Genomic DNA, 72,089 nt, shown 5'->3' with positions numbered 1-72,089 from the left:
TGTGTGTGTGTGTGTGTGTGTGTGTGTGTGTGTGTGTGTGTGTGTGTGTGTGTGTAACTCACTTCTCATGACTTGTTTTAACTTATCAGGGTGAATGCTAGAACCATGTGTTTCACTCTTCATGGAGGACACTGAGGTGACTGCCTGATTTTAAGATTTGTGTGCTGGGCTACAGACACTGATGCTCTGGTAATTTGTTTTATATTTATGATCTTAGTTGTTTGTTTACATTGGTAGTTATAAATCAATTAACTATGTTTCTTTAAATCTGTAGCACTGGAATGTTCCTTTCTTCCTGTGTCACTGTGCTGTGGGGAGTAGTGAACGCTCTTGCAAAGTAGGCTTATATTTACTACATATGTCCATTGTGTAATTGTGCTGTGGAATGTACATGGTAACTAATATGTACCATTTCTTTTAAAAGGGACCAGGCCAGCCACTGTTTTACTGTTAGTTTTTGGGTTTGTTTGTTTGCTTTCATTTTGTTTGTCTTTTTGTTTGTTTGCTGTCTCTCTATAACTGCTTGTGCTAGGAGCTGGCTGTTCCTCTTTTGTCCTATCATAGGCTGTCCTTGTACAAGGCCGGATCCGCAACTCAGTACTGCTCCTTTCGGGTTGGGTGCCACATGGAGGGAGATATTTTCTCGGTGTGTACTGGTAAACAACACAGTGTGGTATTTTGTAGTGGTATCCTGTAGTGGTATTTACTTGTGTTTGCAGTGCTTGCCGTGTTGCATTCTTTTGTGGTGCTGGGTTTGCTGTCTCTCTCTCTCCCTCTCACCAGGGCCCCTCTCCAAGACGGGAGCTGTGTGTGCTGACCCGACCTTATTAGCCTGAGGAGTCTCAGCCAGTTATCCCATGCAGTCTTTCTTACTTACATTCTGGATTGTATTTATACTATTTGTAATAAATTTGAGTATTTCGCATATGCCTTTTTGTTAACTGTTCCTTTGTGGGGAAGGCCGAGAACCAGCCACGTTAGAGAGCTTATAGGTTTCTCCCGCCTGGGTTTAGGGGGTGGCGTAGTCAGAGTAGGTATTCTGCATGTCAGGTACCACATTTATGGCGTAGCCGTGCAGGATGTTGTTAAGGCATTGATTTGTTTATATATGTATGTTCTTTTATTTGTGTTTAAACTGAAACGGTGGCTGGCTCTGGACAACAGAAGACAACTGGACGGCCAAGACGAACCTGTGACTCAAGCCAAAGGCCAGCAACAAGTGTGCAACTATTGCTCGGTTGTCTTTGTTTTGCTTCTGTTGTGTTTGTCTCTCTTGGTACTTAGATACAAAGTCTTGTAAAATGAATCCAGAGCGAGAGCAGGAGCGGGAGCAGGAGGAACTTTTAACCCTTCGAGAGGAGGTACAGCGGTTACGAGTGGCTAATGAACAGCTCAGTCGAGGAAGAGGTACTGTTAATCCTGCTACTAATACTAGTGGAACTGCCTCAAACGGCAATGTGGCCCCACCAAATTTGTCTGCTCAACAATCTACATCTGATCGTGTGGTGTATGTTCAGAGAGAGAGAGAGGAAATGTCCTTTCTTCTCAGGCTCAAAATTAAAACCTGACCCCTCAATCTATGATTGGGTAGAAAATGTTGAAACCTGTCTGAGAGAAAGAAATATGACCAGCAGAGAGAAGGCCCTCTTCCTTTATGATCATTTGGAAGGAGAAGCAAAAGCGGAAATTAGATTTCGCTCGTTAGCTGAAAGGGAAGATCCGGATACAATTTTAAAAGAAGTCTATGGTTCCTCCTCTTCCTTTGTTAGCCTGCAAAGACAGTTTTTTGAGCGTAAACAAAAGGATGGGGAGTCTTTAAAGGAGTTTTCTCATTCTCTGTGGGCATTGATTGAAGAAATCAAGCGTGCTTATCCCAATAGGCTGCTTGACTCAGATATATTAGTGAGGGACCAGTTTATTGAGCATGTACGTGATGTTTCCCTGAGACGCGAACTTAAGAGCAGGGTGCGAAATAATCCCCAACTGTCTTTTCTTACATTGCGACATGAGGCCATTAGGTGGGTGGAGGAGGGCGAGCGTCCCTCTGGACAAGCTAAGGTTGAACTTCACCATTGTGAGGTAGATACTGATGTTGAGGGGGCCTGTCGGGCAGTAACAGCAGGTAAAGGGTTGGAATTGTCTACTTTTCAAAAACAACTTGATCAGCAGCAGTCTCAGATTGATAAAATTCTCAAGAGTTTGGCTAAAATAGAATCTGTACTACCCCAGACTGCATCTCGCTCCCATAATCCAAATTACCAATTTACCACAGAAGGCTTGCCCATCTGTCTCCGCTGTCGTAAACCTGGACATGTCCTGCGCCAGTGCCGCCAGGGACCCAGGCCCCGGACATCCAGTCTGCCTAACCCCCAATCCGAAGAGAACCCTCCTCCAGCTGTTGCAGGATCCTCAGGTATGCACAGTAGTGAGCATGGTAACGACTCAAGCAGTTCTGGCCCCTCTAGACCTCTAACTGTGTCCAATGCTTCTAAGCCACTGATGGGTAGATGCCCAGTTGTGGAAGTAGAAATGGGGGGAGTTAAAGTGAAATGCCTATTGGATACTGGCTCTATGGTCACTACCATTACTGAATCACTTTTTAAAGAGTCTTTTGAACACTGGGGTGCACCTGCGCTTAGGTCATGTGGGTGGTTAGCTTTAAAAGCAGCCAATGGGTTAGACATTCCTTATGTTGGATATTTGGAATTAGACATTAGAGTACTGGGTAGAACTATTCCAGGGCGTGGGGTCTTGGTGGTGAAAGACGCTCCTTGTACATCGCAGTCCATCCCTGGACTGTTGGGAATGAATGTTATCAAGGAATGTTATAGGGAGTTATTTGTACATCAAGGGGAGTTTTTATTTGCCTCATTGTCATCCATCCATGCAGAACCAGGCTGGGAGCCAGCCCTCCGCCATTGCCACCTGCAAGAAGTTTGTCCACTAACCCCTGAGGGTCAAGTTCGTGTGTTAGAAAGGGCAGGGGAGTTTATACCAGCTGGGTCACTTAAATTTGTTAAGGTTACTGCCCCCAGAGTCCCATTCATGTCACTGACCACCATGTTGCTAGAGCCTGGGGGTTCTGACCTTGCCCCTGGTTTGTTGTTGTCCCCAGCCTTAGTCAGTGTTTCCAATGGGGTGACTTATGTCCCTGTAGTCAATGTGGGAGCCACCGGAGCTACTGTCCACTCAAAGCAAGTGTTGGGGATGTTGCATTCAGTCACAGGCATAGAGGGGCAGCAGCTTAGCTTCGAGGGGGAAAATGAGGAAGTCACTCAGGTCAGCATAAAGTCTGTCAGGGGGTCACCAGCCTCTGTTTCAGAAACCATTGCGTCTCTCCAATGGCCAGGGCTTCCACCTGCAGAGGGGAAACAAGTGAGGGAGCTTTTGGGGAGGTATAGTAATGTATTTGCCAAGCACGATGGGGATCTAGGGTGCACAAATGAAATAGTACATGAAATACCTCTTTTAGATGATGCTCCAGTTCGTCAAAGGTATAGACGGATACCTCCCACTCAGTGGCAGGCTGTTAAAGACCACATTAAGCAGCTCCTTGAGAGTAAAGTTATCAGGGAGAGCAGCAGTCCCTACGCATCACCCATTGTCCTGGTGCAAAAGAAGTCTGGAGAGCTGAGGATGTGTGTTGATTACCGGCAGCTCAATGCCAAGACACGAAAGGACGCCTATCCATTGCCTCGAATTGAGGAATCCTTGGATGCGCTGGCTGGTGCCCAGTGGTTCTCGACACTGGACCTGGCCAGCGGCTACAATCAAGTGGCAGTTGCTGAGAAAGACAAGGCAAAGACTGCATTCTGCACACCTTTTGGTCTTTTTGAATTTGAGAGAATGCCTTTTGGGTTATGTAACGCCCCTGGGACCTTTCAGAGGCTCATGGAGCGCATCTTTGGAGATCAAAGCTTTCATTCAGTTCTCTTATATCTTGATGATGTTATAATCTTTTCTTCTTCAGTGGAACAGCACTTACAGAGACTGGAGATGGTCCTAAGTCGACTCAACCAGAAGGGGTTAAAGGCCAAGTTGAGCAAGTGCCGCTTTTTCCAGACAGAGGTGCAGTATCTGGGGCATCGGGTTTCCAGAGATGGAGTAGCTACAGATCCTGAAAAAATATCAGCTGTGAGTGACTGGAAGCGGCCATGTGATGTGACTGAGGTACGGTCCTTTCTTGGATTTTGCAGCTACTATCGTCGTTTTGTTAAGGGATTTGCACAGCTGGTGGCTCCTCTTCATCAACTGGTGGCAAATGTCATCAATGCCGCCAAGATGAACAGGAGAAGGCCAGCGGAAATCCTGCCCAGTATGTGGACAGAGGAGTGTGAGCAAAGTTTCAGTGAGCTCAAGAGGATGCTCACAAGTGCCCCTGTCTTGGCTTTTGCTGACTTCACCAAGCCCTTTGTCTTAGAGGTAGACGCAAGCCACCAAGGGCTGGGTGCAGTTCTATCTCAAGAACAACAGGGCAAACTAAGACCGGTGGCTTATGCCAGTCGCTCATTGCGGGGTTCTGAGCGCAACATGGAGAATTACAGCTCCATGAAGCTGGAGTTCCTTGCTTTAAAGTGGGCAATATCTGAGAAGTACAGGGAGTATTTGCTTGGCAGTAAGTGCACTGTTTTCACAGATAATAACCCTTTAAGTAATTTTCAAACTCTGAAGTTAGGTGCTACTGAGCAACGATGGGCTGCTCAATTAGCAGCCTTTGATTTTACTGTGCATTATCGGCCTGGCCGAAGTAATGCAAATGCTGACTCTCTCTCTCGCCAATACAGTGACGTGACTAAGACTGCCGGCCTGGAGGCACACCAGTTGAGGGCTGACCCATCGCTACCTCCCGAAGAGCCTGAAGGAGCATTTTTACATCAAATTGGAGTCCTTCCCAGTCGACCCACCACTGAACTGGCCACCTTGCAGGGGACGGATCCTCTTTTGAAAGATTTTCTCCTGTTTTGGAAACAAGGGAGGCAACCCAGTAAGGAACAAAGAGAGACCCTTACAGCAGATGTTCAGTGCCTGATTCGGCAATGGGACCGGATCTTGGAGAGGGATGGCGTGCTCTACAGGAAGGTTACAGCCCCTCATGGTGAGCCATATCTTCAGCTTCTCCTGCCCATGTGTCTCCGCCAGGAAGTCTTGAATAGCCTCCATGACCAACATGGGCATCAGGGATCACGACGGACGATCGACCTGGTGAGGCAAAGATGTTACTGGCCCGGTATGGGGGCAGAAATAGAGAGATACTGCCAGAACTGTCAGCGTTGTGTTCTTTCAAAAGCTGTCCAGCCAAGGGTGAAGACTTACCAGGGTGCTCTGTTGGCCAGCCGACCTTTAGATGTGCTTGCCATCGACTTCACAGTCCTCGACCCACCAACAGATGGTAAAGAAAATGTCCTGGTCATGACAGACGTCTTCTCTAAGTACACCCAGGCCATTCCAACTAAGGACCAGGGTGCCAGCACAGTGGCAAGGGTTTTGGTTGACTGCTGGTTCCACCGCTTTGGAGTGCCTAAGAGAATTCACTCTGACCAAGGGAGAAACTTTGAGAGTGCACTGATTGGGCAGCTGTGTAAACTATATGGAATTGAGAAGTCCAGAACAACAGCATACCACCCCCAAGGAAACGGCCAATGTGAAAGATTCAACAGGACACTTCACGACCTGCTCCGTTCACTGGTCCCTGAGAAGAAGCGTGCATGGCCGAAGTACATTTCCCAGTTGGTTTGGGCATACAACACCACAACTCACCGTTCTACGGGACATTCCCCCTACTTCTTGATGTTTGGGGTGCCTCCTCAGCTACCCCTGGATTTTCTCTTGGGAGGAGATGCATCAGACCCATCAACAAGCTCTCCAGATGAATGGATCCTGCAGCACCAAGAACAGCTTCAGATGACCCGAGCCCTCGCCCGAAAGAACTTGCAGGAGGCGGCAGAGTACCGACAACAGAGCCATAATCAACAGGTGTCTGATCCGGGATTTAAAGAAGGTCAGCTGGTATATTTGAAGGACCACCGCCACCATGGTCGGCACAAGATTCAGGATGTCTGGTCACCAGTACTTCACAAGGTTGTGAAAGCACCAACGGAGCCTGGTGGGCCCTATACAGTAACGCTGGCCGATGAACTGGAAATGTAAGAAGTCAATCGATTTGAGATGCGGGCATCACATCTGGAAGCTGTGCCTTTGGTGCCTGAACTTCAAGACCTAGTTGCCCAGAAATTGACTCCACCCACAGTGACGAGGACGTCTTAGTTTGGATAGATGAGAATAACCCTGAGCAGATGCATCCTCTACCACAGTCACCACTGTCAGCCTCTAATGAGACGCCATCAATAGACGAGTCGGAAATTGGTGGTGAGCTTAACCCCCCTCATGATGAGCAGGAAGCCCCCCAACTTAGGCGGACGCAGCGTCCGACAGCTGGACAACACTCAAACCCTCACAACCTCCCAAGATCTGCAGTGATGAGTGCCAGTTTCGGTGGGGTTGGGGCTGCTGCTCTTCTTGAGACTGAGGTTGGTGGCGATTAAGCCTAGGCCTCTAGTATGACGTTCAGTCGTCGGGACGACGACTCTTTTTGGAGGGGGTGTATGTGGGGATTTCTGGTTTATGTGCCCACCTGCACTGGCAACCAGTGTGGCTTGTGTGACTGCAAGCGTGGTCACATGGGGCAGGTCACATGACTAACTAGGAAGTTATAAAGTTTGGTTTGTTGAGAGCTCACATTCTCTTGCTGCTTCCACCACTTGCTCTTTGTGACTGTTAAGGTCCCCTGTCATGCAGGTAATGAATATGATGTTCCATGCAGTGTGTGTGTGTGTTTGTAGAACTCACTTCTCATGACTTGTTTTAACTTATCAGGGTGAATGCTAGAACCATGTGTTTCACTTCATGGAGGACACTGAGGTGACTGCCTGATTTTAAGATTTGTGTGCTGGGCTACAGACACTGATGCTCTGGTAATTTGTTTTATATTTATGATCTTAGTTGTTTGTTTACATTGGTAGTTATAAATCAATTAACTATGTTTCTTTAAATCTGTAGCACTGGAATGTTCCTTTCTTCCTGTGTCACTGTGCTGTGGGGAGTAGTGAACGCTCTTGCAAAGTAGGCTTATATTTACTACATATGTCCAATGTGTAATTGTGCTGTGGAATGTACATGGTAACTAATATGTACCATTTCTTTTAAAAGGGACCAGGCCAGCCACTGTTTTACTGTTAGTTTTTGGGTTTGTTTGTTTGCTTTCATTTTGTTTGTCTTTTTGTTTGTTTGCATTGTCTCTCTATTACTGCTTGTGCTGGGAGCTGGCTGTTCCTCTTTTGTCCTATCATAGGCTGTCCTTGTACAAGGCCGGATCCGCAACTCAGTACTGCTCCTTTCTGGTTGGGTGCCACATGGAGGGAGATATTTTCTCGGTGTGTACTGGTAAACAACACAGTGTGGTATTTTGTAGTGGTATCCTGTAGTGGTATTTACTTGTGTTTGCAGTGCTTGCCGTGTTGCATTCTTTTGTGGTGCTGGGTTTGCTGTCTCTCTCTCTCCCTCTCTCACCAGGGCCCCTCTCCAAGACGGGAGCTGTGTGTGCTGACCCGACCTTATTAGCCTGAGGAGTCTCAGCCAGTTATCCCATGCAGTCTTTCTTACTTACATTCTGGATTGTATTTATACTATTTGTAATAAATTTGAGTATTTCGCATATGCCTTTTTGTTAACTGTTCCTTTGTGGGGAAGGCCGAGAACCAGCCACGTTAGAGAGCTTATAGGTTTCTCCCGCCTGGGTTTAGGGGGTGGCGTAGTCAGAGTAGATATTCTGCATGTCAGGTACCACACTAGTAAGCATTTTCACACTCATACCTTAATCACATTAACATTGATACATTAACCCCATACTGGTCAACTGAATGCAATGGACGTTTTACATGGTGTTCGTTCACATCAGTCAGAGTGTAGTAATGAGTCCGTGAAGTTGCAATATTGTCTTTAGCACTCTGACGTTTGTAGCTTCTCACTGCATCCAGTGCTTAACGATGGAGAGTCTAATGTGGCAGGGCAATACTCACAGACCGTCCATGTCGAGGCAGGGAGAGGGAGAGATAGAGAGAGAGTAGCTTATGTGCGTAGTTCAACATCAAAAGGCTGGCGCCGACAGTAGCGCCAAATCCACCTGCTTTCCTTGTGTGCTGGCTGGAATCTCCCACGTCGATTTCCGTAGGCGACGAGCTAATTTTCTAAAGCTAAACTCACTTTGCAAGTTAACTAACTAGTGAGGAAATTCCATTCTCACCCTACGACGTGACCTTGACGTTAAACTCACCAACGAGGCTGAAGCGTGGTCTTGCAAGTTGACTGTAAACTATTCAAAAGCAGCCACTCAAACGAACGTCATGGCTACTATCTTGCGAAAATAAAATAAGTGCAAACAAGTGTCTCCGACTGACTTACACTGATACTAGAAACTAAGGTTGCTAAACTGTTAACTTTTATTCACTTATCCTCATTGGAGCGTTGACTAGCGTGGACTCCTCCAGGTAGCCGCCATCTTCTCTCCCAACACCATCATCTCTCTCTCTTAATCTCCTCTCTCTCCGCACTCCCTATTGGACGGTGCACCACTCTCAAAGGGCACTGATTGGCTGGCCATAAGGCCCAGTCCTGCAATGTCTATTAGAGGTGATAGTAGAGAGGTTTCACACCAGTGTAAGCATAGTTCATTTAAAAATCTTAAGTTACACATTGTTAGGTGTACCGCTACATTCCCCACTTCCAAACCCTGCCACATCATAGACCTCTCCATGACCCTTTGTTACCTTGATAGTCCTTCAGTACATTGTACATTTTTTCAAAGAAACATCAGTAACATGGGGAAGCTACACATGTAACACCAAGCATATAACACAAATCAAACGTATTACACATAACCCGCATGAATACAAGTTTAACACTCTTATTTAGTTACAAAATCTTTAAACCTACACGGAAGCTGACCCCTGGTGCTCCGCTGAGGCCTATCAGGCCTTTGCACACCCTCACTATCTGTACCTGATACATCTGCGTCATCTGACAGTACTTCCCCATGTGATTCCCTTTCCCCAGCACTTGGACACTCAACTGGTTTGCTCCCAACTCCCTCCCCATCAGTATCAGAACTGCCATCTGGTGAGCTATGGTGGCTATAGGTGTGGGGGGCCTGAGGTGTGTGGGGATAGCTACGGGGAATACATATGATATCATAAGCGTCAGACTCAGACGAGTGGCAGGTGGACCTACACTCACGAGGGGGGTCATTTGGCATAAGGGTTTCAAATATACAAGGCTTCATTTGATCCCTATGTACCACCTTGGTAGGGCCACCAGCCTCGGGCTTAACCGTAAACACAGGCATATCAGGGTGGTTCTGGGCGATCACAAGGTACGGGTCTGGTTCCCACTTATCCTGGATCTTGTTTCTGCCACGTGGCTTATGGTTCCTCAACAGTATGCGATCTCCAGGTCGTATAAGAGCACCGCGGGCGCGCCTATCATAAAGTCTTTTGCGTTTCTTCGAGGCATCTTGCGTTGCCGTTCTGGCCGTTTCAGCTGCCACCCGCAGTCGCTCATGATGACTTAACACCCACTCATCCAGGTTCTCTGCGCCACTGCAATCAAAATCCATTCCCCCAAGGACATCTCTGGGCAATCGGGCATCTCTCCCAAAGAGCAAATAGAATGGGGAATAACCAGTAGTCGAATGAATATGGCTATTGTAGGCCATAACCAACTCCGGCAGGTACTCCTTCCAGTTCTTTTTCTTGCTGGCCGGGAGAGCACGCAGCATGTTGTGCATTGTACGATTAAATCGTTCACACTGGGAGTTACCTTGCGGGTGATAGGGTGTTGTTCGACTTTTGCCAATTACCCATAGTAAACATACCAGTGTTTCACAAGACATGCAGCTGTAGTACGGGCGGACTGGTCTTTTGTAGGTATGGCTATGGTAAATCTGGTAAACATGTCCGTGAGAACCAAAACATTCTCATATCCCCCCATAGACGGCTCTAATAGTGTGAAGTCCATAGCGAGGACCTCAAGTGGGGCAGTAATATTACTACAGACCATTGGGGCTTGCGTCTTCGGAAACATATCCTTTGCTAAGCTGCACCTTTTGCATTGCTGCACCCAGGTCTGTACATCTTTGGACATAGAAGGCCAGTAATAGCCCCTCCTCAACTTAGCCAATGTGCCTCTTACACTGAAGTGTCCTCCATGATCATGTTGAGTTTCATAGATAGGCCATTGCAGGGACTTAGGCACAACAAGCTGACACACATTCACCCCGTCACGCGGATCTTGCAAACAGCGGACTAGCACCCCGTTCTGGATCTTCAGCCGTTCCCATTGCCCACACACTTTCCGCTGGAGTGAATTCATGTCTCACCTGGAGTTCCTGGATCTCCTCCCAACGGTGTCCACATGTCCTGGTTTTCACAGTGGCTTGAGAGGCCCTAGACTTTCTTGGTTCCAGGGACTGATCTTCGCAGGCAGGCCACAAGCTAGCTCGCACTTCCTCTTCCTTGATCACCAAAAAGTCCTTCTCAGCATCCTCTGCCTCTGGTTCAGATGTTGCAGGGAGTCGGGATAAAACATCCGCATTCTGGTTAAGTTTTCCCGGCTTATAATGGACCTCAAAGTTAAATTCTGCTAACTGGGCCACCCACCTTTGTTCGACAGCCCCGAGGTTGGCTGTCTCCAGGTACCGGAGAGGATTATGGTCAGTGACAACAGTGAATTTCGAATACATCAGCAGGTCACGAAATTTCTCTGTGACCGCCCATTTCAGGGCGAGAAGCTCTAATTTAAACGCACTGTAATTTTTATCGTTTCTCTCTGACCCCTGGAGACCTCGACTTGCAAACACAGATCCGGTATAAACACTGACACCCCCCCCCCCCCCCAAAAAAAAACATCTCCCTTTTTTGGAAAGCTAAATGTTGACAGGTATGCCCTAGACTTTTCACCACGTCCTCTGCTGTGGTTATGTCCGTCTCTGTCAAGGTGCAGATGTCACTTTCCTTTCTGCACACGTCGGATGATAGCAGCGCTGCAGAGATGGCTAGTTGTTGTTCTAAGAACCGTTCCAGCATCTCTAGGGAGCTGTTCCATCGAGTAATGACATCCATCACAAGTGTATGTTGTGGCAACTGAAGAAGTTTTTGCTTCTGTTCTAGCACTTTGCTTGCTGTGGTGCTTCGGTGAAAAAATGAGACAATTTGCCTTACTCGCCCCAGTAAACGCGCGACAGCTGTAGTTTTTAGACCTGCTTGTGAAGCCAAGTTGATAAGGTGCGCAAAACACCCCATGTGGAAATGGCCCATCAGCTGTACAGCCCTGACAATGTTCGCGGCCTTATCTGTGACAATTGCAGGGTCTTTGTCAGATATTTCTCACTCTTGTATCGCTTCGGTTAGCAGATCAGCAAGATTGCTAGCGGTGTGGCTCATTTCAACAGCTCTGAAGCACGTTCGACACTAGCCTCCATTCATCGTCAATATAGTGAGACGTGATGGTGAGATATGACACAGTGTTTCTCGACGTCCAACAATCACACGTCAAAGCTCTTTCAGCAGACCTTAGGGAATTTGCGAGGTTGTCTTTTGCTTTAGTGTACATTTTTGAGAACAGTTTCGCTTAAGTGTTTGCGAGTAGGCAGAACATATCGTGGTTCCAGTCTCTTAACGAGAAGTCGGAAGCCACCGTTTTCCACAACGCTGTACGGGCGTATGTCTTTGCTAACAAAGATGCCAACTGCCTCAGTAAGGCTCAAGGCACGTTGAGAATGAGAAGGAAATTTAACCACAAATGCCTTTTCCAGAGCAGTCTGATTAGCCCCTGACGGTCTAGCTAAAACTCTGTGGTGCCTGGATAAGTGAATCGATATCGTATTTTTCTAACGAGAATCGATATTGAATCATGAATCGATATTTTTTAACCCAGCCCTAGTTGTTTGTATTCTTTCTGTAGTCTTATGCAGTCGCTGTATTGTAGGCTACGCTATCCAAATTATTGTTACGTCGCTAATGCTAAAATGCCTTGGAACTTGCACAATGTGAATGATAGCCTATGTGATTACGTTTTCATCATGAAAGTTCCACAGCCAAAAAAATAGTAAACGTACAAAATCATGTAGCCAAATTATTCATGTAGGCTAGGGTTAGTGTTAGGCTTATGATATGATCATGTTATGGTTATGGACATAACAAATAAGTTCATTTTCCACCTGTTACAAACATTATGTTACAAAATGTCAACCTTATCCCAAGTTCTTCCAACTCTGTCGCAGAGACACGGTGATCAGCTTTCTGCAGATCCTCAACAGGTATGCTCACATCCAAACCCAGAAATTCCAGCCACAACTCTAGCCTTTCTGGATCGTTGAAAGGAAGTCTGTGACAACTTTTTTTGCCACGAATTTTCCCACAATTCGGAACTGCACAAAATCGCCCCATTTTTAGCTGTCTGTTGCAAAATACTTCAAGACAGCAATCTTCTGCTTCTTCTGTGTATTCAATGAAATGCCAGTGGATTGCTTGTAATTGGCAAGTGTACAGTGTAAGGTGCATTATCGCCACCAACTGGGCTGGAGTGTCTATTATTCAAGCTCTCAACGGAAGAATGTACGGGTGTGAGGCGTTTGGAAAAATAGCTCCACAGTTTTACAACGAATGGTAAAACACCTGTTGGTAAGCATCTTTTGCAGCGATTTTTGTGTGAGCATATCAGTGAACACCCCTGACCACTCGGTGAGTTTCACGTCTTTGTAAACGAAAGTTTAATGCGTTTTAGGAAGGATTGTTCCAGTGCACCTATGCAGTGTTGTGGAGGTGGGGGGGTGCTACCTAACCTGACCCTAGCCAGATGAATGTCGTTCCGCTTAGCTCCGCCTAGCTTCACTCACATCCATCTGGGACCTCTTCCATTGAGAGTGATTTCTCCAACCAACTTTATGGTTTAGCCAATCAGGACGCAGGGCGGGAGTTTCATAGATGTGACATAGCGTAGAAGCGACTGTGAGTCTGTTATTAGCGTCATGGGTTGGCTTCGATGTGAGTGGTTGAAGTAGCACGTCAATAGATGATGGACAAGTGGCTTATTCAATCATATACAAGCATTTTTTGATTAGGCCCAGCCTTCTGAAGCAACACTTCAATGGATCGGTTCCAGATGGATGAGTGGAGCTAGGCGGAGCGAAATTCATCTGGCTATTGCCAGGTTAGGTGCTACCACAGAAACCGAAAATTCTCAGGACAGCAGCATGTGTCCAAATTTCAATCTTAAACGTTCTATTTAATCATAAACTATCTGAAAACAGGGCTTTAAGTGTAAAATACCGAACTTGTTCTTTAAGTGTTAGACATCTTTTACGATCCCCTCTAGACATGTCTGAAGTTGGAAAAAATGAAAAGTCAACTGAGGGAGCCAAAATGGTCAACATGGGTTGCAAACCCTTTTGTTTTGTTTGTGCCGCCAATTTTGTCACCCTGTAGACAACTTAAAAGCATTATATGTCTTTTCTTAGACACACACACACCTTAGAACATTGAATGTTGAAACAAATTAAAAAGTAACTAACTTCATGAGATTGAATTGTCAGGTGTGTCAAGTGCTACAAGACTAAAATTTGAAAACGATACAGATATACTGAAGGAGAACATTAGGATATGGACCCCCATATGATGACCTTTGACCCCATGACCTTGAGTACCTAATAGCTAATGTTTCTCACTACAGAACAGTATTAAAACCACTTAATGGATTTGACATGAGGATTTATGCAAGGGATAACATCCAGAGGCAGAAATAATGGAGGAGTCGGATGCAAAGACCTCCCCGATGCAAAAAGAGTTTTCCCCACCAAGTTAATTAATTCTGTATATCAGGACACCTTGCAGGATGTTATTCTGTTTGTCTCCCATGTTGCCAGTCATGTATATAGGCAATAGGCATGCATTAATAGCACAAAAAGAGAAATGCAGTTCAGTTTAAAAAGAGGCCGACCTGTTAAATTAGTTGTACTACATTCATTGGTTACGGAAATGATGGTGGGTAGTTTGCTATGTTACAGTTGATTCCACTGTTGCTAAGTCTGCTTCTTGTCAGTTACATTGTTTACATTGATATGGGACGCTGATTACATTTTTTTTTTTTTACCTGATCTACTTCATAGGAGCCCGAATGTACAGAATTAATAGCCCTCTGCCAGCCAATCAGAAAATAGTATTTCTTGTCTCTTGGGGATACATTTTCAATAATATGCCTTGCAGTTTCTTTTAAAAGTTGGTATACCATGATTATTGTGTGGGTATTTTTGTATTTTCAAATGACTAATTACTTGTATTTTAATTATATACATTTTTCACATCAGTATTTTGTATTTTATTTTGTTACATTTTATGAGCCAGTAGTTTGTAACAAAATAGTTATTGATGTATTTGTGCCCACCTCTGGCTACATCTATGCAGTATAGCTATGCTGAGTGAACGATTAGCCTACAAGTTTGTTTACCATCAAATTGGCTTTGTAAAGGTTATATTAAGGTGAAAATCTTGCATGGTGTACCTCTAAATAGAATAATTATGCAGCCAGTCGGGTGCATCATTGCCCATTTTTATCATGCTGTATCACAAAGGTGACGTGGAAATTATTTGACTGAAAGAAAATACATTCTACAGATTAAGACCAATTAATTTATACCTTAACTGACATCTCTATTAATGGACTTCTCAGGTCTACATTAAACTCAACCCATGCAAGCTTTTGGATACCCAGATTAAACTCAACCCAACGCCACCAACACAATCTCGACAATCCCTCAACACCTGCCTGGAAGACTCCCACTCCTGGATAGAACTTCCTCTAGCTCAACAGCAGCAAAACAATATTGGTGTAAAGCTTGACTCCACACTCTCATACCATCTGCAATATTTCATTTTTTCAACAACACCCAGCCTGAAGCCATCACTGTCCAAAATAGCCAAATCGATCATGGACATACTGTACACTCCTCTCCGATCAATCAAGAGAGCTGACTCAGCATTTGCAAACAGCAGATTATTTTATCATTGGTCCATTCTAAATGTAATACACAACCGAATTTCTTAGAACTGCATTCACTTGAAACTCCTATATACTGTATCCACAAACACACCTCAGCATTGTGCAGAATCACCACCCACACTAATGTTTACAATCTTGGTCATGTTATGAAATTAAGAAAACAATTTTACCAGGGCATTAAGTTACAACATTGGGCCATGTGCAGTGTTCTTAGCATATTGCTTAGCCGTGTTGCCCCGTATAGTAATGAAATTATGGCCTTTAGTTTAAGTCTCAGAATGAAGGAGTGGATAAGGAGGAACATAATCAGATCTGAACAAGGTACTTCTGTCAGGTCTTTTATTTGCCTGTAAGAGTCTGCAGATCCGGTTCCTCCGGTTATTTGGGATTTCTGCTGAACTGGTCTTACCAGGCCAAGCTGGAACTAATGTGCAATGGAGGGGGACTGCTCCAACCTGTTCTCCTATCAGAAAGGGTTGTGGCAGTGGAGTGTGTGCGTTCATGTGTGTCTATCTAAGTGTATATGTGAGTGTGTGTATGTGTGCATGATGGTGTGTTCGTGTAAGGCTTGCAAGGGCTTGTGAAAATCTCTTCCTTGTCTTTCCTTGACTGCATTTCTTGCGCTCACTCCCTCCATTTGCTTCTCCGTGTCTCCGTCTCACTGTTTGACATTTAAGGGTCAATCAGGGTTCTATATGACTAAGAACTTTGACAAGGAGAAGATTTCATATCCTGAGGCACACTGTCAGAGGTGAGTGGTTGAACAGAACACTTTGATTCCTGAGATCATTAATAATGAGGTGTTATGGGTGTCACAGGCATGGGATTTATTCAGGTATTATTATGTAGCATGCAACTTCTGTTTAAGTGTGAACGTGTAATGTACGTATGCTGTGACTGGGTTTTACTTTGCGATGTGATCACCCTGTGTGTTTCATTGTGAGTATTTAAGTTGTTGGAAGTGATTATTATTGTTATTGAGTGAGGTGAAAGGGATGGGAGCAGACTAGAAGTTTACAAGTGGACATGGTCTGTCTTGCTGTGTTGGTTCAACCACAAACACCCTTAGCCAGTCATATCAATTTCAAGGTCAAGCATGCAGATCTCCTTAATTACACTTGTGATTTCATGATCATTTTTGACTACATTTCGACATAATGCAACATGGTTGGTCTATTCAGACTGACTAGACAACCATAGTCCACCGAGCAACATTGAAATAATTTGTCTTTTGGATTGTAATTGGAGCTGGTGATCAGAAACATTAGTTCTGTTTGAGAGATCCATGTAAGAAGTGCCAGCACCTTCACCTTGTGCTCACTCACCCAAGTGGTTTCCGCCCAAGTTCCTGCTACAACCTTGGCCGAAATTTAGAGTGTCACTCACTTAGAATGCCACTGACTGTATGCACACACACACACACACACACACATGTGGATTGAATAACAAGGATGCTGATTATATTACACGGAGCCAAGCCAGGTCCAGGGACATGGAAAGTCAGGAAATTTTGACATTTTTGGGGAAAAGCCATGGAATATTGTTGTAGCAGTTAAGCATGTACTTGCCAAAATACATTCATACCCATTTAGGTGGGAACCCTGCAGTTCATTCACACAGATGATCAATCATTTTTCCTGGGCATCGAGATCAAACACCAAGGTGCACTAATCCTGCCAAGAATGCATAATTGAAAAAATTACATACAGCTCTGAAAACAATTAAGAGAATACTTGATGCATTAATGCACAATGCAGTGCATCTAACATTATTCCCTATATCACACAGTTGGTTTGATGTCATAAAGTAAACTGTCAGGGAGCATAATGGATTTATAGTTATAAAATGCTAAAGAATCCTAGCCTGACGAGCCAGACCCACATTAAAATGTAGGGTCTGGACACTCACCGTTCGCAGTGCTCAGTCCGAGGGGCGGGATAATCAGTTGTCTTTCAAATTCCCTCTGCACGCAATAGGACAGCGGCAGCGCTATGAGTCCCATGCGTTTCCCACCAGCGGAGCTAGTTGGCTAGTTCAAACGTTTGCCAACTTAATAAAAGCTTAACTTGTGTCACACTGTTCGCCAGCAGCAACATCCATCTTATTTGTTTTCAAGTAGCAGGGAATTCAAGCCAAACCGTTGCAACTCTGCCATCAATCATTATGTTAAGCCCACCTAACGACTCTATACACGATTTCATTGGCCTGATTAAGTTTCGATTTCTGGAGCTCACAAGCCAACGGAGAGTTGCTAGACTAGCCCTGGCAGCAAATGTAATTCGCTGCCGCTAGAGGCACGTCTAGATTTCTAGGCTAAAAGAATCCTACAAAAATTTAAAAATAAAGGCTTGTGGCATGTGAATGCCATAGCCTCAGATATACACAGGAGAGATGTTACATTTCTAATATTATAGGCCTACAACTCCTCAAGATTGCTCAACAGTGGTATCTGGCGTCCCACAACCCACTCCACACTCATGAGTTCTCTACCAACAAATGCTGAGAAATTCTTTGGTTATTGATCTGGTTATTCAACTGCTCAGGGAGCATAATGGATTTATAGTTTGAACCAAGTGCTAGAAAAACCATTTAAAAGCATATTTGAAAAACAAGCCATGTGGCATATTCTCTATGTTACATAGTTGATGTCTTGAGATAAATTGGTCAGAAAGCATAATGGATTTATAGTTTGTAAAAAAATTGCTATAAAATCATACAAAGCTATATTTGAGGGGACAAAAGCCATGAGGTATGTGTGGGACATGAGTTGATGTTGCACAGGATTTATATTTTGAAAGAAAATCCTAGAAAATCCTAAAATATTAAAATAATAAATATATCCGCAAGCGGAGATTGTCGGAGTCCAAGCAAAATGGCAAGAAGTGACCTTTAGCAGGATGAAGGTGGGGGCTGTAGTGCCCCCTATAGACCAAATTGTACAAAATTTGGTGTGCTTCCAGAGAATGTAGTATGGATTGTGTTGAACAAGTATGAATTGGATCGGACCTTTACAAGAAATTATATAGGCACTACAATAATTATAGGCCACGCCTCGACAGTGGATTGATGCGTAACTGTAAAACTGAGCAACGAATCAAAAATCGGAGCAAGCCAACTTGTTAGTCTTGGTCTGAAGATGATGTGTACTGAATTTTTTATGAATTGAACCAATTGTCACTGAGTTTTGTGAAAATGGTGGGAAAATGTGAATGATGGAAATGGGTGTGGCTGGATTCATTAGATGCCGGAACAAGTGGAAAGAATAATTTGTCAAAAATGTCATGCAGTTCTAGAGATATCAGCAAAAACGTAAATTTGTTTATTATAGTGCCCCCTACGGTCAGAAATTGGTATTTTTTGCTTTGTGAGATCATACATTGATTTGGGACCTATGGTGAAAATTTGGTGAAAAATGTGGTGTCTGTACCTATTACAGTTATGGCAGCAGACACTGTTTTAGTGTGGCGGCTGTAGCATCCCCCAATTAGATAAATCAGATCTCAGGAAAAGATGACCCATTTCCCGGGAATCTTGGGAAATAGCTGTTTTTTTATTTTGTTTTAAGCCCAATGTATCAATATCATTCAAATCCCAAACTGACATTTTTTATATTATTTGTATCATTATTAGGGCAAAAGAGCACAGTTTATGTCCATCATCAACACAGTTTGCAATGATCAATTCTGCTGTGTTATCAAGTGAGCGTGCGTGACATCTACTGCAGCGCTATGCCAGGTGGATTGTCTGTGACTTGTCTTCTGAAAATCTAGGCAACCCTTATAAAACCCATATTTGTACAGAACTCCATTGTTAAAACTAACGAAATCTGCTAAAGTAGGCCTAAACCATTGAAAGATTCCTAAACCATTTTGTTAAACGAAATCCATTCTGTGGCTGTTAAGATTGTCAAGCGGCTGCAAACGGAAATAATCACTCTAAGTTAACCAAATATTTCTAGGGCAGGGCAGGCACACTCTTAAAACGAATGTGTTGAAAACAACACAACTTGCGTTGTTTTTAACATATCTCTGTGTCCAGATAGGGACAACACAGTTTGTGTTGTTTCCTTTCTTATTTGTTACACAATATGTGTTGAAAATAACATAACTAGCGTTGAAAACAACACAACTTTGTTTTTTTAACACATCTCTGTGTCCAGATAGGGACAACACATTGGTTTTAAGAGTGCATATTTCTCTTTTAAACACATACAAGTTCAACTAAATTAAAGAAAACGACCCACAGAAATGTACAACTTCGCACTGCAAAAAGATAGGGCCATAGGCCTATTTAAAACTGAATTGAAAAAAATTGAACTCGTGACAACTTAAGGCCACATATTTCTTTTAGTTTACAATTCATTCTCACCCTGCCTTTCTTTCTTTTTTTATGGAAGTGCACTTTCAAGAAGCAGAGAGCGTCGATAGATCTCTGCGCTCAGGTGGTTTCGGATTTTCGTGATAAATTGGCCGCAGATACACTCTCAAAAATAGCGGTACGGTTGGGGTACATTTTTGTTCTTTTAGGTACAATTAGTGACTCTGTACCTTAAAGGGAACAAAATTGAGCCCCTAAAGTACTAATATGTACAGTTCCTGGATCATTAATGTACCTTTTCGCAAAGGGACCATATTTGTACATACCCGACAAACACGGGACGTCCCCCGGACCTCATGCCGACATTCACGACGTCCCCGATTGGTCCCGAACGTCATGTTCTCTAGCGGACGTTCCGGTGACCTTATTGACGTCCGGAGCAAGTTATCGTTTGGTTATTGCGTGACGTCCGGTGCAGGACTTTCTGGGGACCTCACCGTCAGGTCCCTTGGATGACATTTGCATTTGGTCATTTCAAATACCTCCTAAGGACCCGACAATAACGTTATAACGGGGACATAATTCTGCATGCAGACATGCTGAATTATGTAGCACATACATTTTGAGTTTAACGTTAATGTATAACGTTACAAACTAGGGAAGGGATTTTATCAAAATGTTAGCTGATGTTAGTGATGCTTGGTGTAACGTTAGCAAAGACGCTGTTCTTAGCTTCTAGCTTAGCCTACAATGCGCTTTTCTTCAGATAACTGTCATTACGTGATGCATGTAACATGCTCTAAATAGGCAGTGGTTTATTTAACGTAGTCACATACTTATTATCTGTTTTATTTTCAGAAACACACACACGGCCGAATTGGGACTGAACCGGCTTTTGGAGCTGAATACGATGCAATAAAACTAGAGAAGTGTTAAAAACAGACCACTTAGTATTTGTTTAGGGTTGTCTAGCAACATAAGTGACTACTTAATTTGTAAAGCAAAACGATCTAGCTCTACATTGCAGAAGAATTAAGGATACTGCTTCTTCATGACTTGTTTAAATGTCATTGTAATTTATTTGACGCATGCTCGCGTTTAAAACTGTCACGCATAGGCCAGCTGTCCCTGATGTTACAGCAGCTCCTTGTGGAAACAGCAAAGAGTGCACATATCCGATGAGATTTCTAACGAGGAGCAGAAGCTCTCTGCCTCACCAGAGCCTTATTCTATTTATTTCATCTTAAAGTTGGCTATAAAGAGCATTCATAGCCTAGAGAAAACGATACATTTTTCTTTATCCGCAATGTTCCAGGAAGAAAGGCTTACATTTATAGGCTGTCCCTGTTTGATCACAGCAGGTCCAAGAAAACGAGTGGATATAACGTCAATGCATTCTAGTTATGTTTCATGTAGCCTACTATTTCATGTTGAGTTTTGCTTCCCAGCATGCATTGCGATTCATTTAGTATTTTTGGCTATTATTAGTTTTTAATATTTTGAAACAATATGGTTTGAACAATTTATCTTGCCTACTCTGATGATGTTTTGAACAATATGCTACGGGATATGCCCATTAAACTATTAGTTTATTAAGAAAATGACACCGTAGATGTGAAAGCAGCACATCCTAGCCTGGTATAAATGTCCATGTCTACTCATCATTAGTGTAATGCATTCGGAGGACGTGATTTCATGCGTGAAAATATGAGGTGAGTGAAGTAGTTGTAGAACAAGTCATTAGTTCGTGTTCCGTCTACCTCTCTCCTAGCAACGCTGAGATTTACAGGATGCTAAATCGCGCTTCATGTTTTTTTTGTTTTTTTACCATCGCGGAAATATAAACGTCGCGCGCATAACTTTGCGGTGACCATGACCGGTCACCTCTCAAAGTCTCGTGGACGTCTTTTAGATCTCCCGAACAGAGGTCCGTGGGACGTAAAGGGAACCCGACACAATGTCGAGGTGACGTTTGCCAGGGGACCTTTATGCCTTTAGGGGACGTCGCCAGGACTTTATTTTGTTTACTGGGTAAGGGTACAAAAAGTACATGGCCTGTCACTCAAAAGTTGTTGGGGGAGGAGATTCGGGACGGGAGCAACCGTTATTTTTCCCCTTAAAGCCTGTGTTGCAGGTTAAACACCACTGTTGATTAATGGGTACATAAAGCACTCAATATATGTATATCATTTTAAAAATGTCTCCAAATGGTGTTAAATGCCAGTTTTTGTTGTTTTTAGCATTAGCGGGTTTTTTGTAAGCAATTCTGTGATGACGTCACTTTGGGGACTACTTGATCTGCGCTTCATTCATTTCAATGCATTTCAATGGACATCGCGGTTACACTTTCAACATAATGTTTGTATATTTACACTTCGAATTTCGTACAGCATTTATATCACAGCTACCCTATGATCTACCAATGGTAATAACGGTGCCTTATATCAATTTAGTATTTTTTCTGAATTTCGGGAGGTCTCGTTTTGGAGGGTATATGTTTTACATTCATTCCTATGGGAAACGGTCGCGGTTACACTTTCAACATAAAGTTTGTATATTTACACTTCGAATTTCGTTACAGCATTTATATGACAACGACCCTATGGTCTAACAAAGATAACAATGTCTTCCGATTTTAGTTTAATGCAATTTTCTGAATTTGAGAGGCCTCGTTATGAGGCTATAATGCACCTATTCAGTTCAATGTATTATGCTTATAACATTACGACACTTTTTTTGTTACTGTCAGTGAACAGCACCGAATGAAAGTCAACATGTTCTTTATATCTAGTGATAGTGATCATGTCGTTAGTTCAGATAAGTAGGCTACCGGGCAAGCTTAGTCAGAAGATCAGAATATGAAGCATCATGATAGCTAGGTGTGCTAACTTTTTAGTCCCACCTGTGAGCCACCCCAGTTACTTAGCTTCTAGCCGCCGCCGATTAGGCTGGTCGTGTCTTCAGCATGAATCTTTTCGATAACTACAGCTCGTGATTGATTGCCATTGACATCGTCAGGGTACGGCTTACCAAAGAGGGAGATAATATGGGCAAGTCGCAGTTTTGCAGGTGCTTGTGTGGGCTGTGCCGTCCCGATGGAAACTGTGGTGGAGAGCTGCAGTAACTAGGGAAGCGAGTGCATTTTGGCCGCTGGTCGAGGAGCTCCCCCGTGATCTGCATATGACATGATCTATCTAGCTATCTATCTACCTGTCTATATACATATCTAGGCTATCTATAGCCTATCTATTTATCTATAATCTGCGCTATCTACTGCTCAACAATCCCTTACTCGTCTCTCTTTACTCCTCTCTCGTTACTCTCAAGGGTCTCAAGGTGGGCTTTGGTCTGTAGTCTCCCCAAGGTGACGTAATGCAATGCATTGTGGGGGAAAGGAGAATCACTTCAAATGCTGTGAAATATTACCTGCTTTTTCGTATTATATTCCGTTTTGTGATACCCAACAACATCAAATACAATGGATAACAGTTTAAATGTTTATTATCAACAAGCAAATTGTGCAAATTCGTTGGAAAATGAACCCTGCAACACGGCCTTTAACTTTGTTCATCTCACTCACCAAGGAATGGAGCAACTTTCAGTGAGGAGCAAAGATTGGTCAAAGATTGCAATCTTTGGCTTGGTGTGAGAAAACACATGTGCAGGATGGAATAATCTTTGTGGAAGAGGAGGCAAAGCTATTCAGAGGTAAGGTGTAGTTGCAATTTATCGAAATTCGGTTTGTAAATTGTAAATAGCCTACTGTTACAGTAATGGAGTCAGATTGTTGGCTTAAAGGCTAACATTAGCATTCGCTAGCAACTTAGCCTAGGTTAGCTATGAATTCAGATATTTTAAATGGAGTTCAAACTCCGTCAATAATGCATGACTATCGTGATAAATGGTAAAGAAATGATTTGTGTGTGTGTTTTATCTACTTTCCCATGTCATTTCCCATGTCAATGTTAAGTTTTTGTGGAAGCCAACTTTCACTAGCAATCATTATTCTAACTAGCTTAGCCCATAGATATATGAGCATATCCTAGCACTGTTAGCCATACATACTTGCTAACTTCCCTGAAAGGCTGGTTTAATATCAACGGTAGTGCAGGTGAAAGAAGCCTGGTATGTACATACATGCAGTAAGCATTATCACTCTCAACACTGTCATTTTGTTTAGGTGAAAATTAATTAGTTGAGTTGCCTATGTTCACCAGAACATCCTGTTTGTCATTGCTTATCTAGTTAGAAGCTGGAGGGAGCAACTCAGAACCATTCTATAATGTTATAAAGTTACTCAGAGCTTGATAATGGTCTAACGTAAATCTAACATTAAATCCTTCTCACAGATACCCACCAAGGCAGAATATGCCACTTGGAAGTAAGCTTACCTTTCCTAAAGGATCTAATGGCTACGTAAGTTAGCCAACTTTGTTTTTTTTTGTAATGGTATTTTTCTTATTGATGTTAAATACATATAGAAAAGTATTGCATAATAAATTATGCAAATTATAATAATACAGACAACTTTTAGATTTTTTTTTTGTCCAATAGCAATGTATATATTGGTTAAGATCAGTGTTGGGCAAGTTACTTCAAAATCGTAATGTATTACTTATAACTGACATTTCAAAGTAATTCATTACATTATAATATTACTGTCTCTGAATTGTAAGGCATTACACTACTATTGTATTACTTTTAAGTTACTTTTACCAAAATATCTAGAAATATGGATTTGGAATTCTAAATGCAGTTTATTATGCTCAATGCAGCTCATTGCACTTCTAATAGAGGGTGATGTGGTATAACATAATGACTGAGCTATGCTTAAGGCTAACAACAGTAGAATGCAATAGGCGCAGTGATGGCTCATGATGCAATACAAGGAACAATTATAGCCAGAATTTTGTTAAAAGAAGACAAAAGGTCAAAGTCTGGTCAATTGTGATAGAAATGCTGTAACTTTAGGCTTAAGCCTTCTCATTAAAATCAACAGAGAGTCCACTACCTGTATATTTTAACCCAAAACTTAGACATGTTAAGATAGGCTACACAGTGCAGCTGCTGGCCATTTTGGTGCCCTAACTGGTGAAATACAGTATTAATGTCATCATATGGCCGACTATAAAGATGTAATCTGCCTGTTCCCAGGGATGGGTAGTATTTTTGAAACATGTAATATGTATTTCAAATGCAAAATAGTATTTTGTCATTTGTATTTCATTGGGTTGAAGGAAATGGCTCTGTATTTCGTATCAAAATACTTTATTGGTGTGTATTTTTGTATTTTAAAAATACGGCAAAATACTATATGTGAAAAACACAAAAAAAGTAGATACTACACACAGGTGTAATGAATAATTGGTAATTAGGCAACAATGGTTTATGTTTATCGCAATCAGCTAATGTGAGAACAGCTGTGTTCAACAACACTTACAGCTTTTCAGTGACGGCTATTGCTGAACCATCAGCTCTGGTCTGAAGCACTGGTGTGAAGTCGTACGCAAGTAAAGACGAGCAAGTTTACCTCTGCAAGTTCACATAAGGACACTGACAAAGGCAACCATGTCCCATTGTCTCCATGCCAATCTTCAACAGAAAAATGTCAGATATCTCAACCACAATGACAATAGATGGTAAGGTGTTGAGTGTGTTGGAATTTCCTTTCTTGTAGCATCCTTTTCTGCATTCCACAGTGGGGAGAAGTTCACCTTGTTTAATTAAATAACAATTCTATTTCCTTATTAGCTGCATACTTGAAGTTGGATATTGAGGCACGTCAAGTGTCTCACATACTGGAACTTTAAGATACATAGCCGTGTGATTTTCTTATTCAGTTCTGCACTGGACTTGAATTACAAATTTCGGCACAGATACACAATTATGATTTTGGCCTATTGATTATAATGTGGTTAATTGAAAGCTCTGTCAGTCATTTGGATAAGCATCAGCTAGATGACAATGTAAATGTAAATTCTTGAATTATTCTTAATTCTGATCACACTACATGAACTTGCATACGGTACGACAGGGGCCAAATTGTATTGTTTTTTACTATATAGTTTTAATAGGCTAAATGTTTGGGATAAAAAAAGCTTTTTTTGCAGTGCTTCCTATACTTCCTTGAAAAGTATTTTGAGTAGGCTATTTTCTAAATACAAAAATACAGTATTTTATTTTGATACATAATATTTTGTAGTTTATTTTGATATATTAAAAATGAGGGTATTAGGTATTTTATTTTGAAATACATTCTGATGTATTTTTGCCCATCCCTGCTGTTTCCAGCATTTTGCGATGGTTAGCTTGTCACCTGTGAAGTTATACATGGATTTCTATGCAACACAAAAACATGCGTGCGCAACCAAGAGGCAGAAAGCACCATAGAACAGCATAGAGCAATGCAAAAGAGCAAAAGAATAAAATGAGTTTTTGTGCTGAAAACTGCACCAATTCGAAATCACGATGGTTAGAGAATGTTAAATATGTTCAATATCCCTAACGGAATGCATGTCTTCGCCAAAAATGACAAAATACGATGTTACATTAATAATGCAAATGAACGGCAAACTTTGAAATATAGTCTGAAATTAGATGTTATTATCATTGAGACAACAGGGGTATACAATAAAATCCGATTGTAGCTTACAGCAGCTGACTATTTAGGTTAAGTTTATAACGTTGTGGACGGCCACCAAGCGTCTTCTGCCTCACGGCTGCGCGCGCATCTAGTTTTGTTGGTAAACGGGAAACCCGTGTATATGCTAGGCCTAAGTGACTGACCTATCTGGGTGCGTTTGGAGATGCCTGATGAAATCAGACGTTGTTAAATAGGCATAATTTATCCTGGTGCCACGCACCTTGCATGTAGCTGTTCGCTTATTTCCTCTGTGTACGAAGTTATTGTAACTGAAAGTAATGATAAAAGGCACAACTCCAGGAGGACTTCTTGTCACCATGGTCAATGCATTTTTTATTATATATATATATAACTGTGAGTGTGCGCACATAGCGCATGCGTTACGTTGCACATTATGGCAAAGGCAAAAAAAATCACAATTTCGTTGCGGTTTTTTTTTTTTTTTTTTTTTTTTTAAACATAGTCCAGTATTTCTTTCGAAATTGAAATAAAGTTGTATGGACTGGACTATTTTATTTTTTATTTTTTTAAAGGCGACGAAATTGTGAATTTCCAGAGCGTGTTACTCCACACTCGTCAATCGACTCCTACGGACTTTCCCCTAAAGACGCCAGCTGCAGCAGCAACATTTACGGAAAGGTACTGGCTTGATGAAATTCATTCTTGACTCTCTATCCGACCACATAAAGACCTCGGGATACTTCGGTTTGGCTTTAGGGACCCTCTATTCACTACCACGTAAGTGTAATGTTGTTTGGAACTGTAGAAGAGGTATAAAAATAGCGTTTTGTAGCGGCGAAATGACTTGCCCTGGTCACTTCCAGGCTAACGAGTTTTGACTAAAAACGGTAAAATCGAACTTTCTCAAAACACATCCGAATGACATGATTTTGATGTCAACTCAACGTATGTACTCCCAATCATCCATAAATTGATCTAAAGTGCATTTTACTCCGGATAATTCGTTTAACATGAACTTGAAAGCATACAAGGTTTGTTGGAGTGATTACTAACTCAAATATTGGTATTTTATAGATCATATAAAGGTGTTATTAGTGCTATCGTGCAAATTAATATATTTTTTTCCTTCTGCATATAAACACAATGTGGCTACTCAGGCAAAATATTGTAAACCAAAGTGTTTTATTATTTACACTTACATTAAGAGTCATAACATGTTTTACGTGAATATGTATATTGATAGGGATATAAGATACTTTGATGTTTTGATATGAATGTGTTTTTAATATGAACATTTATTGTACCTGTATTCATGTGGAGTATTGTGTGTAATATCCCCCAGAATAAACATTTAAATGTACTTATTGGTTGTGCATATATTTTAGTTGTACCACCTTAAATTTTCACTGGGGTTGTACCCTTGAAGTACCGATTAGTACCTTTTAAGGGTACTATGTGATAATGATATATACAGGTACAGGTCATTGCAGGTACACAAGTGTACCTTGATGGGTACAGATGGCTAGGGTACACAAATGTACCTGCATTCATGGGTACATTATTGTTCTTCAAAAGGGTACTGCCCCAGCGACAAGCATTTGTACCGACTGTTGGATTCTCTGGTTGTTGCGTTGTGTTTTAGTTCTAATGTCTGTATTGAAGATGGTCAATAAAGCTTGACGGCGGGATCAGGATCGGCGATTAGATGATGACTTATTGTAGATGGTACAATAATGAATAACAGAACACAGGCTAAGTCTCAAACAGTAAAACTGTGCAGAGTCTAACAGTTGTGGTTGTTATTAGAAGCGGCTGCTGAGCCTTCCGACAGAAGATGCTCCTCGGGTCGCTTCCTCGATCCGTCTCCGTGTCAAAACCTAAGACAAAGCCTGTTATACTAAAACATACAAACGTACACAACCCTGCCCTGGCCAGATGGAGATACTAGCCCGAATAGGCAGACATGCTGTCTCCCTCGGCCCATGTTATCACTGATGTTCGTCGGATGTTCTTCAACATCGGCCTGTATGACCTTCCTGCTGGTACACAGGCCTAAGGCACAGTTATGTACAATAATATGGACCTCTCCCTGTTGTATACTACACACAGAAGTAACATATGAACACATCAGAATACAGTGAGAATACCCCAGAATTCTACACGACTTAGGTACACACTGGTACTTCCATTTCTTAGAGTGTAGAAAGCGCTCCCTCTGCCTCCACGGATGTAGCCTGAATAGTACTAGAGCTTCAAACAACTGTTGCGAGTGGGGTGGTCTCCTTTTGGTGGACTCAAAGAGGGCCTACAGTAGTCTTACGGCACTGTCACCTGCATCAACATTACCCAGAGGCGATTCTAGAGTCTGTGGGGTCCCTAAGCAAAAATTCCTAGGGGTCCCTACCGACCAGGGTTCATCAATATGTTAGGCTGTAAATAATCTGACATGAAAAACCTTGTTATTTTGAAAATATAAATATAGCCTAAAGAATAAAAAATAAATAAAAAAATGAATAAATAGAATAAAATACAGTAAATTACTTTAAAAACCCAATACAAACTTTTTACAAAATATAAAGAATAGAAGTGAAATAGTTTTATTGCGGGCCTATACACAAAATGAGTAATTATTATTTCTTGATGAACTCTGTTTTGTCTCCCCTTTCAATATTGTGAATTGTAAATGTGGGCACTACAACACGAGGCACTAGGCTACAATTGTAGCATTGATGGACAGTTTATTCTGGAGCCTGACTTATTCTAATTACGTATTTGGATAAAGTCCATCTTACTTTTATTCTAAAATAGGCTACTTGGTTGACCCATCTCCTGACAATGTTACCATGTTTATTGTTTGCCTACAAGAAATATTAGCATGCAGAGTGAGAAGCGAACTACAGGAGTTGAAGCTGGGAGAAAAATAGCTGGGCCTATAAAGAGAAATGGAAAGAAAATTTTGCATTCATCTTACCCGGTTTCACAAATGCAAAGCCTGTGTATCTGATATGCAACAACGCTGTCACTGTTTGAAAAGAATATCATACCCCACTACGAAAGCGTCACCTTCAAGGTGGCCTATCTGCTCCAAACAGAAGCACAAAAGTGCAATATTGAAGCGCTGGTCGAGGGCTATGCACAGCTAGCAGAATCCTGTGCGTTCGGGTGTTCTTTCTCATATTTGTTTAAGCACCCACGGCTATGTAAATCGATATTGTAAAATAAAAAATTGGACTGCCAGAATAATTTGGCTGGTACAAATCATTTCAGTGGCGGGCCAGCTTTGGCCACCTGTTGCCGACCCATGCCAATTAACCAATTAATGCCTATCATAACTTCATTGAGTCAATGCCAAACTCACTTTGCACCCTCGATTGACGTTTATCACAGTAGCCTAAATATGTACGGATTCTTTGAACTCTTTTGAACACAGATCTTCTGTTTATAAGCATACATGCACAGATGCACTATTTGTACAACAGGACAGGAGCGCACAAAATCACTCAATCAATCTCTATGGACGAAATTCTCGCTTGTCCCACCGGCAAACGCACTGAGATCAGGTCTCGGCTCCCTAGCAGCTCAGGGCTCCAAGCAGTTGCCTGCCTTGCCTGTTGACAAGGTGCGCCTCTGACATTACCACATGACAATAGCCGCCCGTTTTCCGGGATTAAACCCTAGTACTAAGTTTGGATAAGATTGGACATTTTTACTTATTGCAGTGCCCCCATGGACAAAATTTCACGAAATTCAGTGTGCCTCCAAAGAATGTTGTATTGATTACATGTACCAAGTTTGGATAAGATTGGACATATTGGAGATATTGACCGCACCCCCTGTTGTCAGAATTTCACAAAATTCGGTGTGCCTCCAAAGAATGTCGTAATGGTTATGTGTACTAAGTTTGAATAGGATCGGGCATACTGGAGATAATGACAGTGGGGGGCATTCTGTGGACAGAATTTCACAAAATTCAGTGTGCGTCCAAAGAATGTCCTAATGATTATACCAAGTTTGAATATAGGACCTTTACAAGTTCAGATAAAGGCACAACATCATTATAAGCCACTCCCCAAATGTTAATTGACACTTAAAACGGTCGATAAATCAAAATTCAGAAGATTTTTTTGTTAGACTTGGTCTGTAGATGATGTGTACCGAATTCTGTGGGAATCGGTCTAGGAGGAGATAGATTAGTTTCACTTTTGAGTTTTTTGATATAAATGGCGAGAAAATTTGCAATATGGAAATGGGCAGGGCTGGTTAATTGGATGCAGGAGCTCTGAAGGAACAAGAAGAAAATTCCATACGATTCTGGAGATATGAGCAAAAGCGTAAATATGATTATTATAGCGCCCCCTATGGACAAAAATGGGTAATTCCTGTTGTGTGAGATCATGCACTAATTTGGGACCCATGGTAAAGAATTTGAGTCTGTACCTATTACGGTTATGGCTGTAGAAACGGTTCTGCCACAGAAAAATAATAATAATAGGGAAGAATAATCAGAACAAAAACAATAGGGTTCCCGCAGCTTTTCTGCTTGGACCCCTGATAAAAAATGTAAAAAAAAAGGTACTGTAAATGTTGAAAAAAACTGCTTTGAGGCTACTGTATAAGGGATGCCAGTCTCCATGCTGCACAGTACTTTTTGAATGTTGAATGATGTTAAACGTTAAAGGGATACCAGGCATGGTTTTCGTGTTAATTAATCATCTTTGTAAGTTGGTATATGGATAAATGACTCATTACCGGGCTAATGAAGGCTCTCTCGCCCCGCCCCTACTGCCTGTAGGAAGAATATCCCACTTGCAAGTTCGGTGTATCCTACCCGCCGACCTTCAGTCTCACAAGGTCTCAGACATCGTGAGAAGCAGGATCAGTTTACATCCTGCATCCCCAGCACAGAGGCAGGCTAACAAAACGCTAGGGATTGTTGCAAACGTGTGTATAATGGCAGAGCCGGCGAATAAGCAGCGAAAACCCTTGACGGAAGATGCAAAGAAAAGGAAAAGAGCTTCAGACCGAGCGAGGGCTCGCACATGTATCGACACGTACAGACGGTAGGGGGAGCTTCATAGAGGAAAAAGCATCAGGCTTTCCTGGTATCCCTTTAAACTAACTTTACTGTGGTTACTGTCCAAATGTCCTTTGAACTGTCATAGATCTGCGACTATGTTTGCTGCAATTTGTTTTGTTGTTTTGTATCATGTGCTCATTTCCTATCTCTGAAGAATTACACAATCACCTCTTTGTTTCAATAGGCTGCTTTTTCTCATTGATTTCAAATCGTAACCAATCAAAGCACCTTCAAATGCAATCAAACTGTTCTCTTCTGAAAGAACACGAAAGAGTCAGAAATGTCTAATCAAATTACAGTGAAATATGATCAGCTCGTTTCAATTATAACAGGCTAACTTCAATTCTTCAGGAGCATTCAGATTAAAAAAGTACAGTCAGTGTCTGTGTTCTTTTAAACATAGAGAATGTTTCATTTCAGGCATAAGCATAACATAGCAGTGTTGACTGTGAAGAACCTTTGACTAAACGCTTGCATGTGTGTTTTTGTCCATGTCCAAGAGCAAGGAGGCCTGATGAAAATGTATGACTTCACATTGTCAAACAGGTTCTCTCTTGCACCCATTAATGCACTATTTGAAGCGTATCCCGACATGCCAATATAACAGTGTGGTGAGGAGGTAGAGACAACTTGTGCCCAAGGCATGGCTTGGGAGGGAATCAGTTGGTTATTTCATAAACACAGACAGGAGCTGTTATAACCTACAAGCCCCTTTACCAGAGTTAACTGTGTACCTATGCAGTTTTGGCTATGTTGTACAAATCAGACTGACAAAGTATTTAAAGTAATGTGTTCTCTTAGGATGATAACTGTATGTCTTATAAGAGCATAAGCAATCATTAAATGATAAAAAAGTACTCATGAACAATGTAACCTGTTTTATGTCCAAATATGTTTCACCTCTGTATAAAATGTACAGATTCAAGTGATACTGAGATTCAAATATCAGAAAATGTTGGGAATGTTACGAAATATCTGTTGTGTTTTTACCGGAGAAAACCAGTCTGGTTACTTTTTGAAGTTTATTTTTATCTCTCCCCCTATCAGTTTTATCCATTTCCTCTATCAAAACTATCACGGCTGCACGATGGAGAGTTTTGGGGAGGCACTGCAGAAACTGAAGGAAGTCTATAAGCAGGAGGTAAAAGGTAAGATGTAGTCTCATGTCACTGCTCCACCTGCTGGAGACACTGTGCAACTACAGGCACTGTAATACTCCTTCCTTTACTGTATTGCGTTGCTGTGCAATGTTAACATCTTAAAACAAATGTGTTGAAAATAACACAACTTGTGTTGTTTTTAACATCTATGTTTAGATAGGGACAACACAGTTTGTGTTGTTTCTAACACATTCATTTTAAGAGTGTAAATTACTCTGAGTGAACATTGGACAGGTGTGAAGTTCTGGTCTTTTCTATGTTTTATTCTGTTCTGTTTGCCTTCATAGGATGGCAGGAAAAAATGCTTGGATTGACAAATCAAAAGAACACGTAAGTGCATTATCCAATGTCATGTGAAATAATACACAACAGTTTAAGAAAGGGAAAGTTCCTCTAGGGGTGTCAAACTTAAGGCCCGGAGGCCAGATCAGGCCTACCTAGTTTTATAAGGCACCCCAGATGTTTTAGGTGGGAATGGAAAATTAGAAAAGAAAAAGATATTCACATTCAGTTTTTTAACAATGTTTAACAATGTGTAATAAGCAACATATCTATGGTATGATAAATTGATTAAACCTAGCACTACAAACCATCCTCTGGAAGGAAGAGGCAGAAAAAACTCACATGGAAGTAGGGTATAGCCAGGGGTGAAAGTAGTTTTTATTTCTTGGCGGTACTATCATATAGAGTCATAATGCGCGCACAGAGCCCGCGCCGAAAATTTCACTTAGCCTAATTATTTATTATTTATTTATTTGTTTATTTACTGTATTATAGTCTACTTATCAAGCATTCACTAGGACTTCTTTTCACTCTAGTATCACCCTTTAACCCATCTGTTTTTGATTATGAATAAATTGCAAACACTTCAAAGTCAAAGTCAAAGTCAAAGTCAGCTTTATTGTCAATTTCTTCACATGTTCCAGACATACAAAGAGATCGAAATTACGATTCTCTCTATCCCACGGTGAAGACAAGACATATTTTACCAATTTAAGTCCACAGACAAACATAACATTCAGTAAACAAAAAAGTAAGTAAATAAGAGGGCACATATAATAATGAAAAAAATAAGAGCAGCAAAATTTGGTTTAAATTGTGCATAGACAGTCAATAAAATACTAGTGCAAAGTCAGGCCAATAAAAGGCTTGGGTAGTTCTGTTTGACCTAAGTAAGAAAGAAAGTGACATAGTGGTGCAAGTTATGTAAGAGCAGCAGAAGTGTTGTGTTTTCAGGACAACAACAACAAGTGTGCAAGTGTGCAAGTGGAGTAGTGCACGCGGCCATTGTGGGTCCAATGTCCAGGATGTTATGTAGCTGAGGGTGGAGGGGGGAGAGGAGGGAGAGAGTTCAGCATCCTTACAGCTTGGTGTATGAAGCTGTTGGTGAGTCTGGTAGTGCGGGAGCGCAGGCTTCTGTACCTCTTCCCAGAGGGCAGTAGATCGAACAGATTGTGAGCGGGGTGACTTGCATCACTCACAATTTTGGTCGCCTTGCGGGTGAGGTGGGTGGTGTAAATGTCCTTCAGGGAGGGGAGTGAAGCACCAATAATCCTTCCAGCTGTGTTCACTATGCGCTGCAGGGCTTTCCTGTTGTATTCAGTGCAGCTTCCGCCCCACACAGCGATACAGCTGGAGAGGATGCTCTCAATGGTGCCTCGGTAGAATGTGGTCATGATGGCTGGTGGAGCACTTGCTCGCCTGAGTTTCCGCAGGAAGTACAGGCGGCGCTGAGCTCTCTTCGCCAGTGATGCAGTGTTGGTGGTCCAGGAGAGGTCTTCGCTGATGTGCACCCCCAGGAATTTGGTGCTGCTCGCTCTCTCCACCACAGCACCGTCGATGGTCAGTGGCAGGTGTTGGGTGTGACCTCTCCGGAAGTCAACAACAATCTCTTTGGTCTTGCTGACGTTCAGCAGGAGGTTGTTGTCCCTGCACCACGTGGTCAGATGGTCGACCTCCAACCTGTATTGAGTCTCGTCGCCCTTGGTGATGAGACCCACCAGAGTTGTGTCGTCAGCAAATTTCACTATGTGATTGTTGCTGTAGGTTGCAGTGCAGTCATGCGTCAGCAGGGTGAAGAGCAGCGGACTGAGCACGCAGCCTTGGGGGGCCCCTGTGCTCAGTGTGATGCTGCTTGAGGTATTGTTGCCAACACGTACTACTTGAGGCCTCTGACAGAGGAAGTCCAGTAGCCAGTTGCAGAGGTAGGTACTGAGTCCCAGTTTGTCAAGTTTGCAGATGAGTTGTTGTGGTATTATGGTGTTGAATGCAGAACTGAAGTCTATAAACAGCAATCTCACATATGAGTCTCTTTTTTCCAGGTGGGTGAGGGCTGGGTGGAGGGCAGAGCAGATTGCATCCTCTGTAGACCGCTTGGCTCGGTATGCAAACTGGAAGGGGTCCAGGGTGGGGGGGAGAATGGATTTGATATGTGACATGACAAGCCGCTCAAGGCACTTCATGATGATGGGTGTCAGTGCCACAGGGCGGTAGTCATTGAAGCAGGATGGAGCAGTTTTCTTCGGCACAGGTATGATGGTGGCAGCTTTGAAACATGATGGGACGATGGCTTGCTTCAGGGAAGTGTTAAAGATGTCTGTGAAGACATCCTTAAGCTCCCCTGCGCAGTCCTTCAGCGCACGACCTGGGATGTTGTCTGGACCTGTTGCCTTACGGGTGTTGATAGCAGCAAGTGTCCTCTTCACGCTGTCGGCAGAGAGGCACAGGGGCTGCTCATGTAGAGGGGGATGGGTCTTCTGTGGGCACTTAATTTCAACCTTTATTTATTTATTTAGCCTAGTTACTCTGCTCGCTCCCACTTCCAATCGTTTTTTTTATATAGGCTACTGTATATCATGAAACACGTTTCTTTGAGTCATGCCTTTTTATTTGGGAGACTGCAACATACTTCTGTCCGCTAAAACACTTTCATTATTGCTGCGCAAGATCTGGTTAAGCCGTACACGCGCTGTCTGTCTCTTGTCTCTCCAGCAAAACACTGCACACATAAAACCAGAATAGGCTATTTAAACATCAACATATTTTTCTTTAGCCTGTATGTTTTTTTTTATTTGGGAGACTTTCCGAAAAACGTCCGTCTGCTAAAACACTTTGGATACCAGTGCACGTTGGCGCAATTACTGTAGGCTACTGTACGCACGCTATAGCTTGCTCGTTGTCTGTCCAGCTGCACGGGAGGTTTAGACACAATTCAGATACAGTTCAGAACGATGTATATGAAATATATTTTGGGGGAAACGTGTTGCTTCTGGTAATTTGACGTTACCAGTTGTGTTGTCATGCTGAAAGTGCTATATTTTTCAGAGATAGTATAGTTTTCTTTCCGGTACGGCGTTCCCTCTCCAAATATTTTAGTGGTACTCCGTACCGGCCACTACCGGCTTACTTTCACCCCTGGGTATAGCAGTATATGACAATATGCAGAAGAATGCTAATGACCATGACAGTGACGGCCCTCATGAGGTCTCATTCCAAAAAATCTAGCCACTACCTAATATACACTCTTGTACACTCTTGTGCTCTAGTGATTTAGTTCATCCAACAAAATGAGTTGTGCATATGAAAAGCTTAATGACTTGTCATTGTCTTGTACAGTGATGCAAAACGAATTGAGGAGCTCCTCGGTAGGAACCAGCAGCTACGAGACCAGCAGCGCTCTTTGACTGAAAACATCAAACAACTTGAGAATAGGTGGGAAGTGTATCTCTCTCTTTCTCTTTCTCTCTGTATGTGTGTGTGTGAGTGTGTGTGTGTGTGTGTGTTATGCAGAGGATTTGGGTGTAAAGCCTCTGCTATACTTCAGGGCCGACTCTAGGGCAGTGGTGGGCAGAACAAACATTGTGTTTTGCCCACCCAAACAAAGCCTAGGTTTTTATATAACATGCAAACACACAGTGACAACATTTCAATAGCAATAATACAAACACACACACACACACACACATACACACACACACACAATATATGAACATTACAATAGATACAAATTGACAGTTATTGTGGTTAAAAAAGTGGTAGTTGTAATACCTATATAATAACTATAATAACAGTGTCACAGGGTGATTTGAGGAAAGAGGACCGATACAGACTGGGTGGTGTTGTAAACGTGAAGGTGAGGTCCTGTTGTGTGTGTGTGTGTGTGACCTTCATACTAGGTTGCGGGCAGGGCTGTGTGACCGTTGTATTGTGACGCAGGATGTGGCCAACAGAAGGCAGCAGGAATATGAGAAGTCTCAGCTCCAGAGCCTCCAGCACATCTCAACCTTAGGTAGCAGCCCTTACCAACTAATGGTGCAATCCATTTGTCCAATGTGCTCGTCTTACGAGTAGTAAGTTGTCCGAAAAACGTATTATTACACGGTATACAGTATTTTGAGTATATATAGCATTTACATAGGCTATATTATCTGAGTTTGCTTAAAATAAAACGGTCAACTCTCCAAGTCACTTGCCTGCTAGTCAGTCACAGACAGTGTTCCTAAAGTACTGCCAGGGAAGTATAAATGTGCCAGAAGTTGTTGAAGCAAAATGACAATTTGAATTACCAGTACAGTACATGTTTTCAATAAAAAATAATTGTAACATCACTTCATTTTTTTCTGCATTGCAATTTGACGGAAATTGAAAAAAGAACACAGCATATGATTATGAAGTTCATGTAATATACACATTTAGGGACAGAAAACAAAATCTCTGAAATTCATAAATATTCTTCAATAACTTCTGGCACATTTATGCCTCCATACTGGCATAGCTTTGATTGACATTCAACTGACAGCCCTGATTCTCCTCCACTCCATGTAGGGAGGGAGATAGCCACACTGAGAAGGGACAACAAGAGACTGTATGAGGAGGTCAAGAACCTGCGTACAGCTCTGAGGTGAGCCCATCTCCCCTCCAGCTTCTGAGGAGTTGCCTACAGCAGTGTTTCTCTAACTTTTTCAGACCAAGGACCACTTAACCAATAAAAAAACCCCACACGGACCACCTAGCTTGCTTATTGTCTTTGCACCTTGCTTATTGTGTCAGAGGATTCATATGATTTAAACTGCCGTAGCTTATACATAGGCAGTAGAACTGTTTGGATTTGCATACAAGTTGGTTCAATATTGCAAACAACTCATCTATATTATATTTTACCACGTCTGCTCGCGGACCACTTGAAATAGCTTGCTGACCACCAGTGGTCCCCGGACCACACTTTGAGAAACACTTTTCTCTGTAGGCCCTACGGTATCCACCCCTGAGATCCAGTATTAGAAACTTTATTAGTGGTGATATGTGACGTAAATAGGTGAGGGAAACAATAGATGTTTCTGTAAATAGAGCAGGGGAAATAATAAGTATTGAACACGTCAACATTTCTTTCCATAAGTATACTTCCAGTGAGGCTAATCGTATGAATTTTTCACCAGACGTTATTAACTCAGGTAATCCACACATATAAAAAAAAATCCAAACATTAAAGTCCATAAATAAAGTGTAATAAAGTGGAATGACACAGGAAAAAAGTATTGAACATGCATACTGGCATTTCTTAAATACTTTGTGGAAAAGCCTTTGTTTGTAATGACAGCTTCAAGACATTTCCTGTATGACGAAACTAATCAGTCGCAGTATTCAGGTGTGATTTTGGCCCATCCTTTAAACAGATAGTCTTTAAATCTTGAATATTCCAGGGGTCCCTCTTGTAAATCCTGATTTTTAGTTCTTCAATTCAATCTTCAAAATCAATCTTCAATTGGATTTAAGCCAGGGCCTTGATTTCCTTTCTTTGAAACCTTTGGTGTATGCTTTGGATCGTTGTCCTGCTGAAAGGTCGACCCACATCTCATCCTCATCATCCTTGTGGATGGCAAGATTCTCCTTGAAAAAATGGCTCCATTCCTCATTACTTTAACTGTATGAAGTCTGCCAGTACCATGCGATGCCTCCACCTCCAAACCTCACTGTTGGTGTGGTATTTTTAGGGTGATGTACAGTGCCATTTCTCCTCCAAACATGATGTGTAGTATGCCATCTAAAAAGTTAAATTTTGCAGACTACATTCACTCAGTATTTCTTAGGCTGGTCCAAATGTTGCGTGGCAAACTTTAAACAAGCTTCAACATGTTTTTTCCTCAGTAATGGAGTCATGCGGGGTGAGCGTACATAGAGGCCATGGAGGTGGAGTGCATTACCTATGATTTTCTCTGTAACAATTGTACTTGCTGCCTCCAAGTCTTTCTGGAATTTTCTCTGACTGGTCCTTGGCTCTTAGGCTACTCTTCTGTCTATCCTTCTGACTCTCTGGTCGGAAATATTGTGAGGAGCTCCTGTGCATGGTCAGTTGATGATGCAGTGATGTTCCCTCCACTTGCAGATAATGGCCCCAATGCTGCTTACCGGAATATTGAAATGCATCTGTAACAGTTCCATCGATATGTTTTGCAACAATAAGGTTGCGAAGGGAGAGCTCTTTGCTTTTATCCATCATGAGATGTTTTTTTTGTGGTGACGAAAAACCTTTTTATAGCCCATCGATATGTACTAACCCAGCTTATATTAATTTGCACAGATAGGAGGGATAATTACTCTCTACCTTGTTACAGATTCCAGCTCGTTCCTTGCCTTGGTGTATTGCTTTTTCTTAGTGTGTTCAGTACTTATGGACTTTACCTATGGACTTTTTTATATGTGTGGATTACCTGAGTTAATACTAATGTTTGGTGCAAATTTCATGTGAATAACCTCACTAGAAGTATACTTACTGAAAAAAATGTTGATGTGTTCAATACTTATTTCCCCTGCTGTATCTGATTCAGGGGTATCTGAATCTATTACCCCACAAATTGTGCAATCCTGTGTACAGCTATGTGGTTTATTTGTATTATTTTGAAAGACACGGGCCATGATCACAAACAGATCAAATGTTTTTTTTCTCTCTTTCCTATGAATGTGTTCACTGTTGTTTTAGGAATCAGAATGGGCGCTTGGCTGAGACAGCATCCCCAGAAGTAAAGCGGTCACCAACACCAGGCTCTCCACTGTCTCTGCTGCTTAGTGCTGCCCAAATGTCTACCGCTTCACCAACAGGGGGCACCGTCCAAAAGAGTGAGGCAGGGCACAGCGGCCTCTCCATGACTGAGGGTATTAACAGCAGAGAAACACTGCAATGAGCAATGACCATTTACACAAGTGTAGTGTGGACGTTCTGAACCGAGTTCTCAACGACACCATTTCCACACACACACACACACACACACACATATATATATATATGGAAATATAAATAGATAAATATTTAAAATAATATAAATTAAAATTGTTGGTTATCAGTTGGTTTTAGGATTTTTTCATAGATTAATTCATTCATTATCCAATTATATACTCATTGTGTATGTGGTCTGTCTTGAATCTTGTCATACAGACAGCAAGTCTGTGGATGGAATGAGCCAGCCACAGAGTTTTGTGAGTGACACACACACACACACACACACACACACACACACACACACACACACACACACACACACACACACACTATGACTTCAACTTCTCTTGGTGCTATGGCTTAAACTTCTCTGGGTGTTCTCAAGGCTTATGTTCTGTGAACACCGCCCCATCTTCCTACCAGCTCATGGGCTAATGTCACAGGCTCCTATGTGGAAACATCCCCTTTTTACTCTGTTACCTCACAGCCAATGAAAGGGATCATTTCAAAAAGATGATATTGTGTAGGCCTATATCATAAAATTACCAACGTCATCAGAGGTCAGCTTTTTAAATTAAGCAGTTCCATATAATTAACAAAAACATACATCTCACATGGCTACTGTCACCACTCTCCCTCAGAGGTATTATATCAAAACCTATATAAGCTTTTACGCTGGGTTGTTTTACGCATGAAAAGGAATTGGCTCTCAGTAAATTCTCTCTGAGGATGATGGATGACTGTGCTTATCACAACAGGAGCTGAGTCAGTACAACACCCCTCCTCTCTCCCAGCCGTCACCTCTCACCGAGGCCTGGAGGACGGTTCAGAACATCGGCCGGAAACCCCCAGCTCCACAGAGAAGGTAGTCTATTCTACTACTACGTCACAAAGAGCAGGTGTTATTTTCAGAGGCGGACATCCCGGGTTCAGAAAGTAAGTCCTACCAAATATTTGATCCAACCATTTAGTAAACCAGCTCATCCTAATTAGCAGCCAGGTAGATTAGATAGTTAGTGATATTGCCTGTGCTGGGGTGGTGGTAGTGTAATGTTTAAGGAGCTGGACTAGCATGCAATAGCTAGTAACCCAGAATGTTACCCAGCAGCTATGGCCGCACTTTTACTTTCTGGACCCGGGATGTCTAGAAATCTAGACGCGCCCAGGGCTAGTCTAGCAACTCTCCGTTGGCTTGTGAGCTCCAGAAATCGAAACTCAATCAGGCCAATGAAATCGTGTATAGAGTCGTTAGGTGGGCTTAACATAATGATTGATGGCAGAGTTGCAACGGTTTGGCTTGAATTCCCTGCTACTTGAAAACAAATAAGATGAATGTTGCTGTTGGCGAACAGTGTGGGAAACGCATGGGACTCGCTGTCCTATTGCGTGCAGAGGGAATTTGAAAGACAACTGATTATCCCGCCCCTCGGACTGAGCACTGCGAACGGTGAGTGCCCAGACCCTACATTTTAATGTGGGTCTGGCTTGTCAGGCTAGGGATGTCCACCTCTGGTTATTTTGTATACAGGACATATAGGGTGACCAGATTGTGTCCTCGTTTTGGTTTGTGAAAAAGAGGGCACAAGAGAAAACACTGCTACAAAAGGCTATTTTAAACTAATTTATGAACGACAGAGAGAAACGCAATGCAAATTGGGTGTACACACTTTTGAGGCTCTAGAAGAACAAAATCCTGGACGATTTTTAGGTCTCAAAAAGAGGACATGTCCTGGAAAAAGAAGACATCTGATTACCCTAGGAAATATACACTGGGCCTTGTTTACCATTACTAGCACTGTGCTATGACTATCATAACCAAGAGTGTGAATGTTCAAAGTGTGTGTTTAAATGCACACATTTCACAAAAAGGGTTTCAAAATGATGGTGTGTATACTTGTGCTGTCCCTCAGCTTGAAACCTTCCTTGCCACCCTTTTTTCCTCAGAGCCAGAAGCACGGATGCATCAGAAAGTTTGTACACAGCCTCAATGCTCTTGCTGAAGAACAACCCTTTTAACTCCACACCCACCACACCAGTGGAAAAATGGGGATCCTCAAAGGTCCACGCCCCGATTCCCTACCGACCACAACCCATCAAAACCCACAAGTTCCCCCAACCCTGGCAGCTGCCGGACAACCCCGACTGGGTGACCATGTCCGTCATGGCTGAGGGAGGCACGGTGATCCACCACAACCCCAAAATGCTGCAGTTGCCGACCATGATCCACAGCACGTCCCACCAAAGCACCCAGGAGAGGGTCCTCAGTGCACAGAGATTCTGGGCTAACCTCAACCCTGCAATGAAAGGCAACGAAGATGCCCCCAGGAGCCTGTCGGAACACGACGAGGGTGTCACAAATATGGAAGAGACAGCTAGGTCTAGGCCAGCCTCAGCTTCAGAGACCAGCCAGAGCTGGAAGACTGCTGATGCAGTGGGTGTGCCAGGTGAACCAGGTGAGGGTGTGGATGGTGTGCCAGATGACATCGTGGACAACGAAACCCCTTTAGACCTGTCAGAGTCTGGCCGTGCCAAAGCAGTCAAGAGTCCATGGGAGGCTCCGGTCAAGGCGACTCCCCCAGCAGACTCCCCCAGCTCCTCGTCCTCCTCATCATCACCACCTACACCGTCGTCATCCTCGTTGGAGTCGCCTGGCTCTCAGAGTGAGCAGAGACTGGGAGAGTTTAATTTGCAGGTGAGGAATGCAAAGGCATCATTTGCAAGGGCGGGGCGACGGACTGGGGGTAAAACCAGTACTGATTACTAGGGCCCCAAGGGGAGGGAGGGCCCTTGAAAAGTCTGGAATATATTTTATTATATTTATTATGGGGGCCCATCAGGACTACCTATGCATATGGCCCCAGGATCTTGTTACGTCCCTGTGCAAGGGAGAGTTAAAATACATTGACTTTAGCTGCTTTCAGACAAGTCCTCCACAGTATATGCTCATACTGCGTTTCCACCGTTTTTTTCAAACGGTGGTCCGCAGAACATGCAGACTTACACGTACTGTAGGTCTGAAAGCAGCTTATGTTTACATGCACAGCAATGATCCGAGTATTGATCTTCTTCAGTATAAGAAAATATTGCGATTATGGTGTTTACATAAGTTTTTGATAGAATATTCTATTCATACTCATGTAACACACCATAGCTCATTACTAGACAGTTGAAAGTGTCTACAGAAAATTATAGGATGTTAGAATATGATTAAGGTGTATGCATGCATACAATGCACCTTAAAAATGTGACAAAGATCAGAATTCTCATTCGGAATATTGTCTTAATCGGGTTAATATCAGAATATTAATGTCCATGTAAACGTACTCATAGATCCATTACTTTGGAGGAAGACTTGGGTATACTGGAGGTATACACTGGCTGTCTTTCCTATTATCTGTCTCAGCAGTGGCAGGGTTGGGGGACAGGAACATTTGAGTGGTGATTTGCATGTTTAAAGGCCAAAACTAGCTCTGCAACTTTTTGGAACTGTTTTGGGTTATTCACCTGACATGAATTAAACAAAACAACAGTTAGCTTTATGATAAAGCAAGCAACATACATTTTTATCATTCCATGTGACTATCCAGTTACTTTGGCTCTTGTTATCCTATTTCAGTAAAGGGAAACATGGAAAACAATGTGTTTTGCCATTTAAAAAGATTTGTCATGCAAGTGTTGTATACGACAACTGTACATTTTATATCACATTTATGTCACTTTTAGACACTTTTTTGTATGATAAAAGTTCTTGTGTTCATCAGATATAACCTGAAACATTCCTCATAATAATGTTGGTGCCATAATGGTGTTAACTGGAAAGACAAAGAGAAGATTGCAATCTGGCGTGGTCTGGTGTGGCCTCTGGTGGTCTTGGGGAAGTTAGCAAGAAATGCTAACTTTGCTAGCAACAACTTAAACCACAGTATACAAACATTGCTACCATTTGTTATTGGTCCGCAGAATTGTGTCTCACCTATACAGGACGCTACTGATGAGGATGTCCTGGCCGCAGAGAATAGCAAGACAGACGAAATTGTGGACCTTTGTACGGGCAAAAAGAAACCGAAAGTGTCTGCATTCACACTATCTCTCCAGCCAGGTAAGATGTTACATTACATTACATTACATTTAGTAGACCTTCTTGACCAAGATGTCCTTTGTATGCCCAGAAACATACAGTCTCTTTGTCTAGAATTAGCTTGTGCAGCCACAAGTACCGGTATACATGGTTGATAGGAGAGTGATTACTTTTTCATTTCTCATTTTGCATGATGACTGTATCTCTCGCTCCCTCTCTCTCTCTCTCTCTCACACACACACACACCCATACACACACACACACACACACACAATGTGTTCTTACCTGTCTCTCCCTCTTACCCTTGGGGGGAACAGTGGTGGTCTTGGAGAACATGAAAAGAAGTCTCTGTGCACAGAACCCCAGTGACGGCTGGGTGACGAGGCAGGAGAAGGAGAAAGAGGAGTGGGAAGATGAGGTGGAAGAGGAAGAACAAAGCAACCAGAGGAAACGACTGAGACTAGAGCAAGAATGTGAGACTAATGATATATTCTAGTATGAAATGTTGTCTCTTTTTGTTATACAGATCACTTCTCAATGACTGATACCTACCTACAAAAGCATTCATTCATTCACAAGTGATATCAAGTCCCCACAAGCCTACACGAAACATCAAATTTAAATGCGTTAGTCTTTATTTTGTCTGTACTCTATATCAGATGGCAACATGGTTGTTGGATCATATGGTTCTGTCTGATATCTTCTGTGCAGCTCTGCAGCCACCTGGACTTATTATGGAGAAGCGGGCAAGGATGGGCGGACGGCCTAAGGAGAAAAGACCAGAGGAGCAGGGATGACCACTCACTACCAGCATGCAGTGGCTGGATGAGGACAGAAGCACTAGCCAGGCTTCCATTACAGCTTTGAGCAAAACTTGGGTTTTTATCTTGTTATGATAGTCATTCCAGATAAATGGAACAACAGATCTACTAAAATCTGATACGTTTCGGCAGTTTGACTTCAATTGCAGCCACCAAAAGCCATGGTAGTTAGACATTGAGGGTGTACAGAATGTGAAAGGAGGAAAATAAATCAATTATACTTTGTAGAGAGACAATGGATGACAATTTTGGGTGGAGATTGTCCACAATTATAATTATAAATTCTGCATTTATGCATTTTGTTATTGCTTGGAGTAGGCATTTGATGCCTCACCTCAAGCCAATATAATTCTGTTAGGTCTGAAAAACCACATCAGACAAGTGTATAACTTTTTTTGCGATATTTGTGAGTTAAAAAAAAAAATAAATAAATATATATATATATATATATATATATATATATATATATATATATATATATATATATATATATATATATACTGCATGCTGGTATATATATATATATATATATATATATATATATATATATATATATAGATATGAATTTCCATTACTCGTTTTTCATTTCGCAATTTAGAATTGCATGTTTCAGGGTTAATGGAAACTTGCCTACTGAGGGTTTTGAGCCCATGGGAATTATTCTGACTGGTCATATCAGTCACTCACATAAAAACTTTGATAATAAAATATACAATATAAGTGGACAATAAAGTGTAAACTTCAATACTATATCTGTCAGATTACTTTTTGATCAAATATCATAAGCTGTTAGGAATGTAAGCCAAGCTACTTTTTTGTATATTACTGTAGTTGACTTTTCAAACTCAGCTAAAGCTCTGCATGGCCTTCAGTATACACAAATGATCTATAGCACAGATTTCCTGGTACCTTGTAGCTTTTTGTCATCGCCGGACCAAACAGGAAGTAATGGTCATTGTCCTTCCTCATCCTGGAGGCTATGAGGCACTAACAATGCAACACATGAGTGTAGCTTCCGCCTCATATTTTCTTTTTAGCTCTCTGGGACTGCTTTCTTTCTCTTTTTTGTGGCAAGGGTTGCCATTTTCTAAACATTTTCGCTTTCATTCTAACACACAACATGTATCTGTTTCTGTTTATTATTTCTGTTTATTTTCTTTTTCTATTGCCCCCTTTATTGTACATGGGGTTAATTTTCTGCGCAGCAAACAGTTTCACATCTTGTATTCTGCCTGGCAAGGCTTACTGTACTTTCCGTTTATCAGCTATTTTTTACCCATCTGAAAAGTGTGGTTGGAGAGAGAGAGAGAGAGAGAGAAAGAGTGGTAGAATAAAGGGAGGAAGGGATATGATCTTCCTCTTTTTGGTCATGTGACAGAATCACACATTTTGCAATAGTGAATTTTCCATCAACACAGTATATGGGCTGTTTTTTTTTTTTTTTTTTTTTAGAAAGGGTGTCAGTGTGTGGGTGGCACTGTGACACAAATGTGAAAGGGGAAGAGCCTGTGCGAGAGCCTCGCTCAGCCAGTGCCAACCCCACCATGACTGCGCTGGCTTCCTTTGTGAGATACCCTGCTGGTGGACACCAGTAGATATGAGTGGCCCGGTTCAGCTGCTTCAACACAGACTTCCTGTCCCCTCGTGAAACTACTGGGAGTCATCCACTAAAAACAGGATGTGAAGTGTTGCTAAAATAAAGGAGATTTCTACTCATTCGTTTCTCCTGTCACCTGAATGTCTAGGATGGTGTGATGTTATGCAAAAGACACAGCCGTGTGGAAACCTCTTCCTGTCTTCCTGTGACGTGACGTGGGCACTAATCAGAAAGCCCACACTCGCTTGCACAGGCATGGGGAAGGGGACATGCAGGGCTCTATTACAACAACACACTAGGTCTGTCTGAAACGGAAGGCGGCTGCCAGCTGCCTCACTGCCTTCAACTGTCTAACAAGTCATCAAGGCACCAGCTATAAACTTAGTTTCGGACAGCCTAGCAAGTTAGCAACACTGAACACTCTCTTCTGTTTATTTATTGTTTGGGCACCGTTGTCAAGATACTGACAGCTGACACTAAAGGCAGCATGAAGCCTTCCTGCCTTCAAAATTTGTCACAACGAAGGTATATTAAAGGCAGAATTGTATACCAATATTTGATTCAGAGATGCCTTGATGCCTTGCTACCACCAAACACTATTTTAGAAGGCAGTTTTTTTTTTTGTTTAAGACAGGCCCACTGTTTGTTCAGTGGCTATTTCTAACCCCACATGTGTGATCATTATGCTTTTATGTGATTCAAGTCCAATCTCAAAACAGCATGTGCAAGACCTGTCACAGTATGGAGACAGCTAGATAAGGACATATTTTCTCAAGCAAATTCTAATTCAAAAGACACACTGCAATGCAGACTACACTAAAGTAATCACAACACATACAAAAGATCAATATTTTAATATAATTCACAGCATGCAGTGTTGCGCAAGAGAGGACATGTATATGACATGTAAGTTAATCTTTGTATAAATCAACCCTCCAGCTGGTATCCATGAGTTTTTCCTCTGCTCCGCATTATTAACATCATCACAAGTGCAGTTGTAAATGGTTAAAGTCTTGAGGTAATTGCTAAGTATTATCCGTATGATCACGTCCATCATACAAATATTCTCCTCCCTTACTAATTTTCATATGGCCTTGTTCAGTAGTGTCAGTGTCCGTGTTTTGCATTCACCTGAATGCTTTGAACAGGGACAAAACCACGGTGTATATTCACGTTTAATTCTAAGCAGTGTTGGGTCAGATTACTTTGAAATGTAATCCATTACTGAGTACAGACACGCCAGTTTTTGTAATTAGTAACTTAATCCATTTGGTAATGTAACATAATCTGAATACTTTTGGATTACTTTTGGATTACTTAAAAATAAAATACTCAAAAATGAAATACATAAAAAAAGGCACTGCCAAAAAATTGTTCCACCAATATTCCTTTTCTTTTTCACTTTAAAGCAACGCAATGTAATTTCTTTACCTACCACCTATAATGGCGTCAAGATCATTTAGATGCTACACTGACTTAAAAATACGTAAAGTAGGCTGGGTGAACCCAGCCTGATCTGCCGGAGATTTCTTTTTCGCCCTGCAGCTCAGGCTGGAAACCTGTGCATCTTTTTCTCCTGCTTCCGTTACAATTTTGCCGGGACCAATCACAAGCTGGCTTATCCATCTGGTGCGCTATTGGCAGGTTTAAAACGATGACGATAGCGGGAGAGCCTGGAGTTTTCACGTCACTCTGCAAACGTCACCCGGTTTGTTGGTCAGATTGGTGAATATTCAATAGAGATTGAGAATGTGTCGTCATCATGCCATTTTCCCATTGGTTAACGCAAAGCATTTTGGGGATCTGCGGCAATCCATGCCCATGTAAACCAATGTAAACGGCCAATCGTACCCATAATATTGGTCATGTGTTTTAGCAATCTCTATTGCGTACAGAGTCATTTGAACTATGCCCATTAATCACGCCTCTTGTGCAGTAGAAAAATACATAGCGGACTCCCCAGACCAAGCCAGACTACGTACAGAGAATAACATGTCTGACATTGCCAATGCACACATAGAGCATCCTCTATTGCATTATGTCATGTTATTCTCACGGGTAGGAGCATTACCCTTGTCTGTTTCAGACAAATTGATAGGGAGAAAAGTGTAGAAAAGGCCCTTGACTCTGTGTTTGCGAGAGTCTGTTGGGGGTGTAAAATGGCCTACTTGATAGGTTTATGAACAGTATATTAACTATGATGTAAAGCTATGTTATGTATTGAGAGACATAATCTAAATGTAATCAAGTAATATTTGACAACATATAGGCCTAACCATAATCTGATAACACATTTTGTTTTTGTAATCTGGTCTGATTATAGTTATAGATTATAGTATAGTATCCAGATTACTTATAATCGGTTACTACCCAACCCTGATTCTAAGTTTAAAAGTCACCACAGCTCCAACGGGACATTAGAAAACAGCATCACTGGTCACTGGTAAAATACTGTTAATTCCAAGTGGAGAATTTTTTTGTCACATGTAAGCCTCTTATTCTCTGTGTCTTTAAGACCCTTGGGTTTTATTCCTCCTCTCTTCTTGCTGTTCTTTGCACAATAATCTGTCCATTTATTCACCATCACTGTCTCCTAAAATCGCTATTTTGAAGAAGTGTTTAATCCCAATACTGACTAAGGGATTAGTGGACTTGACCCTGAACAGACCTTCTGTGCACATACATACACAGAGTTGATGGAGAAGGAATACACACACACACACACACATATCGTACATATCATAGGCTATATGCACAACTCAGACTCCACAGGCCTACATGCGCTTAGGCTACTTCCCCTCCGTAGACACATGTCGCAAGCGAACACCCAGCATCTACTTGCAACTTGACGAGGTCTGATAAGGTCCTTTATTTTGGCTAATGGCAGTCTAAACTCATGCCATTAATTTGTTAGAATTTAAGAGTTGAGGTCGATACATGGAATTTGATATCTTAAAAAAAAATCTCCAGCCAGGATACTCGCCTGTCCATCCATCACTGAATAGCCTCCGGCGCCTGGATAGCGGAAACTGTAGCTAGTTCCTCTTACTACGAGCGACTGCTCGGTCAAGATCATTGCGCTCGCGATGTAACCATTGATACTACACTCTGCATGTGAAGCACTTGGCAGTTTGCTCAGTCCACTCACCACGAATCAAAGTGACAGTATGGAGCCGACCTAACGGATCCTCGGGACAAACTAAAAGCATATCTACAAAACCATTTAGAGACTTCGGCGTATCCGTACCCTCTAAATCGGAGACAGCTGTAAGGTGAGAGAAATTATATACATTTTTTGCATCTTCACACGTTGCCTACATCTCTTTGATCTGCATGATCTCTCCTGTTCCGTATTTTTGTTTTTTTCTTTCTTTTTCTTGTTTCTTTCTCTCTTTCTTATAATAGGTTTGCCGTTTTATATTTTACCCATAAAAGGTCAATAATTATTTAGTTATTTTAGATATAGCCTATTAAACATTGTGGATAGCTGTCCTTACGATAAATTTTTAACGAATTTCATTGACTGACATTAAAATTGGTCAATAATAGGCTACAACCTCACTGTGGTTTGGTTCAGTAGGCTACCATTTTACCACCACATATCTACCTTATTTTCCATAATTGTTCATTGAAAGGTCGTCCCTGTGAGTTCATGTCGTTGGGAAGGGATTCCCTGAAACTGTAAGAGGTGACTCGTGTCCTATTGTGCCGGCAAGAACTGTGTGTGTAAGATGTGGACCGTCAAAGAGAGGCTAGCAGCAATAACCATGTCCTCATTAGTATTCCCTATTTCTATACACCTCTTAACTTCCCAGATGCTTGTCTGCTATAATGAGAGGGATGATGATTAACAAGCATGCAAAGTAGGCTATAGTGGCTACGCTGCATGCCTTAGGGCTTGGCTGACAAAAGTGTACTCTTAAAACGAATGTGTTAGAAAAAAAAATACACAAACTGTGTTGTAGAGATGTGTTAAAAAACATCACAAGTTGTCAACACATTCGTTGTGTGTGAGTGTGGGTGTGTGATGATGCCAGTCAAGATGGATACTCTAGAAAAGATATAGGTTTGTCACATGACAAAGTACATCAGGCTATGGATGATGTACTAAATATATATTCATCAAAGATGAATATATATTTATCTGCACTGAGTAAGTACTTATAGTACAGTATAGTATATACGTATAGTTCAGTATAGTACTGTAAAAGTATTGTCATATGGTACACACATTAAAAAGAGAATATCTGATGGAGCAGTGGCGCAAGCGGCAACACCATACCACATTTGGGTCTCAGTGCCCATGGAGACCCAAGTTTGATTCCGGCCTGCAGTCATGTTCCCCTATCCCACCCCATCTTGCTTCCTGTCTCTCTCCACTGTCCTATCAATATAAAGAAAATACTTTTATATAAAGAATATCTGCCAACTGACTGCAGTACTCCTGTGCTGAGGTCTTCCTTAGTTGTCAGTGTGAACATTCAGTATCTGAAACTTATATGACAGGTGGTCCGGAGGTGATTAAGTTTTAGTAGCATGACAAAAGTTTGTGATTGAGCAGTGCTGACTTTAGATCAGCGATCACTGAAAACTTTGTAAAAACAATCAAAATACTTGCTGTGAAGGTGCAAAATGCAGCAACACCTCTTTTGTGTTCTTTTCCATGCTATATTCAACATTGATAGGATGATGTATGTATAAAATTTGCTGACCTGAAAGCAACTTCAGATTAGTTATTATAATTATGATACCCTGCATCTTCTGCTTCTGCTTATAGGATGAGATGTGCTCAAGTAGCCATAATGAACTGCATTGTAACTATCCACAAATGAAAGGGAATACAGGAAGCAGTGTTTGCACTCACAAAACACCATCTGCCCTCACTAACCTTAGGTCAACAGCTAGCTGAACCACAGCACCATTTAGCCAGTCTGTGTAAAAGCAGCTCACTCTCTGTTGGCTTTTGGTGAATTTGTTTCTTAAGTACACTGCAAAAACTGCTTATCTAATAAAATCTAACAAAGTGTTATTCATCTTGTATCAAGATAAAAAGTTTGACTTATTTTAAGGACATCTCATCCTGAAAACAAGCAAATTTGTCTGCCAGTGCGTTAAGCAAATTTGTCCTAAAAACAAGCAAATTTGTCTGCCAGTGCGTTGAGTAAATTTGTCTTGATAAGACTAAAACATAAGTCAATGTCTTCTTAAATTAAGTCAAAATGATCTTTCGAGAGAGCACTAGGTAAGTATTTTCATACTAAAAACAATACCAAATAGATGTTTTGTTCTTAATATAAGATTAATAACACTTGGTTAAATTTCATTTTTTGCAGCGTAGGCAATATGTTGTTATTCAGTGTGTCAAAGGCGAAGCACATACTTACTGTAACTTACTGCAATGTACAATTTACATTCATTCCATTGACTTTTTGTCTTATTACATTAGAGGTAGCCTTGTGTATATGTACAGTACACCTTTTGCAGTATCTGTGATATCAGGCCAGAGAGTGATCCTGTTTGCAATAAAAAGAGGAACCAACAGGTCTGGAGCCAAATGAGGAACTAGGTTGCTTTGTCACGGTTATGTTCCATTTAGAAATGTTCTTTAGAGATACTATAGCTTTGATGCTATTATTCATTATTGTATTTTCACATTGAGCTATCCTCGTTCCTCTACATCCCTCCTTCAGGGTTGAGGCCATATTAAGTTGTCTGCAGATAAAAATGTCACTTGACACTGGATATTTGCTTGTGTTTGTCTGTCTAATTGTCAGTTGGATCCTACAGTAGCAATTGGCATGTACTGTACCCCAGAGGGTGCAGAACAGTAACATCAAAACCAAGATGTCTGCACCTGGCATTAGTGCTTCCCTAATTCAGATCATGCATAGCACACACACAAAAAAAACATTGTCAACCACTCTGTCTCTCTCTTTCTCTCTCTCTCTGTCTCTCTCCGTCTTACACTCCAGCTCATGATGTACCTTCAAATGTGCATGTGCGCACAAATATAATAAGATCTGTGACACTGGTGCCGAGCTACAGAAAAACAGACTCAACACTTTGCCTTTTGCCTCTGTTACCCAGACAGCTGATTTGAATCCGTTCTTAGCACTGACCTCGGCAGACTTTCACCACAGTTTCCACTTGGTCACTTCCTCATGCTCTTCTTTGGCTCTGTTCAAAGCACCACCACACAGCGTGAGTGTGGAGGAGGTCTCACGCTCAGCTTCACTGTCTGCCTGAGTGCTGGGGTGAAGAAGTAATCCCCCTCCCCCATAACATGTACATATGCAAATAAACACACACACACACACACACACACACACACGCTTGTATGATCACAAAGCACACATCCACGCATGCATGAACTCACTTTGACACACAAATACCTAAGCAAACAAGCACATATACAGTTATTTGTGCTGCTTTATCAGTTCTCTTTACTGGGGTCTCTCTACAGCTTGACTAACAAAGCTACGTTGGCTATCATAGGTTGACCTATACGGCAGCTCGTGCTTGTGAGGGCTGATGTGAGATCTCTTTACAGGTGAGAGCGGTCACCACTCTGCTTCGTAGGAATTCACAGGGTTCTGTCGTGCTCTTTACCACAGAAAGGCTTCTCGTTCTCAGTCGTCTGCAGTTTCAGCAGCAGAATAGCAGCCCCTGCATTGATACTACACTATATATAGGCACTATCATAGCCTCACAGGCCATGATATCATTCATGGTACAAATCAGCACATAATGCTGTTTAGTGATGTTGTTCCAACACTGGTTGTGTACTTGTTGAATTAGGTTAAGTGGCCCCTACATTGACACTCATTGAACCACACTCCAGCACTGTCACAGGCCATGATATAATTTATGGTCAACACATGATGCTGTTTGCTGATATTGCTGTGACACTGGTTGTGTACTTGCTGAATTATGTTAAAAGTGAATTTGTTTTGTGATGACATATTCTGGATTAAAATGAATCTAGTACAACCAAAACCACTATATAGGTGCATCTCAAAACGATAGAATATCATGGAGAAATCCATTGCCCTGCACAGACTGAGAGGATAAAGGCTCAGGATACCATTGCCGGTGTTTTGATTTAGCTGATTAAGGCTCATCTCAGGTCGACATTTCTGTATCATAAGTTCTTTATTCTAATATTTTAAGATTCTGGATTTTTGATTTCCATGAGCTGTAAACCGTAATCAAGATTAGAACCATAATCAAGAAACCATAATCAAGATTAAAACAAAATAAAACAGGCTTGACCTATTTCACTTTATATGTGTAATGAATCTAGATTATAGTTTCACTAACACACAATAGGCTGCAGCTTCCTAACCACATTTGGGCTCATGTGGTCATGGGGACCCGTGTTCAAATCTGACCCATGGCCATTTTCCCGATCCCATTCTATCTCTCCCAATCACTTCCTGTCACACTTCACTGTCTAATCTGAATGCAAAGGCAACAAGCCCAAAAGTATATGTTGCTTTCTCAGGAGGCTGCTCACTGCTTCTCTGCCTGCCCTCCTCCAGGTCAAAGCATGGGGTGTGTGGGATCCAAGAAGGACCAAGAATCTGTGGGCAAGGCCCTGGGTAGTGACGACTCTTCAAACCGCACCCAGACGCCACACTATGTCAAAGACCCCACAGCAGGCCCAAAAGCGGTAAGTCTCAAGGCGGAGGTTCTGATCTGTGGCAGTAAGTAAATCAGAGAGGGAACAGGAACGTAGCTGTGGTTCGGGGTTCCCATCCTAATGAAATTTTATAGCAAAAGTGATGACAAGCAGTCTGAGGTCTGCTGGAAACTTCTCAAATTCCCTCATTTCAGCAGTCTGCATAACTTCCCCATTTTGTGAACTTTAAACTCTCACCATACATTTTAAAATTAACATGTCATGGATAAATGAACAAACAAACATAGACACATTCACACATACACACACATGTGTACACACACACACACTTGCACACCATATGCACACACACACACATTTTTATTTGCATAATCGTCCGTCATTAGTCATCAGTAGACCTTACTTCCTCTCATGTGCAAAGCGACCACATATATGTGCCGGCCACTGAGAAAGCTAAAGGAGGAGGTTAGATTGCCTGTTATAGGAAGTAGGAACTGGGAACCCAAACCGAAGACTGCATTCTCAAACAAAAAATTCAGCAAAGAATAGGAAAGCTAAGACATGACCAAGGAAAATCCCCCATTCTTTTAGAGTTCATCTTAATGGATTTTCTTCCATTTTCCTGTAACTCTTGAATGATGTAACTTCACATTTAATCTTGTCTCTGCTTATAATTTACATAATCCCTATTGTAATGGCATCATATCTTTTTTTTCTCAATGTCTTACAGAATAGAACTAATTCCAGTATGCCCTCGTCCAGCACTGATGGTAAGTGATAGACAAGAATGCCTGTCATGAACTACTTTTACTTGTTTGGGTTTGATTGAAAGCTACCGGTATCTCTTTTTATATGTCTACAGTGTGTTCTTGCAGTGTTTTGTAAAACACTTATTGTAAAACATGCTTCATCTGTCATCTGTGCTGGCTGGATAATCATGTGTCAATGTGGGTGGGTGGGGGCTCTCATAAGGGTTTAATACCATTGCGGCCCTGTCTGATCAGCTGCCTCAGTCACTGGCCATGCCTTAAGTATGGCCACAGCTGTTGGGGTCAACCTTCTGCAACCAATCCAAGCGATTATGTAAATGCTTACGGCTGCTGTACTAGTCGTAGCAAAGAAACCTCTTTCTTGTCAGACTGTCTGACAAAACACACTACTCATTAGGGATGTAACGGTATGAAAATTTAACCTCTTGGTTATAGTGACCAAAATGATCACGGTTTTTGGTATTATCACGGTATTTCTAAAAGTGTGTTCAATATGTTCAGAAAGCACTGATTGGCCTACACAAGCTGAAATAGTTTCAAAAAGTGTCCCGATCACTTTTTTCTTCATGTTTAATTGGCTATGTGCTTATAGCTTAACTTACCCTACCATAACTTGGATTTGCTATTTCTGTTATTTCTGTTATTTGAATGCAATGAGTGAGACCAAAGTAAGCGTTACAAATCTAAGTGCTATAGAAGCACATCAGACAGTACAGGTTAAGAATGTGTATGATAGAATGTGAAACTAATGAATACAGCCCGAGGACATGTGAGGAAGGTCACTGAGGCCAACGCAGGGCTGTAGGTCTATGAAACTAAAGTTATTTACCAGCTAACAAGCATACTCCCATACTCTCATTCACTGAAACTCAGACATGCGTGTAGGTTAATGAGAGCACACCACTTTGTAGTGGACTTTAGCTCTATGTGCATCTAGATGCACTCAAATAGTATGGAAACACCATGTAACATGACTGGACTCAATTTAGAGCCTGAGGTGCGAGAACTGTGAAGTGAGACTGAAGAGGAACTCCCTGTGACTTTTTCGTTGCTGCTTTCTTCAGCAGATAGTGTACTACCACAAATACTTTCACGAAGTACACTGCAAAATCATTCACATAGGACCTTTAGAAGTTTCACAGTCCTGTCACAACTTTCACAGTCCTGTGATATGTACAGAGGAACACTTTTATCACATTAATGATCCACACACAATGCCAGACGCAACAGGCATTTCTAAAATTATTAGTTTCTATTTCTCAATGCACAACTAGACAAGAGGTCACTGAATTTAAAAACAAAAATAGAATACACTGCGTCATCAGACTCATTTCCGCATCTTCCTTCCTCAGGTCCAGAGAACATCGCCATCGCTCTTTATGACTATGAGGGCATCCATGAAGGAGACCTCGGCTTCAAGAAAGGGGACAGGGTCAAGATTCTGGAGGAGTAAGTTTTGTTGTCTCAGTGAATGACAGATATAGATAAGGCATAGACAGCATGTCTGTCTACAAGAGACAGCCGAACCTTCGGAATGGTTTGGTGTCAGGGCAGATTTACCTCCGCCCCCTAACATCCCATCGGGCAACTATAAATGTGGAAATTGTCAACAATGCAACTTTACTTATAAGACACACACATTTAATCACCCACATTCAGGAAATAAATACAAAGTTAAGGGTGTCATTTCCTGTCATACGAAAAATGTAATATACTTTGTGGGCAAAACCACAAAAGCACTTAACCCATTTAAGCCCAAGTTTTTCCCAGACATGCAAATATGCAAATCATGTGTTATTAGCAACCCTTTAAAGTAATCAATATTTTTTTTTTTTTTTAAATGTAGAAAAGTAGATGAAAAAGTGAGTTTTATTACCGGTCACAATTGTGACCGGTAATAAACTTGTAATGACATGCACTCGGTAATGACATGCACTCAACTTTAATTGAGTATACGCATATTATCCCACCGGTCACTTGTGACCGGTGGGATAATATGCGTATACTCAATTAAAGGTTGCTTTTTTGTTAAAATAAAGGTATTCTTACAGGACTTTTCAAACTGATATGAACACTGAGACCAATGCCAATAATAAATATGAAAAATATGTAAACATTGTTTATTTACCAGGAGCTTCGGCTTCTTAAAGTAGAACCCTGAATGTGTATGTCTGTGCGTGCGTGTGTGTCTGCATGTAGTTGTGAGAGTTAGTGTATATGGTCTGTGTGTGTATCTGCATGGGGTGTGAGAGTTAGTGTGCATATTGTGTGTGTGTGTGTGTGTGTGTGCGTGTGTGTGCATATATATATATATATGTGTGTGTATATGTATGCACACTAACTCTCACAACTACATGCAGACACACTCGCACGCACAGACATACACATTCAGGGTTCTATTTTAACGAGCCGAAGCTCCTGGTAAATAAACAACACACAGACACAAACACACACACACAGACATACACACACACAGATACACACTCACACACACACAAACAGCCACACACACACACACACACACACACACACAGATATACACTCACACACACACACAGATATACACACTCAGACACACACACAGACATACACACTCACACATACATACACACACACATACATATATATATATATGTATATATATGTGAGTGTGTATGTCTGTGTGTGTGTCTGAGTGTGTATAGCTGTGTGTGTGTGTGTGTGTGAGTGTACACTCACACACACAGATACACACTCACACACACACAAATACACACACACACACAGATATACACTCACACACACACACAGATATACACACTCAGACACACACACAGACATACACACTCACACATACACACACACATACATACATATATATATATATATATATATGTATGTATGTGTGTGTGTATGTGTGAGTGTGTATGTCTGTGTGTGTGTGTGAGTGTGTATATCTGTGTGTGTGTGTGTGTGTGTGTGTGAGTGTATATCTGTGTGTGTGAGTGTGTATCTGTGTGTGTGAGTGTGAATATGTGAATATGTGTATGTGTGTGAGTGTATGTCTGTGTGTGCGTGTGTGTGTGAGTGTGTATATCTGTGTGTATGTGTGTGTGAGTATGTATGTGTGTGTGTATCTGTGTGTGAGTGTGTGTATGTGTCAAAGTCAAAGTCAAAGTCAGCTTTATTGTCAATTTCTTCACATGTTCCAGACATACAAAGAGATCGAAATTACGTTTCTCTCTATCCCACGGTGAAGACAAGACATATTTGACCAATTTAAGTCCCCAGACAAACATAACATTCAAGTAAACAAAAAAGTAAGTAAATAAGAGGGCACATATAATAATGAAAAAAATAAGAGCAGCAAAATTTGGTTTAAATTGTGCATAGACAGTCAATAAAATACTAGTGCAAAGTCAGGCCAATAAAAGGCTTGGGTAGTTCTGTTTGACCTAAGTAAGAAAGAAAGTGACATAGTGGTGCAAGTTATGTAAGAGCAGCAGAAGTGTTGTGTTTTCAGGACAACAACAACAAGTTGTAAAGTGTACAAGTGTGCAAGTGGAGTAGTGCACGCGGCCATTGTGGGTCCAATGTCCAGGATGTTATGTAGCTGAGGGTGGAGGGGGGAGAGGAGGGAGAGAGTTCAGCATCCTTACAGCTTGGTGTATGAAGCTGTTGGTGAGTCTGGTAGTGCGGGAGCGCAGGCTTCTGTACCTCTTCCCAGAGGGCAGTAGATCGAACAGATTGTGAGCGGGGTGACTTGCATCACTCACAATTTTGGTCGCCTTGCGGGTGAGGTGGGTGGTGTAAATGTCCTTCAGGGAGGGGAGTGAAGCACCAATAATCCTTCCAGCTGTGTTCACTATGCGCTGCAGGGCTTTCCTGTTGTATTCAGTGCAGCTTCCGCCCCACACAGCGATACAGCTGGAGAGGATGCTCTCAATGGTGCCTCGGTAGAATGTGGTCATGATGGCTGGTGGAGCACTTGCTCGCCTGAGTTTCCGCAGGAAGTACAGGCGGCGCTGAGCTCTCTTCGCCAGTGATGCAGTGTTGGTGGTCCAGGAGAGGTCTTCGCTGATGTGCACCCCCAGGAATTTGGTGCTGCTCGCTCTCTCCACCACAGCACCGTCGATGGTCAGTGGCAGGTGTTGGGTGTGACCTCTCCGGAAGTCAACAACAATCTCTTTGGTCTTGCTGATGTTCAGCAGGAGGTTGTTGTCCCTGCACCACGTGGTCAGATGGTCGACCTCCAACCTGTATTGAGTCTCGTCGCCCTTGGTGATGAGACCCACCAGAGTTGTGTCGTCAGCAAATTTCACTATGTGATTGTTGCTGTAGGTTGCAGTGCAGTCATGCGTCAGCAGGGTGAAGAGCAGCGGACTGAGCACGCAGCCTTGGGGGGCCCCTGTGCTCAGTGTGATGCTGCTTGAGGTATTGTTGCCAACACGTACTACTTGAGGCCTCTGACAGAGAAAGTCCAGTAGCCAGTTGCAGAGGTAGGTACTGAGTCCCAGTTTGTCAAGTTTGCAGATGAGTTGTTGTGGTATTATGGTGTTGAATGCAGAACTGAAGTCTATAAACAGCAATCTCACATATGAGTCTCTTTTTTCCAGGTGGGTGAGGGCTGGGTGGAGGGCAGAGCAGATTGCATCCTCTGTAGACCGCTTGGCTCGGTATGCAAACTGGAAGGGGTCCAGGGTGGGGGGGAGAATGGATTTGATATGTGACATGACAAGCCGCTCAAAGCACTTCATGATGATGGGTGTCAGTGCCACAGGGCGGTAGTCATTGAAGCAGGATGGAGCAGTTTTCTTCGGCACAGGTATGATGGTGGCAGCTTTGAAACATGATGGGACGATGGCTTGCTTCAGGGAAGTGTTAAAGATGTCTGTGAAGACATCCTTAAGCTCCCCTGCGCAGTCCTTCAGCGCACGACCTGGGATGTTGTCTGGACCTGTTGCCTTACGGGTGTTGATAGCAGCAAGTGTCCTCTTCACGCTGTCGGCAGAGAGGCACAGGGGCTGCTCATGTAGAGGGGGATGGGTCTTCTGTGGGCAGGTGCTGTTTTGCGCTTCAAAGCGAGCAAAGAAGCGGTTCAGGTTGTTGAGCAGAGGGATGTTGCTCTCACAGCTCTGTGGCGCGGGCTTGTAGTCCGTGAGGGCCTGAATGCCCTGCCATAGGCTTTGTGCGTTCCTGCTGTCTTTGAAGTGGGTGGCTTGTGAGTGTATTCCTTTTTTGCTTCCTTGATGCCACGGGACAGGTTGGCTCTCGCTGTTCTCATGCCAGCTTCATCCCCAGCTCTGTAGGCTTTGTCTCTGGCCCTCAGCAGCCTGAGGACATCCCCTGTCAGCCATGGCTTCCAGTTAGCCCGAGTGATGATGTCTTTTGTGTGGGTCACATCATCGATGCACTTGGTGATGTAAGAGGTTACAGTGTCTGTATACTCCTCTATGTCTGTCCGGTTGTTGTAAGTGGCTGCCTGCTTAAACATTTCCCAGTCTGTTGTGTCAAAGCAGTCTTGAAGAGCATCGGAGGCTCCCTCAGGCCACACTTTTACCTGCTTACGAACCGGTTTGTTCGCTTTTACCCTTTGTCTGTATGCGGGCATTAGCATAACAGTTATATGGTCTGAAAGTCCAATGTGGGGGAGGGGGGTGGCTTTGTATGCTCCTTTGTGTGTAGTGTAGACCAGGTCCAGGATGTTATCTCCTCTTGTTGGAAAATCAACATGCTGGTGTAGCATGTTGATGTAGATGTGTGTGTGTATGTCTCTGTATGTGTGTATGTATGTCTCTGTATGTGTGTATGTATGAGTATGTGTATGTGTGTGTGTTTGTAGGTGTAGAAGTATGTGTGCATCTAGATACAACATTCTATCCCACCGGTCACTATTGTGACCGTTAACATGTTTACTCATTCTGCAAACACACCAAAGAAATTTGAATAATTATAAATGTATATATCATAACTAGACACCTTAAAGACCATGTGTACAAAAAATATTTGTCCTATGTTTATTTTAACATACTTTAAAAACCTTTTATTTGGGAGCTGTGAGGCCGTCATCTTCTTCTCAAGGTGCAACCAAGTCAAGTCAAGTCAAGTCAAGTCAAGTTTATTTATATAGCGCATTTCATACACAGAGGTCATTCAATGTGCTTTACATAAACAAAACCAAACAATAATAACAAATAAAAAGCATAGAAAGGCAATATAGTCAAAGAATAGTTAAAAGGTAAAGATCATAATGAAAAGAAAACATAAAACACAAGGTAAAATAATTTAAAAATAAAGGATAATTAGTAAGCAAAAACAAAGGCAAAAGTAGTAAAAAAAGTAATAAAAGATAAAGTAGAATAATTATCAAGGCAGATTCAGAATTTGTAACTCGGCACAGTTAGCAGAAAGCATCTGAGAACAGATCTTAAGTCTAGATTTAAAACTGGCTACAGTTGGGGCCTTTTTGATGTCATCCGAAAGTTGATTCCACAGCTGAGCCGCATAGCAGCTAAAAGCTGCTTCACCATGTTTAGTTCTAACAGTAGGTTTTACTAGCAGGTTTTTCACCTGGGACCTGAGAGGACGAGAAGGTGTGTACTGCTGAAGCATGTCTGACAGGTATTTAGGTCCTGCTCCATTTACTGATTTATAAACAAGCAATAGAGCTTTAAAGTCAATTCTGTGACTTACTGGAAGCCAGTGCAAGGACTTAAGAATTGGAGTAATGTGGTCAGTTCTTTTAGTTTTTGTTAGAATCCTAGCTGCTGCATTTTGTATCATCTGAAGCTGTTTAATAGTCTTTTTAGGAAGGCCTGTGAACAGTCCATTGCAGTAATCAACCCTGCTGGAGATAAATGCATGAATGAGTTTTTCTAAGTCATATTTTGACATCAGCCCTCTGAGTCTGGCAATATTTTTGAGGTGGTAAGAAGCTGATTTAGTTGTCGCTTTCATGTGGCTGTTGAAATTTAGATCACTGTCAATTAATACACCAAGATTTTTAACTGTATCCTTTGCCTTCAACCCTTTTGTGTCAAGGAGAGTGGCAACCCTAAGTCTTTCCTCCTTTTTACCAAATATAATTACTTCAGTTTTTTCTTTGTTCAGCTGAAGAAAATTTTGAGACATCCAGGTGTTGATTTGTTCTATACACTGACACATAGATTCAAGAGGACCATAGTCGTTTGGTGACAGAGCTAAGTAAATTTGTGTGTCATCTGCATAGCTATGATATAAAATCAAGTTATTTTGGATGATTTGTCCAAGTGGGAGCACTATGACCACCACTATGAATAATAGTGGCCCTAAGATCGACCCCTGGGGAACACCACATGTCAAGGACGTTGGTGTTGAGGTACAGTTTCCGATGGCAACAAAGAAGCTCCTTTCTTGTAGATATGATTTTAGCCAGCTGATAACTATGCCTGTAAATCCAACCCAGTGTTCTAGTCTGTGTAGTAAAATATTGTGATCAACAGTGTCAAATGCTGCACTAAGGTCCAGTAGCACTAGGACTGATGTTTTACCTGAATCTGTGTTTAGGCGTATGTCATTGGAAACTTTAATGAGAGCTGTTTCAGTGCTGTGATTTGCCCGAAAACCAGACTGAAAGTAATCAAAATACCCTTTTGATGTTAGGAAGGTGGTTAATTGATTAAAGACTACTTTTTCAATAATTTTGCCAATAAAAGGTAGATTGGATATGGGCCTGTAATTGTTTAGCATGGGGGCATCCAGGTTATTCTTCTTGAGAAGTGGCTTTACAACAGCTGTTTTCAGTGACTTAGGAAAAGTGCCAGACAGCAGTGATACATTTACAATTTGAAGGACATCCACCGCTATGAGATGAAAAACAGTTTTGAAGAAATTGGTAGGCAGAGTGTCTAAGACACATGTGGAAGAGCTGAGATTCTGTACCGTTTTTTTAAGTGTTTCGTAGTCTATCAAGCTGAACTCTGACATTAAGTTTAGTTTCCCTCTGTTTGTTGCTGGAAGTTCAGGTTGTTGAATTTGTAATTGAGCAGATATGTTGAGTCTGATTTTGTCAATTTTACCTTTAAAAAAAGATGAAAACTCATTGCATTTATTAGTTGAGAGAAGTTCAGGCGCTAATTGTGAGGGGGGATTTGTTAATTTATCAACAGTTGAAAATAGAATACGAGTGTTATTTGAACTTCTATTGATAATGTTAGAAAAAAAGGACTGTCTTGCTTTGCATATTTCAGAGTTATATGTGCGGAGCATCTCTTTATGGATTTCATAGTGGATCTGAAGTTTGTATTTACGCCATTTTCTTTCAGTCTTCCTACACTCTCTTTTTATAAGTTTAACTGCTGGATTTTGCCTCCATGGTGCTTTCTGTTTGTCCTTAACTTTCTTGAATTGTAATGGAGCAATGTCATCCATAATGTTTGCCATTTTTGCATTAAAGTGATCAAATAAGTCTTCTACAGAGTCTGACAGTTGACTTGACTTTAGTGAAAGTGCTTGCTCAAACCAGGAAGTAAACAGCTGTGGTCATATGACAATTTACTCAAAACATTTGACACTGCACACATTTCATTGAAACACTCTATTGTTTCAATATTTACTGAAAGAGTATTGGGATATTCCCCAGTTACAGTTTTAGAGGCTTATAAGTACATATTTTTTTCGGTCACAATTGTGACCGATGGGGTGAAATGGGTTAAGACTAGAATAACGGAGCATAGATGTGCTATTCATAATCAGGATATAAAAAGTTCAGTCTTTACTGGATCTATACATTGGACACTATGGCTCCTAGAGGGTTAAAGCCAGAGTTCCGTATTAGACCCTTTTTTATAAAAACAGATTCTTTCATACAGGAATGTTTTTTCCTACTGGAATGTGCTTTTTTACACTGCAATGTGTCTTTTCATGCTGGAATGTGTCTTTTCATACAGGAATGTGTCTTTTCATACTGGTAGTCTCTCTAATAGATAATATGAAGAAGTAGACACCGTTAGACTGTAAAGACGCCTTGATCGTATAGTTTGCTTGCAAAATTATGACTGCTGTTTGAGGCCTATGCTTGATGGGTCACTATATACAAATATCAATAGTATGTAAATTATCAAAAGTATGTATATTTTCATTTACCAGTAAATATATTTTGGTATATTGCATTTATTAGAATTTGGACATTGGACATATATTTTGGACATTGTAGTATATATATTTTTTTCTTTCTACACTGTCTTACTCTGAATGACTTGTCATGTGACCTGGTGAACTATTTAACATGGCGATGGTCTGTGAATTTACAAGTCTGATGAAGAGTGTGAGGCTCGAAACATAACTTCTGGTGATACTTCAAATAAACAAGTAAAAGGGGAGCTAGTGTGCGGATATTCCCTGAGATTTTCTACGGCAATACTTTTTTAATCCAGCACCTGTTTTTAGGATGTGATTGTGCGCATGTAACTTTTTTGGATTACAGACATCATGTCTGCCATTTTCCCTCACTCACAAACCCCAAACTCATTTTAAGGCAGCAGTGGCGATGGTGGCTCAGGAGGTAGAGGAGTTATTGGGAAACGGTTTGAGCCCGGCACCTCCTGACCCTGTTGAAGTGTACTTGAGTGACACACTGAACCCCAAACTGCCATTGGTGTATGCGCTTGTGTGTGTGTCTGTGGGTGAATGTTAGGCATTAAATTGTAAAGCGCTTTGAGTGCTGAGAAGAGTGGAAAAGCGCAATCTGAATTAAATCCCTTTGCTATTTTGGCTTTCCAGGTCAGGTGAATGGTGGAAAGCCAAGCTCCTTAGCACCGGCCAGGAGGGCTTCATCCCCAGCAACTACGTGGCCATGGACACCCTGGAGACAGAGGAGTGAGTGGACGATGCATTCAGCACATTATTATTATTATTATTATTATTATTATTATTAATTATTTATTAATATTTTGCATCTGTTGTCCATGGACCAATGTGAAACAGTCAGAGGCACCTAAAATGGTCTTTATGCCTCACTGTTTGCGTGCTATATTAGCACATTAGCACATATGCATAACCCCCCCCCCCCCCTCCATGCCACAGCCGAACTGTGGCCACACTTATACATTTTCTTAAATAGTTAAATATATAGATATATAGACTTTACTTTACTTTATTTCTGCATTGTTGCACTGTTGACTTACTCATTTGCACTATCACCATGACCACTATCACCATTGCACTACCACCATGACACTCATTCACACAGAGCACCTTAGAGCACCTTACCATACCTTACTATGCACAGAGAATCACAGGCTCAGTCCCTGCCTCAGTCATTGCAAGCGCCTCTGATTTATTAATCACCACTATGTGGATACTGTTTTTAGAATTGATTTAGATTAAGTGTTAGTATAATTTGTATTTTTGTAATTTGTATTTTAGTATATTTTTATATATTGTATTAAGTGTTAGTATAATTTGTATTTTAGTATATTTAGCATATTCTTTATCTTCTACTGTCCTTACTGCTTAGTTGTGTTTTTATATTATATACTTTAATTACTCTTTCTGCTGTTAAAGAATGTGTTTGTGTTGTATGTATGCTGCTGCTGAGACCTTGAATTTCCCCTGGGGATCAATAAAGTATCTATCTATCTATCTATCTATCTATCTATCTATCTATCTATCTAAATAAATAAATAGCCTACCCATCATGGTAAAACTAAATGGTAAAGGATACAAAAGTGATGACGCTGGTTATTTACATATGACTCAGTACTTAACCACGGAGAACTTGATTTGGGAAAATAAGAGAACCCACACAGAAAAAAGCCATTTGTAACCAAAACAGCTGTCCTAAAAATGGAGCGTTGCGGAGAGGAAATGCAGAAGTGAGGACATTGAGGGCTGTCCACATGATTCCTATTTTGCACCGCACCTGTATGATGTGACCTTATTCCTCTCTCCTGCAGGTGGTTCTTTAAAGGCGTGAGCAGGAAGGACGCAGAGAGGCAGCTTCTGGCCTCAGGAAACAAAACCGGGTCCTTCATGATCCGAGACAGTGAGACCACCAAAGGTGAGGTAGCTAAGGGCTCAATATGCAATCACTGGTGGATAGGTAGGGTGCATATGGAGAGATACAGTGCCAAGAAAAAGTATGTGAACCAATGCTAAAGTCGACTAAAAAGAGGAGTAAAGAAGCATCTTTTCAAAATTGATCTTAATGCCTTATTTAAAAAAATGAGGAAAATTGAACTTAATGCAAATCAAACCGGCTAATAGGCTAACTGAAATAAAACCGTGCCAATCTCTAGGTATGGTGAAGGGTATGTGATGTTGATGCATAGTATCATGGATCCATGAAATAAATACAAATCCTTGAAAAAATACAAATCTGCCTGCCTCTATGGGAATTTAACATAGTGTATTTTAACATTTATTTATTTACGATACATTATTCATTCACAAAGAAAATTGGTGTCCTTAAAGGTTGGATTTTTCCTTATTTTTTTAATTAAGGCATTAAAATCAATTTCCAAAAGATGTTTTTTTTTTTTATTCCTCTTTTTAGTCAACTTTAGCATGGGTTCACATACTTTTTCTTGCCACTGTAAATGTTTAAATGGGATTTGATTCATACTAAGGACCCTTAGTTTAGGAGCGAACATATCTAGTGGAAACAGTAGAGCATGCTCACTGCACAAGATAGAGATGTGAGATTTTGTGAGAGAAATAACATTGTGGTCGAAGGCACTGAGTGGGCAGTGCCTGGCCAAAGAAAATGAGTGAGACCAGGCCCATAGCTAATTTGGAGCTGGTGATGAATGCAGAACCCCATCAGAACAGTGCATGTGTGTGAAAGTCTGTTTAGCTGAGCACTGTGTTGTCGGGAGAGAGAGGACATAATAAGGTATTTATTTGTATGTAACAATGGCACTGGTAACTGTAGGTGTAGGGTTTGGTGTTTTTTAAACCTGGATTTATCCAGGGGTTTTAACTTTTAATTTTGTTCCTTTTTAAAAGTCTTTCAGGATGTGTTCATTTCAATAATATCCATTAAAGGAAGTTATTTTTCACCTGATAGATAATTAAGACTTGGGCAATGGTGGTCTGTGATTGGCAGATGCAGATGTTCTTTGTTAGAGGAGAATATGTCACTATGTCAATATGTTTTCACAGCCAAACTAAGTTAATTATTAAAAGTCCTGCTGATGTAAATGCAATGTAATTATAACAACACATTTCCAGTGCCACTATGGGGAACTCAGTTAAAGTACTAATAATTTGACAGGATATGTTCTCCCTTGATGTCTTTTCTACTAGTCTGCGTTCTAGTATTTATTATGTTGCCTTTAATTTGTACTCTGACGTATCGCTATCTAGTCAGATAGCTTAGATGACAAAGCTCTTGTGGCCAGATTGCGCCATGCAGTGTCTATTCTCGTGACGTTTGACACTATGAATCATATACAGTCTATGCTATGAATAGTCACATATTGTGGTCAAATTATTTATTAAGTATGAGTATGTCCCCAGTGCTCACCCTTGGAGACGTGCTGTGTGGGCGTGCTGATCTGACTTTGTAGAGAGAGGGTTCCACTGCATTTCAGTACAGTTAGACAATCCGGTGCTTCTCAGGACTCCTGTTCTGATATGAACAGGACTTTCACTCATAGCAGAACCTGCAGAACCTGAACAGAAAGGAGCAGAAAGAAAGACTGAACAGAAAGAAAGACTGACATTTCGATGTCACAGCATCTTCCTCAGAGTTGGCCCAATCTGACTGTCTGCGTGCCACTGTTTTGCAGGCAGCTACTCTCTGTCTGTGAGGGACAGTGATGGACATTCGAATGACACGGTCAAGCATTACAAGATCCGCACGCTGGACAACGGCGGCTTTTACATCTCCCCCCGCATCACCTTCACCACCCTGCAGGAGCTTGTCGGTCACTATAAGAGTGAGTCAGACACAAATAATACACCCATGCGCGCACACACACACACACACACACACACACACACATTCATATTTACAGCCAAGCCAGCAGAAGTGTACACCTAGTAGCACAAACATAGACAAATGTTCACTATTTATCTGAAAAGGGCTACATAAACAAAACAGAATGTTATTCAAACTGTTAAGACCACACTGACATATTAACATACTTTGGCTTCCAATAAATGTATTTCCTGTTATCTGTTGATTTCAGTTGTACTTGAAAATAAAACCCACACCCCAAGATAGAAATGCCTGTCATGACATCTGAAGCATTTCACTGTGTTGTTGGTATGAACAAGTGCACAGTCAACTACACTTCCAAAGTGCCACTGCTCTAACCAGTATACACATCTGCTCTGTTTTCCAGAGCAGAGTGACGGTCTGTGCCAGTCTCTCACCAGCCCCTGCATCAGCCCCAAGCCGCAGAAGCCTTGGGAGAAGGACGCATGGGAGATCCCACGGGAGTCGCTCAAGCTGGACAGGAGGCTGGGCGCCGGGCAGTTTGGAGAGGTCTGGATGGGTAAGCTAAGTGGTCACTGAACTCACTCACCCAATCATCAGGCAGACTTCAGCCAGAGATGGTTGATAAAGCTATTATAGAATCTTTGCTTCAGCCAATGGTCTAGATTGAATTGTCATGCTTCCTGCTGAAACGTGTTGTGGTTATGCCTTGCGTCCAATGTTTTCAAACACTGTGGGCTAGCCTGGTTTTCTTTGTCAAGATCTTGTCATAACCTGATTTCTTTATAGGTCACAGATTATTCCTCACAAGACAAGTTCCACAAGAGCAAAGTGTTCAGTGCTGTATGACAGCAAATAACTCATATTGAGCTCCATACATTCGACTTTGTTTCAGATCTGCATAGTTACTTGCAGAAGGGAAGCAGAGAAACCAGAAACACTCTCTATGACCCCTGTTGTTACTGAAAACAATGACCACTGTGCTCATTGCGTCCTAAAGCTGACTATGTGGACCCTGCACATCTACTGTTTCCTAACCTAAACATTCATGCAGTGTGACGGCCTGGCCTTCTTCCCACAGCCTCATACAACAAGCACACCAACGTGGCGGTGAAGACCATGAAGCCTGGCAGCATGTCGGTGGAGGCCTTCCTCATGGAGGCCAACCTCATGAAGTCGCTGCAGCACGACAAGCTGGTACGCCTCCATGCTGTGGTCACCAAGGAGGAGCCCATCTACATCATCACAGAGTTCATGGAGAAAGGTCAGTGTGTGTGTGTGTGTGTGTGTGTGTGTGTGTGTGTGTGTGTGTGTGTGTGTGTGTGTGGTGTGTGTGTGTGTGTGCATGAATATAATTAAGTCTAAAGGCACTTCTATTTGCATTATTTAAATGTGTGTGGGAAGAATGCCTACAATTTTCTGCATTATTTGTGTGTGCATGTGCGTGTGTGTGTGTGTGTGTGTGTGTGTGTGTGTGTTTATGTGACAGAACCACAGAGAGACAGAGGGGAAAAAGAGTTTTGAATTGAGGGTTGGGTGATTGTGATATTATACAATGTAATTGTTTTTTTTTTTTTAATTTATGAATGTGCGTGTGTGCATTTACAGGCAGTTTACTGGACTTCCTCAAGAGCGATGAGGGAAATCGGGTCCAACTCCCAAAACTCATTGACTTCTCCGCTCAGGTAAGTTTGAAAGCCTTTTATTACTCGGCAGTGGGACATGTGATACAGACATTGTGGTTTATCAGTTTCTATTTTGCTTTTGTACAGTTCTATTGCTGTCATAACCAAAGCTATCGCTTCTGAAGGTGCCGCCATTGATGGTTTGATTTAACTATTCAAACTATTTTTTTTCTGCTCCTATTTGTAAAGGGTGTGGCCCTTGTATATATAACTCAGTTTATCTCTCTCCCTCTGTGTGTTTGTGTGTGTGTGTGTGTGGGGGGGGGGGTAGAGTTCTTGTTAAAGTTGATCTTACCATCAGCAGTTTCCCCACAGAATATTAGAGATGCACCGATAGATCGGCTGGTGACCGGAATCGGCCGATTTTCACGTGATCGGCCATGACCGGCGACCGGCCGGTCAGTCTGAGACATGCCGATTTTATGCCGGTCAAATACACTCGTGCGCCGCAATTGTAACAACACCCAGCTGAGTTTGCAAAGTTTGAAGAAGCTAGCAACCAGGCCAACACTCAGGGCTGGATGTAGGGCTACAAAGAAAGCTCTAATAGGCTAGTGATGCAGCAAACGCTGTGCTTTACCATTGGCCTACTGCGTGGAATTTACTAAGCTGTCACTTCATTAGGCTACGTAAACATCGCTCATCACTGCCCGTCACTGCCACTATTTGCGTGCCCACAGCTGAACCACAAGCCTGCTGAATGGAGATAAACGACTGTGATATTAAAAATAATCAAAGATGTCAACAAGCAGCGACATACAGTAACCCTAGTAGTTCTACTCCACTGAAAAAAAAATACTCTAACTATTTACTGCACGTAGACTGCTACCACTTTTCCCTCGCCCTGCCATAAATTCATCAATGCATATGAAAATATGTTACATGGTAGTATGTTCAAATGTATCATGAAAATTGTTCTTAAATCTTTAGTTGGATATTGGATGTGAGAAGCATAAAATGGGTGTTCCATAACTTAACTTAATCCATAATTTGATAGCCTACTGCATCTGAAGTTAGACTTGAAAAAGAATCTGTCTGCTCACCGGTTCCATTTTTTTTTAACAGCCATTTCATCATTGATAAATTGATTACACGTCTATATTAACATGTTCTATCAAAGAAAAGATAGAAAATAACTATTTGTGTGTGTGCTGTAAAATGGTTAGAAGAAATGAAATCGGAATCGGCTAAAATCGGTATCGGCAGGTCAAACTCTATGAAAAATCGGAAATCGGTATCGGCCCAGAAAATTGCAGTCGGTGCATCTCTACAGAATATTCAATAGCTTATAATGTTGCTGGCCTCTGTTACTGCGGGCAAAAAGAGGATGTCAGTAAAAAGAAGAACTTGAACAGGCTTTCTTTAAAAAAAAGCTGCAGCTATATCACACCACTGTTTCAGAGCCTAATTATCATCAATTCTGCCATAAAGCCAGGAAGTGAAACTGTGGAGATATAATGACAGCGAGGAAGTGTTTGAAACAGAGAGACACAGATAGAGAGAGAAAGAGAGAGAGTGTGGGAGAGAGAGAGAGGGGGTTGTCTTTCGATTGAGAGGGAAAAAGGAAGAGGGAGTCACGGACTGTTCTGATCAGAATCTGCCCTGAGAGACAATCCTATGATGGGCTACATCCAGATATGCTGATTAGACTTATCAGCCTTGTGGAGTCAACACCTGATCACACACTCACACTCACACTCACACTCACACTCACACACACACCCAACACACCAAACACACCCACATACCCGCGCATGCACACACACACACACACACACACACACACACACACACACACACACACTCACACTCACACTCACACTCACACTCACACACACACCCAACACACCCACATACCCGCGCATGCACACACACACACACACACACACACACACACACACACACACACTCATACACTTACACTTACACTTACACACTGTGTATACACTTACACAGTGGATACACACATTATTCACATGTTTCCTGCCCTCACAAATGTTCCCCCTATTTTGTTGCATTCACACTATGCAGACTAAGTATAACATGCAGTTACAAAAAAAACCTCACAGATCACCTATGCCCCCACCTGATGAAAACATGCTACTGCATGCCCTGGTTAGGGACTGTCTTTGACAAACGCTTTATACTTCCATGTCAAGTTTAGTCTACAACAGTGTTTTAAGCTGTAGGTTTGTAGCTTGTTCTTGAACTTGAAGGAATGAGCAGAGATGTTTTGTCACTGAAGGTTTTAGTTGGTTAATCTCACACTATCTTCATCATCATCATTATTGGACAGGTAGTTAACTTATGTTTTTTTAAATGAAAATTGGTATCTGCATTTTGTTTTTGGATTTAAATTAGCATATGGATATTTAACTAATATTGTCTCAGACGATATATAATTCATAAACTATTAACTAACTGGTTTACACTGTGTATCATATATGGACTTGACTTAATGAATAAATCCAAAAAATCACGGGCATTTCATCACCATTCTTAACATGTTGCTATGCCCCTACTAATGATAATTTCCTCTCTATAGATCGCTGAGGGCATGGCTTACATTGAGAGGATGAACTACATCCACAGGGATCTCCGAGCAGCCAACATCCTGGTCTCAAAGACACTGGTGTGCAAGATTGCTGACTTTGGTCTGGCTCGCATTATAGAGGACAATGAGTACACCGCTAGGGAAGGTAAGCATGTGACTGCACTCTTAAAACGAATGTATTGAAAACAACACTACTTGGATTGTTTTTAACACATCTCTATGTCCAAACAACACAGTTTGTTTTGTTTCCAAAACATTGCTTTTGTTATTCATTTCAAGAGTGTACACAGTATGTGTTGAAAATAACACAACTTATGTTGAAAACAAAACAAATTGCATTGTTTTAACACATCTCCATGTCCAGATAGGGTCAACACAATTTGTGTTGTTTCCAACACATTCGTTTTAAGAGTGTGGAGAAACGGGGGGAGGACGACATTATTATTTGCAGAAAATTCTTCAGTGGATAAAAATTAATGTCAGTTATCACCTGTTGTATGGCATGTGTTAAGTGGAGCCTCTGAACAATAGAATGTCTTTATGACCAGGCATGAAACAGATGAAT

The 72,089-nt window shown here is 41.7% G+C and overlaps 2 protein-coding genes and 1 long non-coding RNA gene across 6 annotated transcripts in view; all 3 read left to right on the top strand.

The window, feature by feature from the left end:
* Positions 1-524, top strand: part of LOC121713833 — a 599-nt gene extending 75 nt beyond the window's left edge. The window contains exons 2-3 of the long non-coding RNA XR_006032958.1: positions 90-189; positions 275-524. This is a non-coding gene — a long non-coding RNA (uncharacterized LOC121713833). The remainder of the gene's footprint in view (positions 1-89; positions 190-274) is intronic.
* A 15,054-nt stretch (positions 525-15,578) lies between these two features.
* Positions 15,579-44,813, top strand: rbbp8l (retinoblastoma binding protein 8-like). Of its 4 annotated transcripts, none has more exons than XM_042098688.1 (14): positions 22,996-23,130; positions 23,772-23,838; positions 32,151-32,251; positions 32,551-32,593; positions 35,879-35,974; positions 36,439-36,551; positions 37,088-37,163; positions 39,240-39,412; positions 39,693-39,733; positions 40,235-40,341; positions 41,421-42,168; positions 43,437-43,575; positions 43,872-44,027; positions 44,266-44,813. In XM_042098688.1, the coding sequence occupies exons 2-14, from the start codon at positions 23,831-23,833 to the stop codon at positions 44,349-44,351; spliced, it is 1,887 nt and encodes a 628-aa protein (XP_041954622.1). In that variant the 5' UTR covers positions 22,996-23,130; positions 23,772-23,830; the 3' UTR covers positions 44,352-44,813. The 4 variants fall into 4 exon arrangements, with proteins under 4 accessions (XP_041954621.1, XP_041954620.1, XP_041954622.1 ...); XM_042098689.1 differs by having other exon boundaries at positions 23,040-23,130; positions 23,784-23,838; XM_042098687.1 differs by lacking the exons at positions 22,996-23,130; positions 23,772-23,838 and adding an exon at positions 15,579-15,856 and having other exon boundaries at positions 39,240-39,376.
* A 4,051-nt stretch (positions 44,814-48,864) lies between these two features.
* Positions 48,865-72,089, top strand: part of hck (HCK proto-oncogene, Src family tyrosine kinase) — a 24,785-nt gene continuing 1,560 nt past the window's right edge. Inside the window, exons 1-11 of the mRNA XM_042098398.1 lie at positions 48,865-49,244; positions 53,514-53,644; positions 54,345-54,384; positions 55,737-55,833; positions 64,123-64,218; positions 65,298-65,401; positions 67,134-67,283; positions 67,692-67,844; positions 68,367-68,549; positions 68,894-68,970; positions 71,516-71,669. Of these exons, the coding sequence (XP_041954332.1) occupies positions 53,522-53,644; positions 54,345-54,384; positions 55,737-55,833; positions 64,123-64,218; positions 65,298-65,401; positions 67,134-67,283; positions 67,692-67,844; positions 68,367-68,549; positions 68,894-68,970; positions 71,516-71,669 (1,177 nt within the window). The 5' untranslated portion in view covers positions 48,865-49,244; positions 53,514-53,521. The remainder of the gene's footprint in view (positions 49,245-53,513; positions 53,645-54,344; positions 54,385-55,736; positions 55,834-64,122; positions 64,219-65,297; positions 65,402-67,133; positions 67,284-67,691; positions 67,845-68,366; positions 68,550-68,893; positions 68,971-71,515; positions 71,670-72,089) is intronic.

This window comes from Alosa sapidissima, chromosome 7 (genome assembly GCF_018492685.1).
Source record: "Alosa sapidissima isolate fAloSap1 chromosome 7, fAloSap1.pri, whole genome shotgun sequence".
Taxonomy (NCBI): domain Eukaryota; kingdom Metazoa; phylum Chordata; class Actinopteri; order Clupeiformes; family Clupeidae; genus Alosa; species Alosa sapidissima.
The sequence above is the reverse complement of the archived record's forward strand: the minus strand, read 5'-3'. Positions and strand labels throughout refer to the sequence as shown.

Excerpts from the sequence above, each read along its gene's own strand:
- rbbp8l (XM_042098686.1), top strand. The coding sequence starts at position 15,801 with ATGACTAAGAACTTTGACAAGGAGAAGATTTCATATCCTGAGGCACAC. Across the intron at positions 32,594-35,878 it reads TTGACAAATCAAAAGAACAC|TGATGCAAAACGAATTGAGG; the intron begins GTAAGTGCATTA and ends TGTCTTGTACAG. Across the intron at positions 40,342-41,420 it reads CCCCCAGCTCCACAGAGAAG|AGCCAGAAGCACGGATGCAT; the intron begins GTAGTCTATTCT and ends TTTTTTCCTCAG.